Source organism: Danio aesculapii, chromosome 18 (assembly GCF_903798145.1).
Source record: "Danio aesculapii chromosome 18, fDanAes4.1, whole genome shotgun sequence".
NCBI lineage: Eukaryota > Metazoa > Chordata > Actinopteri > Cypriniformes > Danionidae > Danio > Danio aesculapii.
Window position 1 is genome coordinate 21,046,476 of NC_079452.1, and position 72,089 is coordinate 21,118,564.

A 72,089-nucleotide genomic window follows, 5' to 3' on the forward strand; every position below is an offset into this window, starting at 1 on the left:
TTAAATACAAATGGTTTGTAAATAATGCGATACTTAATTTAGTAATGATAAATAAATCATTAACAAAGTATGAAAATACAATTATTAATCAAATTATATAGGTGCTTATAAGTCAGGAATACAGCATTTGTAGCTGCAGTTATAAACTGCTTACTAACGCTTATTAATGTAGAGTTAATGCTTAACAGATAATGAATTAACTATTTGCTAATGCTTAATAAATGATTTATAGTGTGTAGTTATTATAAAGTGTTACCAAATAGTTTTGTATAGCTTTATTGTCATGTATGTGTGTGTATCACATATACATAATAAATATATATAACACACACACATATATATTATGAAAAATCTCTTTTATTTTGGATGTTATTAGCCCATAACTAATAATACATCAAATGAAATGCATCAAATGTGTAAGATAGGACTTTTTAGGTTAAACCATTTTCTCCAAATGATATGCGAACGAATAAATTATAACCCGTCTTGTGTCATGCGTGTGCAGCCACAGCGCTGAAGATGAACATGAACCTCAGAGAGCTGTATCTGGCTGAGAATAAGCTGAACGGCCTGCAGGATTCGGCTCAGTTGGGGAATCTGCTCAAGTTCAACTACAACATCCAGATTCTGGACCTGAGGAACAATCACATACTGGACTCTGGTATGAGCTCTTCCTCCTCATGGCGTCTTTGTTTGTGCTCATATTAGCGCTCTTCAGATTGATGTGTGTTCCTCTTTTCCTCAGGGTTGGCGTATGTGTGTGAGGGTCTGAAGGAGCAGAGGAAGGGTTTGGTCACGCTGGTGCTCTGGAACAACCAGCTCACACACAATGGCATGGGATACCTGGCTGCAGCACTGGTAAACACACACACATTGTATTGTCATGTTTTATGGGAATTGGCGTAATGATTTTTATCCTGGACAGACTGTATATTATGTCCTCTTTCCCAAACCCAATCCTCAAAGAATAACAAGTTTCATATTTGCAAACTACTTAATTCTGTGTGATTTATGAGCTGATACATAAATGACTGCTATACTTGTGGGGACACTAGTGATCTATTATCCTGACAGAAAATTATATCTTCATTATATTAACCATTAATCCTGTTTTTTATTTTTTTACAAACAGATATGTATTTTTTAAGATGGATGGATGAGAGGATAGAAGGACTGACGGATAGATGGATGAATAGATAGACAGACAGACAGACAGACAGACAGACAGACAGATAGACAGATAGATAGATAGATAGATAGATAGATAGATAGATAGATAGATAGATAGATAGATAGATAGATAGATAGATAGATAGATAGATAGATAGATAGATAGATAGATAGATAGATAGATAGAAAGAAAGAAAGACTGATGGATGGACTGATGGATGGACGGACGGATGGATGGATGGATGGATGGATAGATGGTATGATAGAAAGACTGATGGATGATGGATGGATGAAAGGATGTGTAGTTGGATGGAAGGATGTGTAGATAGATGGATGGCTGAATTCGTTGGATGACAGACAGATAGATGGATAGATGGATGGATAGATGGATGGTATGATAGAAAGACTGATGGATGTATAGATGTATAGATAGATGGATAGATGGTATGATAGAAAGACTGATGGATGGATGTATAGATGGATAAATGGATGGATGGATGGATGAAAGGATGTGTAGTTGGCTGGAAGGATGTGTAGCTAGATGGATGCCTGGATTCGTTGGATGACAGACAGATAAACGGATGTGTAGATGGATGGAAGGATGTGTAGATGGATGGATGGCTGGATTCGTTGGATGATAGATGGATGGATAGATGGATGGTATGATAGAAAGACTGATGGATAGATGGATTGATGGATGGATGAAAGGATGTGTAGTTGGATGGAAGGATGTGTAGATAGTTGGATGCCTGGATTCGTTGGATGACAGACAGATAAATGGATGGATAGATGGATGGTATGATGGAAAGACTGATGGATGGATGTATAGATAGATAAATGGATGGAAGGATATGTGGATGGATGGATGGCAGGATGTGTAGATGGATGGAAGGATGTGTAGATAGATGGATGAATTCCTAGGATGGACATTGACAGAGAGATGGATGGATGGATGATATGATAGAAAGACTAATGGATGGATGGATGGGTGGATGCAAGGATTAGATGGATGGATGGATGGATGGATGGATGGATGGATGGATGGATAGATAGATAAAGTAGCTAGCTAGTAAAAATAAGATGCTGAGTTCATCCTCGTTCAGTCAGATGGTCATTCAGGATGCTGTGTTTGTGTATGCCAAATGCTGACCGCGCAGTGATCGTGTTTATGTGTGTCCTGCCGGCTTTTTCTTAATTAAGGACTTAAGACACACACGCGCACACACACACACACGCACACACACACACACACACACACGAAAAGTTTTCTCTTCACTTCTGACTTTTAAATTGTTGATTTATATCTTGTAATGTAATTTTTTTTTTCCTGCACTTGTGGTTTTTATCACTCGATTCTGACTTATTACGTTTACATCTCACAATTAATTTTTTTATTTGATTGAAAGTTTTATGTTTTCCTCATAATTCAGTTTTTGTCTTGCAAAGCTCAGTGTTTTATATCTTGCACTACTGTCTTTTCCTCAGAGTTGTCTTTTTATTGTAGTTTAAAAGAAGACAAGTCATGGCATTTAATAAATATGTGGTGATGATGATGATGATGATGATGATGTTCATATGTTTTACTGATGATCTCTTCCTCTCTCTGTTTCTGCAGCCGTTCACCCAGAGCTTGGAAACACTGAATCTTGGACACAACGCAGTGGGGAATGAAGGCGTGCACAAACTGAAAGACGGACTGATCTCCAACCGCTCCATCCTCAGGCTGGGCCTGGCTTCCACCAAGCTCTCCTGTGAAGGTCAGATCTGGAGAACAAACCTGCACTTACAAAATAACATCATTATTATTTATTTCAAGTGTGTGCGGACACACACACAGTCATGTGAAATAGTTTGTACACCCTATGAAATCTATTTCTTTCTATATTAGGACATTTAAAAAATTATCTGACCTTTAGCCATACCTGCCAACATTGGGATGTAAAAATACAGGATGACCCCCCTCCATCCACCTCCCCCAGCCTATTCACTGTATTTAAACATTGATTAAAGTTACTATATTATTTAGTGAAGAGCAGCGAATCTCTCATTTTAATCCACTGGGTAACACTTTATATTAACTGCACACTATGGACCATTTATTAAGCATTAATAAAGCGTAAACATTAAGTGAGCAGGTTACATTGTAACCGCGTGTCCCAACAATTTGGCTGTTAGCACCAGACGAAACACGACAGAAATGTAAATACAGCCATTCAGAAGCACAGAATAGTGCACTCACTGCACTCTAACGAAATGGTGTATAATCTAATTAACACATTAAACCTCTTTAAGGTGACGCAGTGGCGCACTAGGTACTGCTGTCGCCTCACAGCAAGAAGGTCGCTGGTTCGAGCCGGGTCAGTTGGCATTTCTGTGTGGAGTTTTCATATTCTCCCCCATGTTGGTGTGTGTTTCCTCCGGGTGCTCCGATTTCCCCCACAAGTCCAAAGACATACAGTACAGGTGAATTGGGTAAGCTAAATTGTCCGTAGTGCATGTATGTGAATGAGTGTGTATGGAGTGTGAGTGTGTTTCCCAGTGATGGGTTGCAGCTGGAAGGGCATCCGCTGCATAAAAACATGCTGGATAGGTTCATTCCGCTGTGGTGACCCCAGATTAATAAAGAGACTAAGCTGAAAAGAAAATGAATGAATGAATGAATAAACCTCTTTAACATTATTAAATGTACGTGCTGAATCACTGATGGCGTCGTCAATCTGGCAAGCTGCAATACCTGGTTCAACCACTGGGTGTCAAACTTGCATACTGCACCTTTAATTATTACTATAAAGAGCATCTGCAGGATCTGAATCTGTGAATAATAGGACTGGATATCGATTCAGATGTCCGGATTTCATTCAAACCTGATACACAAGCTCTTGATTAATTGGAAACACTGTAAATTAAACATTTATTAATTTTCCTCTTTATTCATCATGAGCGGAATGAACCACCAACTTATCCAGCATATATTTTACACAGTGGATGCCCTTCCAGCTGCAACCCAGTACTGGGAAACATCCACACACACTCATACATTACGGCCAATTAAGTTTATTCAATTCCCTCACCCAGAGGAAGCCCACACCAACACGGGGAGAACATGCAAACTCCACACTGAAATGCCTACTGACCCAGCCGGGACTTGAACCAGTGACCTTCTTGCTGTTAAGAGACAGTGCTGTCCACTGAGCCACAGTGTCGCCCCTACATTAAACACATTTAAAAAATAATAATAATAATACATTTTGGTGTGTGTGTAACAGGAGCGGTGGCCATCGCAGAGTTCATCGCTGAGAGCCCCAGGCTGCTCCGGCTGGACATGCGGGAAAACGAGATCAAGACCGGCGGCCTCATGGCTCTCTCTCTCGCATTTAAAGTCAACACGTCTTTACTAAGACTCGACCTGGACCGAGAGCCCAAGAAGGAGACGGTGAGAGCTGGGAAAATCCCATATACAGCAGGACTGAGCTGTATTATTAATTAGAGGCAACTTTAACATATTACATGAACCATTGGTTTTAAAGGGGACCAATTATGCAAAAATCACTCTTATAAGGGGTTTAAACAGGTGTGTGGGATCAGTGTGTGAATATAACCAGCCTCTAATGGTAAAAATTAATCATTTATAATCAGACTTGATGTAAACAGTATGCAGAAACACATTGATTGACATTCTCCCTTTGTACATGTCATCAGAGGAGGAAATAAGCTCCGCCCACTAAGGGCCATCTCTCCCTAATTAGCATAGGACATTAGTCTTGTTTTTGAATCTGCCACTATGCTGACACACAGGCATGTGTAGCTCCGCCCTCTTTCGAAAAGAGCAGTCTCCTTTGCATTTAAAGCCACAGTCACCAAAACAAAAGATCATTAGACGCTATTAGGCGTGATGTATGGTGACCAAAATTCAATGTCCAGCCAGCATCTAAGGACGTTTTTTTATGATGTTAAATGACGTTGATATTTGGTTGATTTTAGGTTCTTTTAGAAAGTGACCAAAATCCAACGTCGAGTCAACATCTTGAACCAACGTCATATTGACATCAAATACTGACATTTATTAGTCAGGTATGGCAAACAAAATCCAACATCTAATAGTGGTAAGGTCCACTCTACGTCAAGGTGTAACATCATTAGATGTTGATATTTGGTTGATTTTAGGTTGGATGTTGAACATTGATGTCAGCCTGTCGTTGAGCTGTGATGTCAACCCGATTTTCATTTCTAAGTGCAACGTCCCCACGACTTTGGGGTACAGCATCAATCTGACGTTATGTTGGCGTCTTGTGCCTGCTGGGTGTTTACGGCCATTTCGGTCTTCATACAGTAACATCCGTCATCTTTTCATCAGTGACGTGCATCTAAACAGTCTCTGGGTCAATGCGTGTAAAGATTTTGAACCCTTTTAATGCTTCCAAACAGTTTGCTGCAATTATAAATCACCTCATGTCTTGAGGTAGTTCAGTATGATGCGATTTACCGTCTATGTGTGATTTGATTGGACGGGAATCACAGGACTGATTTCTCTAATCCCCATAGACAAGAATAAAGTAGCGACTGCAGGTTGAAGGAAAGTAGTGGAGTAAAAGTACCAATACAGCACTAAAACTGTACTCAAGGGAAAGTATAAGTACTCGTTTATAAAACTACTTACAATTCCTGAGAAAAACTACTCAATTACAGTAGTTTGAGCGTTTGTGATTAGTTACTTTACACCACTGGTGGTGTGTATAGATATACAGTTGAAGGCAGAACTATTGGCCTCCTGTGAAATTCTTTTTCTTTAAATAAATAAAAGCAGTTTAGATTTTTTACAGGTAATTATATACACTAGTGTTCAGCAGGTGTGTGAGTGTGACATTGACACTATTTATTGCATCACCGCACTGCATCTGTGTTTCTAGGTGAAGAGTTTCATTGAGACACAGCGCGCCCTGCTGGCCGACATTCAGAACGGCTGCAAGAGGAACTTCATATTGGCCAGAGAGAAGGAGGAAACTGAACAGAAGATGAGACTCTCGGCTTCAATGGCAGAAATCGCCACTGAGGACCAAACCCACGAAGAAGAAGAAACATCCGCCGAGAAGAAAACCGAAGAAGAAACCACAGACGCTCCGAAAGATGCGACCCAGGAGAGTAATGAAGTGTCCGAAAACCAAGAGCCCAAAGAACAGAAACCAACACCGCAGGACGATTCAGATTCAGACACTGAAGATGAAGAAACACCAGAAGAAACGCCAACAAACACTTCATTAACGTCCACATCTCCAATACCCATTCCAGCAGCAGCAGACATCAGTAAAACCATCCCCTCCGCTCCTCCTATAGCATCTCCAGCCGTCATTTCAGGAATTACAGTAACAGAAGCCAACATTGTCACACCGTCATCTCCTGGACGATGTTTTTCAGTGTCCAGTCCAGGAAGAGGACACAAAATCTTCATGGTAACCCGTGTGGAAAGCCCTCCTGAGCAGCAGCAGACGAGTATTCCATTGCCCAAAAGCCTCCAGACGTCAGCAATAACTGATATAAAAGCACCTTCGCAGACGCCCTCGCAGAATTCAACACAACCCACAGAGAAATCCCAATCACATGCAGAAAAGACACCAGCGTCAGCAGATGGACAGCAGAGCGATTCAGTATCCACAAGCACACAGAGTCTGGATGCTAATGTTGATCAGACTTCGTTGACAGAGACAGAGAGTGTCAGCGAGAATGAGCAGAAGAAAGCAGAAACACTAAACAATGAAGCTGATAATAAAGAGGATGATGATGATGATGTAAACACCGGAGCGCCGCTACCCAATGGTCTGAAGCCAGAGTTTGCCTTGTTTGAGTTTGAGGGAGCCAAACCAGCCAGCTGTATTATGGAGCACGGTGAGTTCACGCTGCATTTTTATATCTGTAAAACTACAGTGGGGGAAATAAGTATTAAATGCATCATAATTTTTCTCAGAAAACATATTTCTAAAGGAACTGTTGACTTGAAGTTTTCACCAGATGTTGGTAACAACCAAAGCAGGCCTTATATGCAAATGCTAATTAGTTTACAAATGAAGTTATTGAGTATTGAAGAAAAAGTATTGAACACATGAAGAAAGGGAGGTTATATAAAGTCAATGAAAGCCCAGACAGCAGCTGAAATCTCTCAGTAGTTCTTCAGCAACCCTCTGCCCTTCCTCAGTGTAAATGAATATCAGCTGCTTCAGTCCAACGTCTACATTAGCTGGAGGATGATGATGAAACTAGGGTGGACATTTCAGCAAGACAATGATCCAAAACACAGCCAAGGAGACTCTCAGATGCTTTCAGCGAAAGAAAATCAAGCTGTAGAATGGCCCAGCCAGTCACCTGACTCGAATCCAATAGAGAATACAGAATAAAGCTCAGATTTGATAGACGAGACCCACAGAAGCATCAAGATTTTGACACTCTTTTGAAGTCTGAGATAAACTCACACCTGAGCAATGCATGAGATTTCATTCTCCACTTGAGAGGCGTATTTAAGCTGCCATCACTAAACAAGCCTTTTATCTAATGCATTAAAGGGCACCTATGATGAAAATCCTCTTATTTAAGCTGTTTTGTGTGCAGGTATAGTGTGTCCACAGTCATATTGGGGTGAAATAAACACAGCAAGTCTCTTTGTTTTAAATTTCCTGATGTTAAAATAGGATGCAAATCCCAGTGATTGAGGCCCACCACAATGTGACATAGGAGTTGACCCACGAATTGATTGACAGGCAACGTTAGAGCTGAAGATCTTTGCCCAAACCCGAAGGAACCCGGCAGGTTCGGGTGGGTTAATTAATACAAGAAGGGCGGGAGTGGGACTCCTTTTCAGCCTTGGAGTTTCAAGCCTTAGACCGGCCCACCTCAGTTCACGTCTGACTATATTAAAATAAGGTCATTTCCAATTCAGTTTCTAATGACACCATCACGTCTTTTTCAGGGAAACAGCTGCTTTAGAACTTCAAATGTTTTTCATAAATATGAGAATATTAAAGGGGAGCTAAATCTCCAACACTATTCTTTAAAACATCACAATGTCCTTTCCTATATCTGAATATATATTCTGTGCAAAATTCTTTATAGATATCCAGTCCTTTGTAACGGTGATCGCACAAAAAATACAAATAAAATATGTACACCTACATAAGTAACCCAAACAGTAGGCTATTATATGTCTTAACACTGAAAAAAAGACATATTATTCAGGTGAGGTACAAACACGGTCCTCCCGGTCTCCCGGTCCTCCCGATTAGCCAAGCCAGGCCTGAATACAAGCTTAAGTTGTATCGTTTTAGATGGGGTCGGGCCAGGCTCGAGCTTGCACAGTAAATGAACAGTCGTGTGATGCTTTTCGATTAGCACGAAAAAGTAATCAAATCGTTTGTTACAACATTAAAATCCATCCCTGCAAAGGTTAAACAAATGATGACGGGGAAGTCAAAAAAAGAGCGAATTTTGGCTGCGGTAGAGCGCAAAACAGCAATGCACAGCAAGCTGACAGGGAAAATGACAGTGAAAGGGTCTTCAGTGCTGCTGGATGCACCATCAGTGAGCGCAGGACTCAGGACTGCCAATGAGGGCAAAGGGGGAGTGGCTCTAGCCACCGGGCCACCCCTCTGTGCACGGCCCTGTCAACAGCAACACTCTCGCCCAGCTGATTCAGTCGTTGCATAATGACATAAAAAAGCACATCGCACTCTTTTTTTTTTCTTGTCACCAAAAAGGCTTGTCACCTTCGGTGTTTCTGCCCTTTAGGTTGTAGTCTTTAAAAACAGCAATACTTACCTACCGCTTTCTGTCATTTTCAGTCATTAACGGTTGAGTGCATTGTTATATGCGAGAGTGTGTTCTTATTCTACTGATTGCACTAACTGTACCGTGTGCACTGCCATCTAATGGCGATCACTTGTATTGCATCATCAATTTTATAATTCTTACTTTACTCAGAGTTATAGAGTTATACGTTACTCAGAAGCAGCATTTATAAAGCTCCCTCGCGGGCCGGATAAAAGTGTTCAGCGGGCTGCATATGGCCCGCAGGCTGTAGTTTGCCCACCTCTGCGTTATAGAGTAAAGCAGGCTTTGCTATTTTAGAGTAATCTGTGCACTGAAGTATGGGTATTTTGCTCAAAAGATATTTAGATGGCTTCTAGGTGCTGTTCATGGTATGGTTAATATAGGTAACTCATATTAAAATCAATAAATAACTTCATTTCTTAAAATAAGATATATATACTCAATAAAACATCTATCTTTGTGTGTTTTGTGTGTTTTTCTGTGTGTGTGTGTGTGTCTGTCTTTGTCTCTCTCTTTGTGTCTCTGTGGTTGTGTTTTTGTGTCTCTTTCTCTCTGTATCTGTCCATGTGTGCATCTCTGTGTGTCTTTTGTGTGCCTGTATATTTGCGTGTGTTTTGTCTATCTTTGTGTGTGTGTGGTGTGTTTCTGTATGTGCATGTGTGTTTGTCTATCTATTTGTGTGTGTTTTGTGTGTCTCTCTCTCTCTCTCTCTCTCTCTGTTTTGTGTGTCTGTCTGTGTTTGTTTTTTGTGTCTCTTTCTATCTGTATGTGTTTGTGTGTGTGTGTGTTAGTGAGTGTGACGGCAGAGCTGAGCTGCGGGCAGGATTTGGAGGAGCTTCTTCTTGATGCCAGTCTGGAAACCAGCAGAGACGCACCATAATAACGCTGTGACCAAGGTGAAGCAAGCAGATCCACATCTTCATGAAGAAATAATAACTCATCCATGTTTAATTAGCGCATATTCATCTCTCCTCAGGGTCCACACGTGCAGTGAGAATCAGAAAGGCCGGTTTGTTCATCGCTCGCATTCCTCAGGTCTCTTTTCCATCTGTCTTCTGCTTTCCAACACATTTTTACATCAACAACATGGAGAACTTCAAATATCCAACCCTAAAAAACATCTGAATTAGGACGAATCTCATCTATCATTCACTAAACACATCTATTCAGCCATTTGTGTTCAAAAACATTATTACCAAAGACACAGGTGGAGAAACACACACACACACACACCATCTGCGATAGAAAAACAGACCTTGCTGGACCACATTAACAAACACACACATCACTGGATGTCGTTTCGCAAGTCTATGTGTGCGTTTGTCTTTATTAGTGTCTCCTCAACACACACACACAGATAGACTTACCAAAGTGATGCACCACCGCTTTCCATTGTTCCTGCTCAGGAATTGGTTAAAACGGCCACTTCTGATCTCCACCAATCAGCACTTGTAAAAGCATTCGAAACCCGTGTGAGTGTGTGGCGCAATCGGATGGGATCACCATTTTTATCGAGTCGCCAGAAGAAACAGGCGGATGAATTGTACAGTTTTCCACCCTGTTTGTGGCTCTCTCTCTCTCTCTCTCGAACACACACGCACTCATTCTGTCTTCCACCGGTTATCACTCATCCGAGACACGTTTGCCTTTAAACCTCTTTATTATTCTGGCTGAATCGGTTTCTATTTATTTTTCGGCTGATTTATTTCCTCTGATTTTCTCCCCTCTTCATGTCTTTTCTTTTTTTAAAGCTGTTGTTGTGGGATTTCCCTCCTTTTTGTTTTTCTTTGGTGTATATTTTCAGATTCTATAAAGAGCAAATATTAAATTTAAAGGTTTACTTTTGTGATTGGTTGGGGTTTCGGGGCTTTGTTGATTTATATAAATGGGATGGAGCTCTGGAGAGTATATATAATATAAATGGAGAGTGTGAGCAGTAGGAGCGCCGGATTACGGGACTTCATGAAGAAAAACACTAAAGTTGCGACGCTACCGCCTGCTGGAGACACTAGAGACTACACTTTACCTCGAGAGAAGCTTGACCTGATTAATGTAGTACTTGCCACCATTCCAGGCTCTGTGGTTTTGGTGCTTTCGTTCTTTCTCTTTTTCTCCCGAGCGTCTGGTTGGTGTCGACTCTGGAAACGCAGACGTCGGAGAAGCTTGGCCTCTACGTCCGGATCGTCTCTGACCTTGAGAAAACAACACTTCTGTGACCCCCCACACACACCTGATGTTTGTAATGCTTTATTTTTAGTAATTTTTAAAAATTACCTGTTAAATTAATCAAACTGTACTGGTAAACACAGAGAAAATGTGTATGGCTTTTCCCTCTCAAATAAATGCATGTAATGACAAAGCTATAGCGCTCCTGGTGAATGCTTGTGTTTGCACAATTGCATTAATGGCTGATGTTGAATTTGTTGTACCATTCAGGGTTGAACGCATACACACCCATTGCGTTTTCAGCTTTTTGCGTGAATGTGACGGGTTTAGTTATTTTTGCAACTCAAAAACATCCTGAATTTGGTATTTAGTACCATATTTTAAGTCAAGTCTCGCTTTATTGTCACTCCTCTACGTGTGTGGACATACAGTGGAACTGTAAATGCTGTGTTTCGCAGTGTGCTACATAATTATCAATGTAAACACAACACTGGACTAATTTAAACCTATGAATAACTAACATACTGGAGTGGTAATCTAACTATACATCTAGTATGAATGCTTAACCATGCACTTAACTTAAGACAGACTATAGAAGTACGTTTACATAAGACAGAGCAATAATGTGGTATTTAATGTTGAAGAAAACTAGAGCAACATGATTTGTGGTACATTCACGGGTAAACATTTTCTTGTTGAGTCCTTGTAAGATGGAGTTTAAGTAAAGTGTCTGGTGCATATGGAGAGGGAGTGTTTCTACGGGTGGTTTGTCAGACCCACTCACCTGTGTGAGGGACTCTCAGAAATGCACAATGTTTTTCTAGAGATGTGGAGTGATTGTAAGAGTGTTTGGAGTTTAAGTGTCCGGTGCATATGGAGATGGAGTGTTTCTACAGGTGGTTTGTCAGACCCACTCACCTGTGTGAGGCACACTGAGAAATGCACAATGTTTTTGTAGAGATGTGGAGTGGTAGGAAAAAAAAAGTGTCTGGAGTTTAATAAAGTGTCTGGTTCATATGGAGATGGAGTGTTTCTACAGGTGGTTTGTCAGACCCACTCACCTGTGTGAGGCACACTGAGAAATGCACAGTGTTTTATAAAGATATGGAGTGGTTGGGAAAAAAAGTGTCTGGAGTTTAATAAAGTGTCTGGTGCATATGGAGAGGGAGTGTTTCTACAGGTGGTTTGTCAGGCCCACTCACCTGTGTGAGGGACTCTCAGAAATGCACAATGTTTTTGTAGAGATGTGGAGTGATTGTAAGAAAGTGTCTGGAGTTTAATAAAGTGTCTGGTACATATGGAGAGGGAGTGTTTCTACGGGTGGTTCGTCAGGCCCACTCACCTGTGTGAGGCACACTGAGAAATGCACAATGTTTCATAAAGATATGGAGTGGTTGTAAGAAACTGTCAGGAGTTTAAGTGTCCGGTGCATATGGAGAGGGAGTGTTTCTACAGGTGGTTTGTCAGGCCCACTCACCTGTGTGAGGCACTCTCAGAAATGCACAATGTTTTTGTAGACATGTGGAGTGATTGTAAGAGTGTCTGGAGTTTAATAAGGTGTCTGGTGCATATGGAGATGGAGTGTTTCTACAGGTGGTTTGTCAGGCCCACTCACCTGTGTGAGGGACTCTTAGAAATGCACAATGTTTTTGTAGAGATGTGTAGTGATTGTAAGAAAGTGTCTGGAGTTGAATAAAGTGTCTGGTGCATATGGAGAGGGAGTGTTTCTACGGGTGGTTTGTCAGGCCCACTCAACTGTGTGAGGCACACTGAGAAATGCACAGTATTTCATAAAGATATGTAGTGGTTGGGAAAAAAAGTGTCTGGAGTTTAATAAAGTGTCTGGTGCATATGAAGAGAGGGAGTGTTTCTACAGGTGGTTTGTCAGACCCACTCACCTGTGTGAGGGACTCTTAGAAATGCACAATGTTTTTGTAGAGATATGGAGTGGTTGGGAAAAAAAAGTGTCTGGAGTTTAATAAAGTGTCTGGTGCATATGGAGAGGGAGTGTTTCTACAGGTGGTTTGTCAGGCCCACTCACCTGTGTAAGGCACACTCAGAAATGCACAATGTTTTTGTAGAGATGTGGAGTGATTGTAAGAGTGTTTGAAGTTTAAGTGTCCGGTGCATATGGAGAGGGAGTGTTTTTACAGGTGGTTTGTCAGGCCCACTCACCTGTGTGAGGCACACTCAGAAATGCACAATGTTTTTATAGAGGTGTGGAGTGATTGTAAGAAAGTGTCTGGAGTTTAAGTGTCCGGTGCATTTAGAGAGGGAGTGTTTCTACAGGTGGTTTGTCTGCCCCACTCAGTCAATGGGGCTAAAACAGCCCCCAACATAACCAAAAGGTAGTAAATTTTCCCATAGTGTATTGTTGAGTTTTTGAAAAATTCCAAAGCATTTTCCCAAAGATCTCTGATGCAAGCGGCCGAAATTAGTTTTCTTTGCAGGGAGGCAGGGCACACCCTTATAGATAGGGTGAGGAGCTCTGTCACCTGAGAGGAGCTCGGAGTAGAGCCGCTGCTCCTCCACATCGAGAGAAGCCAGCTGAGGTGGCTCGGGCATCTGTTTCTGATGCCTCCTGGATGCCTACCTAAAGAGGTGTTCCAGACATGTCCTACCAGGAGGAGCCCTCGGGGAAGACCCTGTCTCTAGGCTGGCCTGGGAACACCTCGGGATACCCCCGGAGGAGCTGGAGGAAGTGTCTGGGGAGAGGGAAGTCTGAGGTTTTCTCCTGAGTCTGCTGCCCCCACAACCCGGCCCCTGGAAAAGCTAAAAAAATAAAAATTGTCTCCAAAAATCATTCCATTTGTTGAAACAGAGAAAGTTGTGGCCAATTAAAGACTCAAAATCACCACAGAGTGGATGAAAACATCAAGGGTTAATATAGCTTAATGCGAGTTATTATGAGTCTTGTGGAAGAAGTTGAGTCGCTGTTGTTGTACGCTGAGTTTGCACAGGTCGAAACCCCCTGCTTTCATCTAAAAGAAAGCGTCCCGTCAGGTGGTCTGGTATGTTATACACGCCCCAAGATGTATGCAAACAGTATCAAACAGCCGCAGGAGAGCAATATGTTTGAGATTACCAAGCTTCTGTTGAACCCCGAGCGCAGGACATACACAAATACAGTAGAGGAGCGGAGCCTGAAATAATAAACCACAAACTCACCTGAACGTCTTTCAATGGGAATGAAGGAATAATCATATAATCCTCAGACATTCGGAGACTCTTAGTGTAATTAAAAAGATAGTTAGGATCATTATTTCGTAATCATGTCAACATCAGTAGAGCTTGCTGTACTTTGGGATGTTCTGTGCGTTATAGAAGGGATTTCTGAGGTATTTGACTCTTGGAGCTTATTATTATAAAGCTACTTTGAAGGAATTTTGGGTGTAATCCTCGGTCACTGCCTTATATAATCACAGGGAGACTTCAGAGCTCCATGTCTCAATTATTGAATGATTTTACAGTAGAGGATGGATGATAAAACGATAGATGGATTGGTGGATAGAATGAGGAGGGATGAACTGATGGAACACAATTGATTGACTGATTAATTAAAGAATAGAATGATGGATGGGGTAATTGAACAATAGATGAATTGGTGGATTGAACAATCGATGGATAGACTGAAGGATAGAACAATGGGTGGATGGATTGAAATATAGAAGGATGGATGGGTGGATGGAGGAATTGAAGGATAGACTGGATAGATTGAAGGATAGACTGGTGGATGGATGAATAGAATGGTGGGTGGGTGGGTATATGGATGGATTGAAGGATAGACTGATTGATGGGTGGATTTGAAGATAAAATCATGGATGGATGGATAGATCGATTAAAGAGAATGATGAGATTGGTGGATGGATTGATTGAAGGATACTTCTAGGTGGATGGATTTAAGGATAGAATGGTGGATGGATGAACAGAATGATGGATGGGTGGATGGATGTATTATAGGATAGACTGATGGATGGGTGGATTCAAGGATAGAACGATGGATTGAAGGATAGAATGATGGATGAACGGAATGATGGATGGATGGGTGGATGTATCGGAGAATTGAATAGTGGATGGATGCATGGAAGAACAGAATGATGTTTGGATGGGTGGATGTATTTGAGAATTGAATGGTGGATGGGTGCATAGATTGAAGGATAAATGCATGGCTAGATGGATTGATTGATAGGTGGATGGATGGATGAACAGAATGATGGATGGGTGGATTGATTTAAGGACCGAATAATGGATTGAAGGATAGAATGATGGATGGATGGATGGATGGATGGATAGCTAGCTTGAAGGACCGAATGATGGATGGGTGGATGGATTGAAGGATGGAATGTTGGATGGATGGATGGATGGATAGAATGATGGATGAGTGAATAGAAGGGTGGGTTGATTGAAGGATAGACTGGATGGATAAATGGATTGAAGGATAGACTGATGAATGGTGGACGGATGAATAGAATGACGGATGGATGAATGAATGGATTGAAGAAGAGAATGATGGATAGGTGGATGCACGAACAGAATGATAGATCTGTGGATGGATTGTTGGACAGAATAGATTGAAGGATAGAATAATGGATAGGTGGATGGATGTATGAACAAAATGATGGATGGATTGAAGGATAGAATATAGGATAGGTGAATGGATATATAAACAGAATGATGGATGGATTGAAGGATAGAATAATGGATAGGTGGATGGATGTATGAACAGAATGATGGATGGATTGAAGGATAGAATAATGGATAGGTGGATGGATGTATGAACAGAATGATGGATGGATTGAAGGATAGAATAATGGATAGGTGGATGGATGTATAAACAGAATGATGGATGGATTGAAGGATAGAATAATGGATAGGTGGATGGATGTATAAACAGAATGATGGATGGATTGAAGGATAGAATGACGGATAGGTGGATGGATGTATGAACAGAATGATGGATGGATTGAAGGATAGAATAATGGATAGGTGGATGGATGTATAAACAGAATGATGGATGGATTGAAGGATAGAATGACGGATGAGTCGATGGATTAAAAGAGAATGATGGATAGGTGGATGCATGAACAGAATGATAGATCTGTGGATGGATTGTTGGACAGAATAGATTGAAGGATAGAATAATGGATAGGTGGATGGATGTATGAACAGAATGATTGATGGATTGAAGGATAGAATGATTGATGGGTGAATTGAATTGGTTGTATGATTAATGGATAGAATGATTGAATCATTGATGGATAACAGAATAATGCACGGATGAGAATGAACATCAAATTGACATCTAAAATTGGCGGATTTTTGATGTATTTTTTTACACCAATGTCAGATGTCAATTTGACATCATTTTGACATCAAGGTACTCCAGTTTTGACATGACAGTTTTACATCAAGGTTTCCACTGGGTTTCAGTTTACAGTAAATCCTTCTGTGTAGTCGTGATTGTGATGTTTTTTATTTGTAATTAGGCTTTTCTTTGAAAGCAGATTATACATTGACCCCTGTGAGTCCGAAATCCTCCACATATACCATCCAGCAGTCAGTGTGAATGGGGAACAGGCTCTGCTGGAGAATGGCTTGTGTTCAGGTAAGATCTCCATTGGCTCTCAGTGTTTTGACTGCGGCCTGCTGTTGATTTAGGCCTTTAAAAAGCCTCTCGCTTGTCAAACTCAATGAGCCGTGTTGGTCAGATCTGTCCCTCAGGCACAGAGAGAGTTAAAAACAGCCCTTTAGCCACAGCCTTTTCATCTGATTCCCTTCATAAACTTTTTTTTTCATGGATATCAGAAAAGCCATGAGAAAATGAGGAGAATTGTGGAAAAGAAGCGAAGAAATGCTTCAGTTCTTCCAGCTCTCTGAATTGTGACTGTAAAGTGAAATGGCAGACTGAAGATTGCTCACATGATAGTGCTTACACACACACACACACACACACACACACACACTTCAACATAATTTTATCCTATTTTATCCTCGAACTGTCCTACCAGAGTTTGCTGGCGCATGCTCATTATCAAGCTGCACATTATTTTTGTGATAAATGTTATGTGATCAGAAAGTCAAGACAGCATATGTTTTAATGTTACTTTAGCTTATTTTGGTAAGATAATCAGATTTCTGCTTTATTTTTTAATTTGTACAAATTATAACTTGAAATTTGAGTCATTTTAATCAAAGTTGAAGTGGCTTATAAAATTGATGGTAGCAAGACATTTTTTGCAGGTACAGGTACATGGCTTTTGTTAGTATGTGGGGGTGTTTATTTTATACTGCTAGAAAAAACTGATGAGGTATTTTGCACTGTAAAATGATCCAACTTATTTAGAAATATATGATAGTATATGTGGGGTGGCATGGTGGCTCAGTGGTTAGCACTGTTGCCTTACAGCAAGAAAGTCACTGGTTTGAGTCCTGGCTGGGTCAGTTGGCATTTCAGTGTGGAGTCTGCATGTTCTCCCCGTGTAGCTGTGGGTTTCCTCCGGGTGCTCCGGTTTCCCCCATAGTCCAAACACATGCGCTATAGGGGAAATGATTAACTAAATTGTCCGTAGTGTGTGTGTGTGTGAATGAGTGTATGGGTGTTTCCCAGTACTGGGTTGCAGCTGGAAGGGCATCCACTATGCCGGATAAGCTTGCAGTTCATTTCGCTGTGGCGACCCCTGATAAAATCAAGGGACTAAGTCGGAAAAAAAAAATGAATAAAAGCCATAAATATGATTTAATTTATCATTGCCCACACACTGTACAATTTCTTTTCTGAATTCAGCATTTAAATATCAAATCAATTATATTTAGAAATTATTAAACATTATAAAATGTGTTAGTCTTGACTCTCAACGTTACGCTACAGTTCGATTTACATCCTCTCTGTGCCTATTATTGGATAAATTATGAGGTATTATTTAGTGTAAAGGTTCAAGTGTGTTTTGGAAGGCATATATTCACATGAACAAATAGTCATATAATTCAGTAACACACACAGACACACATATACAGTTGAAGTCAGAATTATCAGCCCTCCTGTTTATTCCCCCCCCCCCCCCAATTTCTGTTTAACGGGGAGAAGATTTCTTCAACACATTTCTAATCATAATAGTTTAATAACTCATCTCTAATAACTGATTTATTTTCTCTTTGTCATGATGACAGTAAATAATATTAGACTAGATATTCCTCAAGATACTTCTATACAGCTTAAAGTGACATTTACAGGCTTAACTAGGTTAATTAGGCAGGTTATTGTATAACAGTGGTTTGTTCTGGAGACAGTCCAAAATAAATATAGCTTAAAGGGGCTAATAATTTTGTCCTTAAAATGGATTTTAAAAATTAAAAACTGCTTTTATTCTAGCCGAAATAAAACAAATCAGATTTTCTCCAGAAGAAAAAATATTATCAGACATACTGCGAAAATTTCCTTGCTCTGTTAAACATTATTTGGGAAAAATAAACAAAATTATATATATATATATATATATATATATATATATATATATATATATATATATATATATATATATATATATATATATATATATATATATATATATTTATTGATTTATTTTTCTCTCTTTCAAATTAAGCTGGAGACTGTTTCTGGATCGTTCATCATATATTTAAGTATATAAGTGTGTGAGAAATGACATTTTGACTTTAACATATTGTATGAAATCTGTTGTTTTGCTCAATTCTGGGTCAAATTTGTTTTAAGATTGTACATAGGCTACATATTTCATTCATTCATTTTCCTTCAGCTAAATCCCTTTATTTATCAGGGCTCACCATGGCCAAATGAACCGCCAACTAATCCGGCATATGTTTTACACAGTGGATGCCCTTCCAGCTGCAACCCAGTACTGGGAAACACCCATACACACTCATTCACACACAGTCATACATTATGGGCAATTTAGCTTACCTAATTCCCTATAGCGCATGTGTTTGAACTGCGGAGGAAGCCGGAGCACCCGGAGGAAATTCACGGCAACACGGAGAGAACACGCAAACTCCACACAGAAATCACAACTGGCCCAGCCAGGACTCGAACCAACGACTATTTTGTTGTGAGGCCATAGTGCTAACCACTGAGCTGCCACCATATACAGTATACTTATTTGCATCTAATCATAATGTGGATAAACTGTTTTAAAAAGTAAACTGCTAAATGAATAATGTAAATGGTGTTGTCTGTTTGGTGAGACAGTTGTGTTTGTAACACAAGAGCATGAAGAATGATTGGGACAGTTTTTGCCATTGAGATGACTGGATTAAGTTTCCAGTAAAACTGGTTCTCTTTATGACTATATAAAGCTGATGATTCTGGTGGAAGGAAGAGATACAATATTAGAGAAATTTAGGAGAATAAAAAGGGAAGAGAGGACCCAATTAAAGAGCAAGCCTTTATTTTGCACAGCTCCAGCCTTATGATTTAAACCTCTCTGTTTTTGCTGTGATCAACATCAAACCTTAAAACAAACCCTTCTTAAACATCATCTTTAGCACAGATAGAATAAACGCAGTCAGGAATGGTTGAAATACTATGAAGAGTCATGCTGTTTTATCATCTATTTGTCAAACCCTCAGCCAGAGTTCCCTTGTTTTATTTTATTGTTCATTTTTCAAAGGATAGTTTGGGTGGGTGTGGGATTTCTGGCCTGAAATTGTGCCCCAGTCTGCCCCTGCACACACACACACACACACACACACTCGCACACTCTCCGCTGAGACAGAAACTCACTCTGTTACTCTGGGAACTATATAACCGTGTCTCATGCTGCTGTGAAGACTTTAAATCCTTCAGGAGGACATCCACAAACAGGTAAACACTGATTTATACACATAAGTTTGATAGAAGTGTTGTATATTTTGAATAATGTATGATTTTTATAGTGAAAACAGCATTCATTGTAAACAGGTGTACTTATCTCGCTGTACACAAAAACTATGTTGGCTGTTTGTTTAAACTACTTATTTAAAATGAGTTGAAACAACCCAATTCTTGACGTTTTTGGGGGGACAACGTAATTATTTTATGTTCAATCCACTTAAGATTGTAATAAAAACCTAACAAGTGACCTTAATTCCTTCAAGTTGTCTCAACACAAATTGATTGTGTGGAACGCAGCATTTTTACAGTGCATAAGAGGTTACTGTATTGGTCAGTAAACTGTATTTTTAATTCTGTAAACTATACTAATGACAAAATTAAAATACTAATGATATTTAAACCATTTGTTTAGCATAAAACAAATAGGTATTTTTTTCAGAAATCTTAATATTCAGTTTCAGTTTTTATTTCAGTCATCTACAAAACTTATATGAATGTTTAACTTCAGAATACGTGAGAGATTTATTTAATTTTTGGTGAAATTTCCCTGATTTGCTATTTGATCAAGTGAACAGTTTTTCTGACCAATTGTCATTTTCAGAAATAATGCTTGAAATGGTTGTATTTTATTTAAGGTTTGAAAGAAATGTTAAACTCAAACCTAAAAATTCCAGGATATCCTGATTTTTTTCTGAAATGGTCTCGTTTTTGCCCTCTCAGATTCAAAATAATGATGAAATATGATTTTCCAGATTGGTGTTGGGCTTCTAAATTACTAAAATAGTTTTCTATATGAAGTAAAAGAGGCATTAAAACATAATTAATGTAACAATGACAAAATCCCCAACTAATATCATTTATTTTTAACGTAGCCTAAGTGAACCCATGATCTGTTGTTAAGCACTGTTAAAATAAGTATAAATACCTATAGACGTGTTTAAGCCGGCGTAAAGGCGCATTACTGTCTCTCTATCACAGCTGGAAGCACGGGAGAATTAATCTGCGGCTGTATAGTGTGTTTTTCCTCCAGTTATATTGTATTATTATCGCTGAATTTCAGTATGGAGTTTGTCCAGAAACAACATTCCGCTGATTTTTACGGTCTAAAATGCACTGAAGTCCTGATAGAGATCATGGCAACCGAGACACTGCTTTCACACTTGGTATTCAAGTCGACGCTGTGGTTTTTTTTGTGTGTGTTTCTGACAGAAAACTCCTACACATTTTACACGATGAAAACAAACAGCTTGTACACACAAATGGTGTGATTCGAATCTAGCGTATGACCGGGATATTGATTCATTCGGACAGTTCTCTGAGTCTGAATTCAGTCAGGTTTTTCTATCAAAAACAACTCGGAGGGAGGACAGAAAACAATCCTGACATGCTGAACCACAAACCCAATCGATGATCACAACTAGCGATCTGCGTATGAGTCAGTATTGCAGTCGATCATGTTTGATATAGTTCGTGATTCAGTTTGATTCGTTCGGACAGTTCACTGAGTCTGAATTCAATAATTTCGGGTTTTAAAAACTCAGAACGATGACAGAAAACAATCGTGACATTATTGCTGAATCACAACACAGTCTATAATCAAATCTAGCGACCAGAGTATGACTTAGCATTGAATTCGATCATATTTGTTATAGTTCGCGACTCAGTTTGATTCATCCGGACAATTCACTTCAGTCTCAAGTCATAATGTGGCTTGTTTTCTGTCATCGTTTTCAAAAACTCAGAACGATGACAGAAAACTGACCAGACATTATTGCTGAATAAAAAACACAGTCTGATCACAACTAGCGATCTGAATAGGAATAAGTAGCCTATTGTATTGAATCTGATCATGTTCGATATATTTTGCGATTCAGTTTGATTCATTCGGACAGTTCACTGAGTCTATTTTCAGTAATGTCTGGTTTGTTTTCTGTCGTCGTTTTCAGAAGCTCAGAACTTTGACAGAAAACAATCCTGACATAAATGCTGAATCACAAACCCAGTCTATGATCACTAGCGATCTGAGCGTGAATCACTATTGAATTCGATCGTGTTTGATTCATTCGAACAGTTCACTCAAGTAGTGAATCGTTTACGGTAGGCAAGAGCGCAGCGGGCCAGATTGACCGTCAGGCCACCGGGAAATGTCCCGGTGCTCCCTATGGCCAGTCCGCCCCTGGTTCTGTCTTTAAGTAAATATATTATATAAGACTTATTTTGTTTACCAAATAAAGTGGATGTAATTGGATTGGATAAAAGTAAAAGGGTATTATTTTTTATTTCACATATTAAGTTTTTAGTAATGATACTCCCAAAATCATTCCACATAAATCCGCAGATTTTCAGTTTCTGTCTGGCCCTAGTTATGACTATTTTTTAAATCATTAATAATCTTTTGTCATGCTGATACTTAAAACGTTCTTAAAGGAACAGTTCATCCAAAAAGAATGAAAAAGCTGTCATCATTTATTTACATTGCAACCTTGCACTTGGATAATAAAACAAATCACACTTAACACAAAATAATATATTGGGAAAGTTATTAGACACTGGTAGCCATCGATATTCATATCAGGTTTCAATTGCCACTGGTTTCCAACGTCCACAAATGAATTAAAACCAGTTTGAAACAAGTGGAGAATGAGGCAATGATGACAAGATTTTATTTTGGGTATCTTTTTTTAAGCAACTTCAAGTGCATTTAAATGTAATCTGTAATACTATTTTTTGCCTAAATAATATTAATTTACGTGTCTGATCATTGAACGCTCAGTTCATAAAGGCATTGATCACCCAAAAATGTTAGTTTTATCATTATTTACTCACTCTTCACTTGTTTCAAACCCTTATGAGTTTCTTTCTTCTGTTGAACATAAAAGAAGATATTTTGAAGAATGCTATAAAAACCGTGTAACCATTGGCTTTCATAGTATTGGTTTTTCCTACTATGGAAGTCAGTGGTTACCGGTTTTCAGCTTTCTTCATAATATCTACTTTTGTGTTTACCAGAAAGAAAAACATGAGCTCAAGCAGGTGGAGGATAAGTAAATGATATTTTATTTTTGGTATATATATATATATATATATGTTTTCGACTGCATTTAATTAAAACTATAATGCTACTTTTGGCCAATTTAACAATGACATTAATTTATGCAAATATTTAGTTCTCATTGAAAGGGAAAGATCACTCAAAAAATTTATTCTGTCATCATCTACTCACTCTTCACTTGTCTCACCTTCGAGTTTCTTTCTTTTGTTGAACATAAAAGTAGATATTTTGAAGAATGCTAAAAAAACAGCTTTTAATCATTGACTTTTATAGTATTTGTTTTTCCTACTATGGAAGTCAATGGTTATAGGTTTTCAGCATTCTTCAAAACATCTTCCTTTGTGTTCAACAGAAAGAAAAAATACGCATAAAAAGGTGGAGGAAAAGTAAATGATGACATTTTATTTTTTAATATTTTTAAACAACTTTAACTGCATTTAATTAAAACGATAATGGCATTTTGGCCAACTAAACAATGACAATGTATACATACATTCAGTTCTCATTTACAGGGACAGTTCACCCAAAAATGTTAGTTTTGTCATCATTTATTCACTCTTGTTTCAAACTTTTATGAGCTTCTTTCTTCTGTTGAACATAAAGGAAGATATTTTGAAGAATGCTAAAAAGCAACTTTTAACCATTGACTAGTATTTGTTTTTCCTATATGAAAGTCAATGGTTACAGGTTTTCAGCATTCTTCACAATATCTTCTTGTGTTCAACAAAAAGAAAAAAAAAAGCTCAAACAGGTAAATGATGACATTTTATTTATTTATTTATTTATTTATTTATTTATTTATTTAAACTATAATGCTATTTTTTGGCCAATTTAACAATGAAATTAATTTATACATATATTCAGTTCTCATTTAAAGGGATAGTTCACCCAAAAATGTACATTTGTAATCATTTAATCACTCTTGACTTGTTTCAAACCTTAATTAGTTTCTTTATTTCTGTTCAACACAAATGAAGATATTTTGAAGAATGCTAAAAAAACATTGACTTTCATAGTATTTGTTTTTTCTACTACGGCAGCCAATGGTTACAGGTTTTCAGCATTCTTCAAAATATCTCCTCTTGTTCAACAGAAGAAAATAAAGAAACTTATAAAGGAAACTTCTTCAAAATAAATTAAGTTTTAGATCCACTTGAGGGTAAGTAAATAGTAAATGTTCATTTTAGGTGGACTGTCCCTTTAAGATTTGTTTTCTTTTAAGTACTGTATGATAACATGTACTTATTTTTCAGAAGTCTTCTCATAGATTTGTTGTACAGACACAATGGTGAGGATTTCCACACACACGGTCCTGCTGGTCTTCATCTTTGCCTTTCTGGTGTGTGAGATAGTGGTGGGCCAAATCTGCAGATCGCTCCTGATTGCGGTGGACAGTTTCCACACGCTCTACATCTTCATAAACATGGCTTTATCAGCATTAAAGCATCAAACTATCACTCCATGCATGCTTGAAGCCTCCAGAGAAGCTCCCAATCCTCCGTATGATGTCCGGATGCGTCTCCAGCCTTTCTGCATCCTGATTTCGGCTCTGTTAATGGCGTCTCAGTGCGTCTCCATCAGTCTGGAGATTCTCACTCATCTCGTGCAGCCAGAAGCCATTCAGCATCCACACTTGTGTATCGTGGTTGGAGGAGTTAGTGTGTTGTTTAATGCACTAGTTTTGGTTTGGAGAAGAACAACGATGGATGATGGGACGCAAAACAAACCGCATTCTGCATCAGAACCCAAAGGTGGGTTTAATATTGTAGTCATTCATATTGAAACTTCATATTATACAGTGGAGGTATTGAGTATTGAACACGTCAGCATTTTTCTCAATTTTCTTCTAAAGGTGCCGTTGACTTGAAATTTTCACTTGAAATCCATATATGCAAAGAAGACAAAACTAAATGGTTTACAAATTAAGTTCTGTGTAATCAAATCAAAATGACGCAGGGAGAAAGTGTTGAACACACGAAGAAAGGAAGGTGTAGAAAGACATGGAAAGCCCAGACAGCAGCTGCCGTCACCTATAAAAAGCCTTTTATATACAGTATTAAATATGTTTCAGTAGTTCAGCACTTTCTCCTTTTGTCGTTTTGTTGTTAATACACATATCTCATCTTCAGATTTTATTTAGTTTCATTTTTATGTTTGTATTGTTTGGGTTTTTATTAAAATCTGGTTCAATTTCACGTCAACAGCTCCTTTAGAAATATTATTCCCAGAAATAAACATGTTCAATAACTTATGTTGTGTTGTAGAAAGTGCTCTTCCGGACGGGGCACTCATGTTCTGCAACCCTCAAGCTTCCAGTGTTCTGGATCCAAATCAAACCTCTCCAGACGGCTCTTCTTCATGCCAAAACACCGGCACTGAATCTGCATCCAAACACACTCAAAAGTCCCTTTCCAGCATCAGAGAAGCTCCTCAGGAAATCACTGAACCCGTAGAGAAACTTCCAGAAGCACAGAAACACACTGGTGAGACAACTAGTTTTTTAATCTAAGTTTACTTTAAAAAGTACAGTTTAAACCACAATGATTTCATGTACACTCACTGGCCACTTTATTAGGTACACCTTACTAGTACAGGGTTGGACCCGCTTCTGCCTTCAGAACTGCCTTAATCCTTCATGGCGTAGATTCAACAAGATACTGGAAATATTCCTCAGAGATTTTGCTCCATATTGACTTGATAGCATCACGCAGTTGCTGCAGATTTGTCGGCTGCACATCCATGATGCCAATCTCCCGTTATACCACATCCCAAAGGTGCTCTATTGGATTGAGCTCTGGTGACTGTGGAGGCCATTTGAGTACAGTGAACTCATCGTCATGCTCAAGAAACCAGTCTGAGATGATTCACGCTTTATGACATGGTGCGTTATCCTGCTGGAAGTAGCCATCAGAAGATGGAGACACTGTGGTCATGAAGGGATGGACATGGTCAGCAACAATACTCAGGTAGGCTGTGGCGTCGACACAATGCTCAACTGGTACTAATGGATCCAAAGTGTGCAAGAAAATATCCCCCACACCATTACACAACCACCAGCAGCCTGAACTGCTGATACAAAGCAGGATGGATCCATGCTTTCATGATGCCAAATTCTGAGCCGACCATCCGAATGTGGCAGCAGAAATGGAGACTCCTCAGATCTTCTCTCCAATCTTCTATTGTTTAGTTTTGGTGAGCCTGTGTGAATTGTAGCCTCAGTTTCCTGTTCTTATGACAGGAGTGGCGCCCGGTGGGGTTTTCTGCTGCTGTAGCCCATCCGCCTCAATGTTGGACGTGTTGTGTGTTCAGAGATGCTCTTCTGCAGACCTCGGTTGTAACGAGTGCTTATTTGAGTTACTGTTGCCATTCTATCAGCTGGAACCAGTCTGGCCATTCTCCTCTGACCTCTGGCATCAACAAGGCATTTGCGCCCACAGAACTGCTGCTCACTGGATATTTCCTCTTTGTTGGACCATTCTCTGTAAACCCTAGATATGGTTGTGCATGAAAATCCCAGTAGATCAGCAGTTTCTGAAATACTCTGATCAGCCCGTCTGGCACCAACAACCATGCCATGTTCAAAGTCACTTAAATCCCCTTTCTTCTCCATTCTGATGCTCGGTTTGAACTGCAGCAGATCGTCTTGATCATGTCTACATGCCTAAATGCATTGAGCTGCTGCCATGTGATTGGCTGATTAGACATTTGTGTTAATGAGCAGTTGGACCGGTGTACCTAATAAAGTGGCCGGTGAGTGTATTTTAACATTTTGATGTATTGCATTTCAAAAATGTAATTTATTGAGTTGAATATAGGGGAGAAGAGGAGGGTGAACTATCCCTTAATAACAGAATTTTAATTTCTGGCTGAACAATCCCTTAAATATGCATAACAGAAGTTAAATTTCTGCGTGAACTAACCCCCTTCATTGTGCTTATTTGTAACCTGCCAGCATCTCAGTGTGTTCCTCAAGTCTCCATCTTCAGAGAGCATCATCTGGGTCTGCTCAGTGTAATCCAAGATCTCCTGTGTTCAGTCCTGGTTCTGTCTAACGGTCTGGTTCTGCTGCTGTCCCGAGCTCACTGTCACCGGCCTCACTCAGACTGTCACCTGCTGGTTTACCTGGATGCAGTTTTCTCCACGGTTTGTGTGGTGTTTCTACTTTCCGCTGCCCTGCCGAGGCTACACCGATACGGGCTGCTGGTCCTCCAGGCGGCGCCGCTGCATCTTTCTGTCCGCCAGGTGCGACTCTGTCTCGGTCAAGTTCCCGGAGTTTTATCGGTCCACGAGCTTCACATTTGGCAGCTCTCGGATTCCCTCATTATCGCATCTCTGCATGTTCACTGTCCCGCCGGGATGAGCGCAGCAGAATGCGAGGAGCTTTTAGCAAACATTAAAGCAGTATTTTACACTTTCGGCGTCAATCATTGCACGGTTCAACCTGAGTTTCTCACGCCGGAAAAGAGCGATGCTGCGCCCGCGGAGGCTTCAGGACGGTCCGCCTGCAGCCTGCGCTGTGGCCAGGAGTGTGTGGAGAAACTCTGTTGTGCCCCACAGGTGGAGGAGTCCACAAAAACAATAAATCCCATCCATGAGGACAAACCCAGCGCTAGAGATGTGATTATTGAGAATACATCTGTGATTCAAGACTGATGACAATAAAAGATTTATTATGAGCAACGAGTCTGTTTATCACTACAGACAATAGTATCTCGAACGATCTGGATGCAGCCTTTATGATGCAAGCTGAGACTGCATCTCTCAGCGATGCAATGTCAGACACAGTGCGCTCAATGGAGCTAGTGACGTCACTGTGAGGGCTAGGGGTGGGGTTAGATGAGCCCATTAATAAGCATTGCGTGCAGCTCAGATTGCAATTGCACCAGGTCTGCATCCACAACAGATGCTAAATACAGAGGAGAGTTGCAACAAAACGTATTCTTTCATTCAGGAATGAGCTACACTTTTTATTGTTTATTTAGGCATTATGGGATCTTGATCTTTCTTCCAACAACCTTACACAAAGTAGAAAAAGTGACTTTTCTGAACATGTCTAATAGTTTGCAGTGCTATATTGTCTGCGTTGGTGTTGAATATTATTATATAAAAACTGCCAGTACATGTTCTGCTATTTTACATGCTTAATTATGTTTCTTATACATCATATCATTATTATCAAATGATTAAAATGTCTATAAAAGTCACTTTGTTAAATTGTAAAGTTGAATTTTCAACATCAAAAGTCGACAGAGCAGAGATTAGCATCCCATAATGCAGTTCACAACCGGAAATAACTGATAAAAATATGCTTTATTAACAGATATTTTTAACAGTGTTGTACTGTATCATACTTCATATGCATATTGACCACTAGCAGGGGCATAGCGGACATTTTAAAAGTGCGGGGGACGGCTATATGAGATCATATGTTCATATAATTATAAATCACCTGTTTCTAAATGGTCTTTCTTTAAAAGTGAGGGGGACGGATCCCCCCCCGTCCCCCCGTCCCCGGTTGCTACGCCCCTGACCACTAGGGTACATAAACAACATGATAAGCTTTGCTGAAAATCATCATCTTAGAAATTATCTGTTACTGAACATTTGCCGTATTTTTTTTTTTTTTTTTTCATTTATTTCCGGTGGTGAATTGCATTATGGGATGCTAATCTCTGCTCTGTTGACTTTTGATGTTGAAAATTCAACTTTACAATTTAACAAAGTGACTTTTATAGACATTTTAGTCATTTGATAATATTGATATGATGTATAAGAAACAGAAATAAGCATGTAAAATAACAGAACATGCACTGGCAATTTTTGTATAAGCTTCAAGATTACTCAAGGTGCTTGGAATTGTTTGTTTATATGTACTTCACGAGTTCACACTTGCAATAGTTTCAGAATAAAGCGTATTTGGCGTGCTGTCCGGGGAGAGGACTCTGAGCTCGGGGAAGACACCCAAACTCGAGTTATTCCTCTTATAAGGAAACAGAGAGGAATTGGGATTTGAGCGAAGTATCTAGGCCGGCCCCAGAACGCTCCCCCTGGGATTGTAATGCTTAAGAGGTGAGGTGACGGGGTGGTGGAGGGTTGCTAAAGTCGTAAGATGCTGCAGGTAAGACAGCTTTGGTATATCTAGGGGTTTGGTCAAGAACTGATTGGATAATAGAGTAATTGTCAATGACGTATTTGATACTGAAACTTCTGCGCGTGCTCCTCCCCAAATTTGTTTATAAAACATCACATATTTAAATCTTTATTTTATCGTTTTATGATGATTAAATAACCTTTATGTTTATTAGGTGAAATGTTTTGGTGAATGTTCATTTATATTACTTTGCATTAGCAACTGTTGGAATATAAATCAATTCCATGCGTGTTCACTAAAAATGGTCAGGAGAGGTTTTTCTTCAATGTCAAAAATCGTAACAATTTATTGGACACAAATGAATAATTCGATTCCCAGAATTCTGTTATCCTCAATGCAATGCAGAAGTTACATGAAGGAGGTGCGCAACAACTGACTTCAACTTATATAGGCAGCTGATGTTAACAGGTGGAGTTTAGTGAAATTCCTCATTTGTCAATCATTGTCCAGCCCCCCCATTGGCTGCACCCCAGACATAAGTCCTCTTTTTCTATACGAATTCTCTGCACCAGAATAAAAGCATAAGACTTTCTGTGCTGAGTTGTAACAGCTTTCTTCAGACAGGACGTTTCTGTAGAGCTGAATTTCATTTTGGACCTGCATTTATCTACTTCTGCAAAAATGCTAACTAGTATGCACAGCATCCCACACACAACAGTAGAAGTTCAGTTAATATATGACCCACAAATAATTGTTTGATGAAAAGAAAAAGACAAAAATAATAAAAAATAAATGTCTTTTTCCCAACACAACCTCACACAATAATAACTGCAGAGATATGAAATATTATCTTTATACATATTGCTTGAAAATATCGAATCACAAGTGATATCTGGCAAAAGGATTCACATTACCATCTAATGTTATATTAATAGGAATCAATATATATATTTTTGTTAAGTTTCAGCCTTAATAAAACTGAGATTTTGTTTTATATCGTACTGTAGGTTAAACTAATGAGCCAAAAAACCCTGATGTATGAATTATGATACTAAAAAACACGTAAAAAATAAATCAGATCATTTTATTTCCATTCATACTTTATCTAAAGTGTCAGAAAGAATGCAGATATATACACTAATTAATTAAAATAGATATCCAGACTGGCAACACGGTGGCTCAGTGGTTAGCACTGTGACCCTTAAGCAAGGTCGCTGGTTCGAGCCTTGGCTGGGTCAGTTGGCGTTTTTGTGTGGAGTTTGCATGTTCTCCCCGTGTTGATGTGGGTCTTTCCTCCGGGTGCTCCGGTTTCCCCCACAGTCCAAACACATGCACTATAGGGGAATTGATTAACTAAATTGGCCGTAGTGTATGAGTGTGTGTGTGAGAATGAGTGTGTATGGGTGTTTCCCAATACCGAGTTGCAGCTGGAAGGGCATCCACTGTGTAAAACATATGCTGGATAAGTTGGCGGTTCATTCCGCAGTGTCGACCCCTGATGAATAAAGGGACTGAGCTGAAGGAAAATGAAATAAAAAATGAGATATCCAGAGCTAAAATTGGTTGTTTAAATCGAGTTACTCTGCATTGATACTAGTTTTACAACATATATTTTCAACATATTATTTTGAACAAGTATTATGTTTTAATATTACAAGTATTGGGGAAAAAAGTTGTTGACGTTGTTGCTTCATTTACACTGTTGTGGAGCATTTCTTCAGATAGCTATGATTTGTGTTCTTAAGATGCTTTTATTTCAACACTAAAAGCTTTAGCTCTGATATGAATATCACCACTTTAAAGGGTTTTTACTCTGTTTATCTAAATGTAGACTTTTATTCTGAAATAGTCGCTACTCCACTTCCGCTTACAGTGAATCCCTGCAACATCCGCTCTTTCGCTGTTTCCTCACAACGGCGAGCACAATTAAATAGCTCTTATCATGTACTTAATATTAATACATAAACAAGTTTACGATAAAATATGAACGTTTTGTCTTAAAACGATATTCATGGCGAGGATTGGAGACATTATTCATCTGAACGTCGGGGGGAAAAGGTTTGTATTAAGCCAACAACATCCTGCTGAGGCAAACCCAGACTTGATTAACTTCATACAGTCAGGAACTCTTAACGTTATAGTGAACTCTGGACACTTCTTTAGACTTAGCGTAGACTTTAGATTAGAGTCTTTTTAATGAGTTTATGTTATTTATCACACTTTCTGTAAGTCAGCAGACAGTGATAAACATCTGCATACCTTCACATTATATCCTGTCTTTATTGAGGTAAAGTTGGCTTTATGTTTGCACATTCGGACTTTCTCCTTAATATCATGTTATTGAAGTATTCCTTGCAAATTCTTGATAGGGAAATCATATTAGTAGCCAATAAATACGTTACAACTTTGTTTACAGTAATCAAACAGTGCTAATGTTGCTATAATGTCATACTTGCATATTGGATTTCAGACCCAATATTCATATTAGCCTGGTAAACAGTGTAAAGATCGTGTCATAGGTTGTGACTGAATGAATGTGCGAATATAAAATGAACTTTACCTCAACCTGATCATTGGATAAACATTTTCTCTTTTTTATTGTGTTTTTATTAGTTTTTATAAACATAGCATACACATAACATTTACTTAGAATGGTTACATTCACTAATAAAGAAAAATAGATGAAAAATAATAATAAATAAATAATAATAATAAATAAATAATAGTGACAGCTTTAAAAAAAGATGATATTCATCTTATTCGTTACAAAAGAAAAACGAAAAATAGATAAATAAATAATAAACTCCGATTAAAAGACAATAACTACAACAAAGCCCCTGACAACAATTCAAAGATCAAGTAAATATGTTTCGATTAATGCCCAGGAATGTTGGAAATCTGCAGTCATTTTCATGCAGTCATATATATATATATATATATATATATATATATATATATATATATATATATATATATATCTGATTCAGCCTCTGTGTCCATTCTGTCTAAGTAGGCCGGCGGGTCTTCATCCAGTTCACTGTGATTATCTTACATTCCAAAAATACGTGACCATAATCCTCCCCTTCTCCACAATCTCTCCATTGCGATATGTGCCCTGTGATATTTAAGAACTATCAAATTTGGCGACCACTAATGGAACTAAAGAACCTCATCTCCTCATGTATTGTGTGCAGGTTCAGTACCTCCAGACAGACTCTGACATGGGTTCCTGACTCCTTTTTCTCAAGGTTTGTGTTTTTCGGATCATAAAAGCTAAACTAGACTTAATCACTTGCAAACTTTAGTTTTTTTGATCGTATTTAAAACATAAATTATGTTTCAAATATTGACTTTAAATATCCATCCATCCATCCATCCATCCATCCATCCATCCATCCATCCATCTATCCATCCATCTATCCATCCATCTATCCGTCTATCTATCTGTCTATCTATATCCATCCATCTATCCATCCATCCATCCATCCATCCATCTATCTATCCATCTATCTATCTATCTATGAAGTAACGTTTCGTCTTCATATAAGAATCAATGTGTTCATATAAAAATTAAATCATTTTTTTTGAAAATGTTTATTAAAGAAAATCTATGAAAATTGTATGAAATTATTTTTATTGCATTTTAGATGCTTAAAAATGTGTTGCTGACAAATGGGTAAACCCTGGTGGTTTAAGGATGTAAAATGATAATTAATTAGTATTTTGAGCTTATTGCACAGTAAGTTTCTTTATAATATATATATATATATATATATATATATATATATATATATATATATATATATATATATATATATATATATGTATATACATACATATACACACACTCGCTATCTGTCAAAGGTTTGTGGTCAGTAGGATTGTTAAATATTTTCGAATAAGCTTCTCCTGCTCACCAAGGCTGCATTTATTTAATCAAAATACATGAAAAATGTAAATTGTGAAATGTTATTGCACTATAAAATAACTGCTCAAAAGTAGTTTATTATTTAATTTACTCATTTATTCTAGTGATTTTAAAGATGAATTTTCAGCTTCATTACTCCAGTCTTCAGAGTCACATTATCCTTCAGAAATCACTCTAATATTAATTATTATTATTGTTATTATTATTATTATTATTGTTGTTGTTGTTGTTATCGTTGTTGTTGTTGTTATTATTATTAATAATGGTAATAGTAATAAAAGCAATAATGACTGGAGTAATGATTTCATTTAAAACCACATATAATAAGAAAGCACTTATTTAAAATAGTAAGAAATATTTAAAATTTTTTACATTTAATAAATGTCGTCTTGATAAACTGAAACTTTTTCTTTAAAAAAAAAACATGAAGGAAAAAAAACTGACCCCAAATTTGACCGGGAGTGTACATCTCATCTCATCTCATCAAATAATTCTTGCTGTAAATACGCCTGGCCAGAGTTTTGACTGTATATGGACTTTTGAAATGCTGAATGCTGTATGTCATAAACCTTCTGTATATACACATTGGTCTTATTAAGATCAATCAATGTGACTGATTTGTCTAGCTGTATAGCTATATAACAGTATTTTTTTCATTCGTCTAGTTTATTAAGTGGAAGGATATCAACGCTAAAAGATGAGACTGGAGCGGTAAGTTTTACTCACTTACATAAGCTAATGATAATGAATATTTCCTTATATAAATGCTACTCCATGAGACATCTCTAAATGTTTTAATGTATTTGTCTTTCTAGATATTCATAGACCGAGATCCGTCTCTGTTTGCTCCAATTTTAAACTTTTTGCGCACTAAAGAGCTTCATCCCAGGTAAATATTTTGTATACATCATGTGTAGCCTGTTAACTGTGATGATTTAACGCTGAACGTATTTGTTTATTTTTCTGACCATAGATCCATAGATGTCCACTTGTTAATACATGAGGCAGAGTTCTATGGGATCACACCACTGGGTAAGATAAGGCTGGGATTGGGTTATTCTGATGGCTTTAAAACACAATTGATATATTTACTCTGCAGTGCATTATTTATTCGTGATTAGGGCTGTCCCATTCGTCTGGCCATTAATGGTTTAAGAAGAAAAATCACTAGTGAATTTTAAAGTGAAAGGCCTGCATTTGAAGCGGTGTCAGTGTTTATGTATTTCCCTTGTGCTTTTTAAAGGAATTGCTGCAACGTTAAATAACCACAATTAGAAGGTTATTTAATAATTAAAATGTACATGTAGTCATTTAGCAGACGCTTAGTGACTTACTTTGATCAAAGGTAACTCCAAATACATCCAATAATACTAATAAATAATAATAATAATAATAAAAAAGCTATATTTTTTATTATAATAAAAACTAAATTAATAAAGGCCAATATTATTCACGACAGGGCTACCTCTGGTATTGTCTTTCTGTTTCCAGTGAGGAAGCTGTTATATGTACTGTGAATAATTATATGTATACATAAATGCACCATAAATGCATCATAAAAATCTCTAAAATAGAAGATATACAAGACAATTTGCATAATAAATAATAAAATATAATATAAAATAATATTATATTGTATAATGTATATTGTAAAAATAGACACACATGTATTTATTTATTTATTTAATTATATTTGTGATGATTATTCTAATCATGTTATTTATTTTACTTTATTATTATTTTTATTATTATAATATTTATTATGTAAATGCAAACTTTTATTTTTGTATGCGATTAATCATTAATTAATTAATAATTCGACTACACTAAAATAAAAATCATGTCAAAGCAGCTTTACAAAAGGTGCACGTTATTATATTAGAATCAAACTTGTGATATATTGTATGAAGTCTATGTATATAACACATTTTCAATGAAGTGATCTGATCATTACAATAATTCAGAACCGTTAGTGTAGTGTGTGTTGCTTAAGACTCTGTGTGGTAAAAACAATGATTGAATATTACAGTGCGGAAGCTGCAGTTGTGTGATGAGTTGGATCGCTCCTCCTGTGGGAACGTGTTGTTTAATGGATATCTGCCTCCACCAGGTACAGAAAACACACATCCTTACACGGTTTAGTAGCAACACAGTAGAGCTGGGTAGAAATGCATTAATCTCGATTAATTCTTTTCCATATTGAACCATAACAATATATATTTCCATATCAGTTGTTAATTCTTCCAGATTTAAAAAAGTATCCCAACAACGACTGAAGCCACAAATTAGAGGGTCCATTAAATAGCATAACCTATTTTCAGTGGCCAATGGATCACACCGAAAATTCGGTGCATCTCTAATATCAACACACTTCTAGATTCCCATCGTTGCACATTTCTGCTGTATGATTGGCTCTTAGATCGATATAGAGTAAAAAAGTCCAGGGGTCTGTTCTTCGTCTGTTCTTCCGATGACTCAGTTAGCTGGATTTGGATTTTGATGATTTGACATGATCCAGGATTGTTTCGTTCTTCAAAGCTCATCTGAGAGTTGTTGTCATAGCAACAGTTCTGGTAGCTCAAACCTGGTCGGGAGCAGGCTCATTTCATATGAACAGAATTAGATCGGGTCAGTTCAGGCAAAGATAATACTGAAAGTATGTACTAAATGCTGATATTTTCTTACAGTTGTTATATACACTTGGGAAAATAGTTTATATATATAAACAAATGCAATCTGCGCTCAGAAATAAAAGTACAAAGACTGCCACCTGGTGGTTCAAAGAGAAAATTTATTGATATGAACTTTTTAGATGCACAATATTCGACCTTTTAAAAAAAAGGATAGGCATAATAATTTATTCAGTCATGCACGTGTTTTGACCGCTAATATGCCGGTGATTAACACCTTTACCGATATCAAAATGCTTTTTGATGCAAAATTAATTTATATAGTTATTCCTTACGCAGATTAAAAAAACTTGAGTAGGCCTATGTTACTATAATAAAGAAAATCTTTGCTAAATGTAGAACTAAATACATTGACAATGAAATAGATGATGAATACTCTCGACACATGAAAGTGTAAAGCCTGCAGCTCACAACAAAGGTGGAAAGTTATTGCGTATCATATTTAACAAACCGTTTACTACGAATTTGATGTAATTTTGCTCACATGGATAATTGAATATTAATCAGATGATGCCTGTGCCGTCAGCCAATCGTTACATTGCTGATCATGATTTCGAGGATCGATTGGTCTGTCCTTCACAACACGCACAGCGATGTCAGATCAGTCCAGACATTTAAATCTGATTCGTTTGAAACTTGTTTGAAGAACCAAATTAGCCAGAGATCAGTTATCAAGATGACAAGATCCAGGATCTGCCAAATCATCTCAGATCATTTAAGCGAGGTACGAAGAACAGACCCCAGAGCTTATCATTGTTATTGAGATAAATTTGATTGAGATTCGATATAATATTGTTTATCGGCACAGCCCTGCATCACAGCATCTGTCAAACGATTGTATTGTTATAGTGTGTGTGTGTGTGTGTGTGTGTGTGTGTGTGTGTGTGTGTGTGTGTGTGTGTGTGTGTGTGTGTTAGTGTACCCAGTGAAGCGCAGAAACAGGCACAGTGTTGCGGGTCCTCAGTTTATGGGCGGTCGCTCGGGGCCAGTGGAAAGAGCTCCAGTGAGGAGGAGCAACACGATGCCTCCTAACCTGGGCAATGCTGGCATTCTGGGCAGAGCTGCTGTGGAGGAGAGAGTGCCAGGTCTGATTCTATTCTATTCTGTTACATTACATTACATTACTGACTTTTACTCAGTTCTATCCCATTGTACTCAATGTTACCTAATTTAATTCTGTACTAATCTTTACTCAAGCTTATTCTATTTTGTTTTATTCTGTTATTTATATTCAGTTAAGTCCCACTTTACTCTGTTCTGGTCAAACATGCTGTTCTGTTTTGCTCATTTATACTTTATTTTACTCTGCCTGTTTATACTCTGATTGCTCTATTCAGTTTTATTCGATGTATTTACACTCAGTGTAGTTTATTTTACTGTATTCTAATCTGTTTTCATCTGTAGTGTAGTCATTTATGCTTTGGTTTATTCAGTTTTATTTCATTCTATTACCGGCGTACTTCGCATGTTTCTTTATGGTTGTTTTTTTCCATTTCTTTTCTGGTTTATTTTATTTATTTTGTTTTTAATCAGTTTAATATCATGTTATGTTTTTTTATTATGTATTATTTATTGGTGTTGATGCTTTTTGTTTTGTTTTAGGTTTCTAATCGGTTCTAATAATTTTAATATGATGTGTTCTGTTTATTTTTGTATTTTGTTTTATTTTGCTCAGTTTAAATGTTCTGCTCTTTCAGTTCAGTTCATTTTACTCTGTTGTGCTCTACTAATTTCTGCTCTGATTTGTTCTATTCTATGTCATTTAGCTGTACTCCATTATACTACTCAGATCTGGTCGATCACTCATATTTTATGTGCTAATCATGTTGTCATTTGTTTCTTTGTACTTTACTCAGTCCAGTTCTCTTTAGGGATCCCACACTCCTTAAAAGTGCTTGATAGTACTTGAATGTCAGACATATGGATTCAAGGCCTGGAAAGATCTTAAAAACGAACAAAAGTCCTTAAAAAGTGCTTGAATTATGTTTAATATGAATTTGATGGTGTTATTTCAGCAATTGTACTGTACTGCTCTCAAAAACACAACGAAAACATTATAAATTCTTCATTTAAAAATTGTACATTTAAATTTTGTACGAGAACTTGGACAAATAATGCACATTTGATTCAGAAACCGCATTCAGATATTTACAGTATTGACAGTAATTGTGAAACAAACATCACTACTTTTTATACACACATTTATGTAACAACATACTTTACATGCCAATTTAAGCCACATACATTTAATTTATGCCACATAAAAGCTGCGCACATAACGTATATAGTAATATACCTGTACATACACTTGTCAATTTGTATATTTGCATTCACTATTTACTTACATATTTTTTGTTCTGTCTCTGTTATTCTGTTGCACTGTAAAAGCTTATGTCACCATAACAAATTCCTCCTATGTGTAAGCACACAGTGCTCAGCATATATAAGTACACCCCTCACAAATCTCTTTTAAATTCATATTTTTAATAGGAAGCTGTACAATATTATATTTGTGCATATACATTAGATTAGATTGAAGCCAAATCTGGAGGTTATCTAACAAAATAACTTACGATAACGCTCCAAAAAACTAGCACACCCAAATTTATATGTTATAGAAAAATATTAAATACAAATTTACAAAAGAAAAAGAATCCAGAGAAGCAAAAAAATTGAAAAGTTTCGTTGAAATTTTGTTGGTTGTAATTTTTTTTTGTTGCAATATTTAGCTTGAATTTAATTATATTATCTTTCAATTTCTAAATATGTTCTGTGACTAAAATATTATTTTAATAAATATATCTGTTTAATAAATCTGTTTTGTATAAATGCATCCAAAAACATTACCTTCACTAAGAAATGGATCAAAATATTCACTTTCAAAATGGGGTGAACTCAATTTTGCTGAGCACTGTACATGTCAACAAAGGTCTTTCTGCTCTGATCCCATCTTCTATTGGATTCTGTAAATTTTGGTTAAGGTCTTTGAACATGACTGTTTAAAACTGTCCATTTTGAAAATTACTCTTAAGTTTTAATGTAAATATTAAGTGTAATATGTTAAGTACAGTAAGGACTTTCATGGCACTACATATGCTTGGGTATGAATTACAAAGGTGCTTGATTTCAAATTAATGGTGCTTTAAAAAGTCCATGACAGTGTGGGAGCCCTTTTGGATGCCACTTTAGTTTATTCCTATTTTCTACAGTAAATATAATTATTTATTTATTTATTTATTTTTTATAATTATTTTTTAGGGGTTTTCACCTTTATTGGGATAGGACAGTGGAGATTTTACAGACAGGAAAGTGTGGGGAGCAGAGATAGGGGAAGGAGCGGCAAAGGGCCTTGAGCCGGGAATCGAACTCAGGTCGCCGTGAACACCTTGGTGCTATGTGTCGACGCACTAACCACTAGGCTATTGGCGCCGACAAATATAATTTTTTTTTTTTGATAATATCTTGACTGATGTGTGTTGTTCAGGTCCAGTCTCTGATCCAGGCCTGGTCAGAATCATATGTGGTCATCATAACTGGATTGCGGTGGCCTATGCTCAGTTTGTGGTCTGTTACAGGTACGGTTCTGCATCATTTCACACATCATCAATATTAGTGATTTTAGATGTGCACTTCTTAACTGATCATCATATTTTAGGGTTAAAGAGTCTACGGGATGGCAGCAGGTCTTTACAAGCCCACGGCTGGACTGGGTGATCGACAGAGTGGCTCTTAATGCCAAAGTCATGGGCGGCTCATTAGGAGACAATGATAAGATGGTCGCAGTGGCGTCGGGCACAGAAATCATACTCTGGGCAATCTGTCCTGATGGAAACGGCAATGAAATCGGTATGCACTAGAGATGTTTTATGCACCTACTTATAACTGAGAAAACCTTGTGCAATGCTGAGTGTGCTTCAAGCAGGTGAGTGGGCTTGACAAACCACCTGTAGTGGACACACTCTTTCTGGTATGTGTAATTTCTAATTATTGATTATGAAAACTGATTATATATGATCAACTTTTATCTTTGCCATGATGACAGCACATAATATTAGACTAGATATTTATCAGGACACTAGTATTCAGCTTAAAGTGACATTTAAAGGCTTAACTAGGGTAATTAGGGTAAAGTTAGGGTAATTAGGCAAGTCATTGTATAACAGTGGTTTGTTCTGGAGACAATCAAAACAAATATTGCTTAAGGGGATAATAATAATGACCTTAAAATGGTTTTAAATAATTAAAAACTGCTTTTATTCTAGCCGAAATAAAACTAATAAGACTTCCTCCAGAAGAAAAAATATTATAGGAAATACTGTGAAAATTTCCTTGCTCTGTTAAACATAATTTGGGAAATATTTAAAAAAGATCAGTGCCAAAACTGGGATTAATCTAGCAAAATAATTTAAGAAAATATTATAAATGGATTTTAATTGACTGTTTTAACTTCATCATGACTGTATCTGCTTTGGTACTGAAGTCAGTACTTGCTTTCCTAGTATGAACTCAATTCATAATAATTCTATTCTTACACAGATGTTAATGCGTGATGTATTGAGTGTTTATTGTGGTCTGCAGGTGTGTTCAGTCTGAATGTACCAGTGGAGGCGCTGTTCTTCGTAGGAAATCAGCTCATTGCCACGAGCCACACAGGCAAAGTGGGCGTCTGGAACGCCGTCACCAAACACTGGCAGGTAAAGCAGGCAAAACTGTTCATGCTTATGAGTAGAGTTTATTAATTTCTTATAACTGAGGAAATTCTCATTTTCTGATATCGCCACCTCTGTTTCTACAGAATCAGGATGTGGTTCCCATCAACAGTTACGACACTGCTGGATCTTTCCTTATTTTGGGATGCAATAATGGATCTATTTACTACATCGGTAAAGTGACCAGCAGACCTTAGTAACTGAATGTCTGTCAAGTTTTGAGTTGAAAATAAAAACATTTAATTTCATTAATTGCGTTAATGGCATTGCCACAAGCTTAATAAATATAGCTATTCATTATAAATCAATTACTTATGTAAAATGATATACTGATAGACCGTTTTAAGAAGAGATGTGCTTTAAAATATTCCCCTTTTTCAAATGCAATTAATAAAATGACTGTGTCTTTCAGATGTCCAGAAGTTTCCATTGCGGATGAAGGATAATGATTTGCTGGTGACCGAACTGTATCGAGATCCCAGTGAAGATGCTATTACTGCTCTAAGTGTCTACCTGACGCCCAAAACAAGTAACACTCCAGACTCTTATCTTATAACATACATTACTTATGAGCTAGACCAGTGTTTCCCAACCCTGTTCCTGGAGGCACACCAACAGTTCATGTTTTGGATGTCTCCCTCATCTGACCCATTAACTTCAGGTTTTGGAGTCTCTTCTAATGCAGAGTTTCCCAACCCTGTTCCTGAAGGCACGCCAACAGTCCACATTTTCATCCTCTCCCTAATCAAACACACCTAAAACAACTCATCAGAACATTAGAAGAGACTCCAAAACCTGAAGTTAATGGGTCAGATGAGGGAGACATCCAAAACATGAACTGTTGGTGTGCCTCCAGGAACAGGGTTGGGAAACACTGAGCTAGACAATATACCTTGTGTAGTTCATAATTTGATGACTTAATTTTCTATGAACAGTTTCGCTTAGAGGAAAACCCTTATATGGAGCTGATGTGGGCGTGTATTATGCAAATGACTAATCTCACGCACGAAGAACTTGTAAATGAGACCCAATGTCTTAAGGGATCTGATGATATTGAAAATATATATGTATTTTTTTATTCCATACAAACTTAAAGAAATAAGAACTGTTCAGAAGAAAAATGTAACTGGAAATACTATGAAACATTTCCTTGCTCTGTTAAACAGCCTTCAGAAATATGTAAAAAAAAATGTACATTTCTCAAAAGGGCTGATAATTGAGCCCTCAACTGTGTGTGTGTGCTCTGTGTGTTTAGGTGATAGTGGGAACTGGATTGAGATTGCGTATGGCACCAGCTCAGGCACAGTGCGTGTGATCGTTCAGCATCCAGAGACGGTGGGATCCGGCCCACAGCTCTTCCAGACCTTCTCTGTTCACCGCAGCCCCGTTACCAAGATCATGCTCTCAGAGAAACACCTCATCTCTGGTGAAACAGCTCATCTCATCATACACACTATTGCTCTTTCATGTGAAGGATATATAGCGAGAAAAATATTACGTATAAATAATACCAAATATTTGCTATAATCCTGTTGAATTGTGTATAAATTATTAATCATTTGGTTACCCAGATTTAGGAATCACAATTGTACTCTTCCTGGTCGAAAAATAACACTAAGTTGGCGCCAGTGGTGTAGTGGTTAGTGCGTCGACACATGCACTCCGGTGCTCACGGCAACCCGAGTTCGATTCCGTAGTCCTATGCCCTCTCTTGGCTCCCCACACTTTCCTGTCAATACTCCTATCCATTTAAAGGTGAAAAAATAAATAAACAAATCTACTTTTTCAGTAAATCATTTAAATTATTTGTTCCCCTGTTTGATTTAGCATTTGAGTGAATTTTGTGAGAAAATGAAAGGTGCAGGATGTAAGTTTGACACCCAGTGGTTGAACTCGGTATTGCACTCCTGGATCAAAACAAACGCAAGCGCAGGTTGCCAGATTGAGGACAGGAGCGAGTGATTTCAACCGTGTTCTATATAAAAGCAACGGCACCCGATAGAAGGAATATTTCTATTAAAAGGAGTTTTAGTCCTAACCAACACCTCGAATTAAAATTTTAGAAACGGCTTCTGTTTCTCACAGCTGAACAACAGAAAACTGAATAATAACCTCAGGTACACCTCATGTGCTTTATTCAGTGTAAATGCTAATAATGTGAATTTGAATGCCATTTTACATTACATTAATTGCCATACTACTGAAAGCAGCAGCAGATAGTTCAGCTCAGATCTGGAAAATAAAATAAACCCTTAGAAATTGAACTTTAGAAGTAAACACATATTTAGTGATTCAGCATGTACATTTAATAATGTTAAAGAGGGTTAATATGTACTAATTAGATGATAAACCTTACCATTTCGTGAGTAAGTGCCTATTCTGTGCTTCTGAATGGCTGTTTTTGTCGTGTTTCGTCTGGTGCAAACAGCCAAAATGCTCATTACTGAGTATCTCATTACGAAGCGTGTTGTTAGGACATGTGGTTACAATATAATCTGCTCACCTAATGTTTACACTCGTAATATTTATCTCATTGCTAATTAAAAACCTCCTCATGTGGAACTGAATCTGCCACTGTCCACTGGAGGTCACTTTTCAGTCATGGACGCATGCTTTCAGAGCCTTCCTGACTAAATGAATGAATGAATGAAATATGCAGTTTTCCATCAAGGCGTGCTGAAATATAATTGGCTAAACTGGCATTTGGCCAGTTAAAAGAACCAAAACAAAGACAGACGTTCCAGCATGTAATGCACATTTTCAAAGCAGAATGTCTGCCTTCAGCATTGTTTTTCAGCTAAACAAGAATGTTCACTGAGCATGTTTCTGAATATCTGCACACATATAATAGTGTTTTTATGCTTTAGAAGAGTCAAAAACATACACACAGCAGCTTTAATATTTAAGCAGTAATTGATATAGTTTTTTTCCAACATTGAAAACAATGGAATTTGTTTTAAAAAAATGTTTTATTTTTTAATTAATGCAATATTTAGAATAAAGACCATTACAGTTCTGCTATAGTTGCATGAGATTTAATTCAACAGTTTTTACATTGCAAAAATCCACAAATCTTTAAAACGGCTATTATGACCATAAAGGGGAAATAAGTTAAATTGTGAATCAATAATAGGAATTATAAGTAAAGATTAAAGCGATAATTTACAAGAACTAAAAAAAACCTCATAATTTTCTTAGCTTGTCACAAACCTGTTTGAGTTTCTTTCTTTCTTTGAGCACAAAATATGAGAAATGTTGAAAAGAAGTTACCAATGACTTCAGTAGAGTTTGCTTTTCCTCTTCTGGAAGTTAACCAGTTTCCAGCTTTCTTAAAAATATCTCCATGTATGTTCAGCCAAAGAAAGAAACTATTTGAGGCTGAGTAAATAGTGAGTAAATCTTAATTTTAGGGTGAACTATCTCCCAAATTTTAGGGTGAACTGACCCCAAATCTTCTTGTGTGCAGTGTGTGCAGACAACAATCACGTGCGCACGTGGACAGTAACGCGCTTCAGAGGTATGATCTCCACTCAGCCTGGCTCCACTCCGCTGACCTCCTTTAAGATCCTCTCCCTGGATGATATCGATGGACACGCGGGCTGTGCTGCTGGAACTGAGATCGGTGAGATGATCAGTCTCTGAAATAACTGTATGAAGCTGTCATCATCACTCTGCTAAGACTGATTTACACAAATGTGACGTCATGGCTGTGCTGCCGGATGTGTAGTCTTTTAGGTTTCTTTTGAAGCTTTGAAAGCAATGCATTAATTTTGTGCACAGGCTTTTGCATTAAGCACGCAACTGGCTTGGAAGTATAAAATAGAGCCTGCATTACCTATTTACACATTAGACCTATTTTCACGCTTCCGGGTGTCTCAGTAGCAGAAGGCGACATAGTTAGGAAAACTTAAAGCGCAGTGAATGGGAGAATACAACAAATATTTTTTTATGATTTTATTTGCTCAAATAATAAAGTAAAATCTCCACGATGATGTTAGAAAGACTTTCAGTTAAAGGAAAAAATAGTGTGAGACTGATGACGGCAGCGAGAGGAGAGAATAACGTCAAATTTCCTGTCCTGTCCCATAGACGCTGCATTAGAAACCCCTCGCACAAGAGGTAATTGGATTTTTCGTAATATGAAGCAAAGATGATATACTACACACAGAAATACATATAAATGTTTATACATTTTTTTTTTTAAAAATAAGCGCGTCGACATATTGTGCAGTAGCACGTCAGGGCGTCACGAGTTCGAATCCAGGCTCGAGGACATTTCCCTACCCTACCCCCCTCTCTCTCTCCAACTTCGCTTCCTGTCCTAAATACTGTCCTATCTAATAAAGGCGAAATGGCCAAAAATAAATCTTAAAAAAAATAAAAATATTAAAAACGTTAAAGGATTCAAGATGCTGATGACCATTAAACGCAATATAACAGGCTTATGAAAGGGTCCATCCAGTGTCGTCCAAATTTATCCACAACTTATTTGTTTTATGTATAGTTAAATTCATTCATTTAGCAACTCCACTCTCTGACTTTTTTGGTTTTGTCCAAAGTTACTCCGAGTCGCCCCCTATTTTTGCGCTACAGTAGTTCCCACAGGTCAAGAGTTTCTGGAATATCATGGAATTTTAAAAGGTCTGTTCCAGACATTGAAAGCCAGGGAATTATATATATATATATATATATATATATATATATATATATATATATATATATATATATATATATATATATATATATATATATATATATATATATATATATATATATATATATATATTTGTTGTGCTTTGAACTTTAGTTTCCATTTATTTATTTATTTATTTTTATTTATTTAATTTATTTATTTACCTATTTATTTATATTTATTTATTTATCTATCTATCTATTTATTTATTTTTATTTATTTATTTATTTATTTACCTATTTATTTATTTATTTAATTTATTTATTTATTTATTTTTATTTATTTATCTATTTATTTATTTATTTTTATTTATTTATTTATTTACCTATTTATTTATATTTATTTATTTATTTACCTATTTATTTTTATTTATTTATCTATTTATTTATTTATTTTTATTTATTTATTTATTTACCTATTTATTTATATTTATTTATTTATTTACCTATTTATTTTTATTTATTTATTTATTTATTTACCTATTTATTTATTTTTATTTATTTATTTATCTATTTATTTATTTTTATTTATTTATTTATCTATTTATTTATTTATTTTTATTTATTTATTTATTTACCTATTTATTTATATTTATTTATTTATTTACCTATTTATTTATTTTTATTTATTTATTTATCTATTTATTTATTTATTTACCTATTTATTTATTTATTTATTTTTATTTTATTTATTCAGAAAGTTCAACTAAGAAAAACAACATATAGTAAACCTACATAGAAATTACGGTCATGGTACCTTTCTTATACATACTCATTTATCCTAATTTTAAATGTCCCCAGAGATTATCCCAATTATATGCACTTCTCCCTCATTATTCAATCTCCCCAGCATACACTCATATGATGCAATTTCAATCATCCCATTAATCTACTCTTTCATCTCTGGTATTCTGGGACACTTCCAATTACATAACATCATCCTAGCAGCTGTAATGCATCCAATCTTGAGAAGAGTAAAGGAGTTTTTACCTATATTAGGTGTTACTAGTTTGTCACCCAGAAGGCACAGCTGTGGCTCCACAGGTAACCAGCCACTCCTCTGTTACTCTTAAATTTGTACACCAGAATAGGTAAACTAAGCAACGTTTCCAGATCATGTGTAAACAAGTATCCCATTTCCTAGTTTGCATTTATCACAATGTAGTTTTTTCCTATTCCATATTTTTATACCAAGCTGTCAAGTATTATGGTTAGGGATTTTTTTTTAGCTCCATTTAACTCCTTACATGCTCATTATCTGGAAATCCCATTCGTCAAATGCAGTCAACAGACTGTACCTGTTAACTGAGGCAAACATATCAGGATAATATACATTTTAAGAGCTGTAGATGCAAAATAACCACCACCTAAAAGTCTGAGTGTTAAAAGTAGACGGCAGAAAAACTAAATATTAATTTTGTCAAACTCAAATCAGGGTATGAAATATGGGAGAGAGGGAAGACTTCAAAACCACCTCAACATTAAGTACCTGAGGTTTTGGAGAATTCATTCATTCATTCATTTTCCTTCGACCTATTTATCAGGGGTTGCCAACCACCAACTATTCCAGCATATGTTTTACACAGCGGATGCTCTTCCAGCTGCAACCCAGTACTGGAAAACACCCATACACACTCGTTCACTTTGGTCAATTCATCCAATTGACCTATAGCGCATGTGTTTGGACTGTGGGGGAAACCGGTGCACCTGGAAGAAACCCACGCCAACACGGGGAGAACATGCAAACTGCCAATGCCAACCGGGACTCGAACCAGCGACCTTCTTGCTGTGAGGCGACAGTGGTCACCACTGAGCCACCGTGTTGCCAGATTTTGAAAAAAATAAATAAATTATGCGTGAAAGTCTGGGAACTTTATATTTATATTTGCCTTAAAGTGTGAACCCTGTTGTTGTTATTATATTGGTCTTAAATAGATGAGTGGTGTGTGTGTATGTACAGGTCCGTATGGTGAGCGTGACGAGCAGCAGGTGTTTATCCAGCGTGTGGTTCCTGACACTGATAAACTCTACGTCAGACTCTCCTCCAATGGGAAGAGGTCAGTTTTTATGTTTAATTCATGTTTTCATAGATGGCTTGCACTATATCGTAGCAGTAAGTGATTGTAGGTGAAATAGAGATGCTCCAATTTAACAGCCAGGAAACCAGAACTGATACTGTTTTGTTGTTTTAATTCTGTCAATCTCTGCTTTGCACTTGCATGCAATTTAAGTCTGCACACGGGCTTCATTAAAATACTTGTGCATTAGTTGATTGTGAATTATATTTTGAAGTTATATATTTAAAGAGCCCCTATTATTCATGAAATAGGGTCATATTTTGGTTGTAAGGGTCTCCAATACAGTCTAATATGCATGCAAGGTCAAACAACACTGTCATGGTCTTATAATCTGCATTTATTTTTACCTAATTATCCCAGCGACTCCCATATGAATCGTTCAGGGATTCATTTGTTCCCAAACCCCTCCTCAGCACGAAGCTAATCTGCGCTGATTGGACCGATGACAGCCTGCTGCGATTGGTCGACACCGACAGCCTTCAGCACGAGCCCAGCAGCTAATTAACAATATAAAAGTAGTCACAGTGCACACACGCTTCATAGTGTAAGACGTGGATTTTGGCTGACAGTGGGTGACTGTAAATACAGACGATGGACTAGAAAATACTGACGACTAACTATTTTATTGAGCAAAAACTCCAACAACTGGCGAGGAGATCTCCTAGCCCGTCACACTCTACCTGCTCTTCACACACACACACACACACACACACACACACACACACACACACACACACACACACACACACTATCCTCCTCCTCAGAGGACACAACACCAAAACATTCAAAAACAGAACACCTCACCTCGAACCTGAGCTGAACTATTTTGAAACTTGACCGTTGCATGTGTGTAGGAACAGCTGACGATCCGTAAACAAAGCGGCACGCGTTGCGTTTTCAACGTGGCTTTACACGCGATATGAGAATATAAAGAGTTAACCTGATACAGTACACGTGGTTAAAAAACAACTAAATACATAATGTGCAAGCTAGAGTAAACAAGGCAACAATTTTAATCGCACTTACTTACACTGGTGAAATGGGGGAAGAAACAGATGCAGATGCACTGATCCATGTTCTGACATAGTCCATCAGTAGACTCTTCTGATCCTTCCTTTAACAAACAGCCGATGAAGTCTTCTTTGTAAGCGTGTAGTTTCCAGAAGCACTGCACAAAGCTGGGCTATAATGCTGAGGTATTTTTGCAAAACTAAACCTCAACCACTGACTCTTCACAGTTTTATCTTTGGGTAGAGACTGTCAATAATATCCATCTGAGCACAGCGTGACTTCATTCGACCGGTGTGGGGAGAAATCGGGTCCCCCCTGTGTGTGTGTGTGTGTGTGTGTGTGCGTGCGTGCGTGCGTGTGTGTGTGTGGCTTTTTTTTGTGTTAGTGGGCGGGGCCGCATGTTTCAAATCTCCCGGGTTTGTGCATGCAAATACTGGGTGGGGCTTTTGTTTCGTAGCCACGTCATCATGAAACACCTAATGACTCGTTATCAAGACGACTCGTTTGAAGCACTATGAGTCGTCGACTCAGATGAATCTATAGTTTCAAATCAATAGTTGAATTGATTTGATGAATCAATAGTTTCAAACACAGTACACTTACAGATTTAAGCCTTAGCTGGATATTTGACTTCACTTAGAGCTGTGTTACACACTACATGGAAGGGCATTTTCAAAAACCCATAATATGGGTTGCTGGGTTGCAGTGTTAACCCCTTTACATCAGCTGGTGAGTCTGACAGCATCTGGGACTGCGCTCAGTTTGGTCTGTGTCTCCTGCAGGGTGTGTGAGGTGCGTTCAGTGGACGGCACCTCCATCACAGCGTTCGTGGTTCATGAGTGTGAGGGCTCGAGCCGCATTGGCTCTCGGCCACGCCGGTACCTCTTCAGCGGACACAGCAACGGCAGCATCCAGATGTGGGACCTCACAACCGCAATGGAGATCGCCGGGAAAGTGGATATCAAAGGTCAGCCTCAGATTAGATTAGATTCAACTGTATTGTCATTACACATGCACAAGGTATAAGTTATAAAGTGCAATTATGGAAAAACTACGGGTAATATTTACAGATGGATGCACTGTGAACGTTATATACAGGTTGTGTTAAATATGGACAGAGATTTACAATAGATTAATATATGTACAGGTTGCTATTAATAATCAATAATTCAGTGCATCACACCAGGGATCCCACACTTCTTGAAAGCACTAGACCAGGGGTCACCAATCTCAGTCCTGGAGGGCCGGTGTCCCTCCAGGATTTAGCTCCAACTTGCCTCAACACACCTGCCTGGATGTTTCTAGTATACCTAGGAAGACCTTGATTAGCTCATTCAGGTGTGTTTGATTAGGGTTGGAGCCAAAATCTGCAGGACACCGGCCCTCCAGGAACAAGTTTGGTGATCACTGCACTAGACTTTCAGACATATAGATTCAAGGCCTGGAAATTGCTTAATAACAGACACAGGTCCTTGAAAATGCTTGTATTAATTGAAATTAAATTTGTTTATGGTATTATTTCAACAATGGCACTCGATTCTCAAAAGCTGAATTAAAAAAAACAAGAAAATGTTAAAGAAGGGAAACGAACAGGGAGAAAAAGCTCAGTCATGAAGAAATTTCGTTTTAATTGATGGGTACAATTAGCACAAACCACTCCCTGAAATAAATTACAGTCTTCTTTCACAAACCAGAAAACATTGTGAGATTTGGGAGGAAATTAAGGCTGCGAGCTCCTCAATGTAAGCTCACCTCGCTGATGTCTCTTTTCTACCTTTATACATGGGGATAGGCTGCTGTAAATATTTACGTGGAAAATAGCATTACAGTTAAACCAAGTTCAGTGGCGTGTATATATACAGCTGAAGTCAACTATATTAGCCTGTGATTATTCATTATTTTATTTATTTATATATTTTTTCAAATGATGTTTAACAGAGCAAGGAATATTTCACAGTATTTTCTATAGTTCTTCTGGAGAAAGGCTTATTTGTTTTATTTCAGCTAGAATAAAAGCAGTTTTTAATTGTTTTAACCTCCTAGGGCTTGAGTGTCCACATAAGTGTGTGACGGTTGTCATTTAGGTTTTTCCTTATTATGGTATGAGCGATTGTGTGATTGGATGACAGCTGTCAGCTGATTCAATGCTATTTAGAGCGCCTTGGTTGGCTCTCTCTCTCTCTCTCTCTCTCTCTCTCTCTCTCTCTCTTTCTCATTCAATCCTGGTCACGCAGTCAGCATGCAGGTGATTCCGGGTCACGGGGTAATGCTGACTGTGTGTTTGTAAGAGAGCGCGCTGCGTAGGGGTTTACTTGTCCGTTTTTGTAAAATAATATGAGTTTTCATGCTAGTTGGTCTTATTCCGAGGGAGTGGCAGAGTTCCTTGAAGTTAGGCGCGGCATTAAAAGTGCGATTGTATGCTTGTGTGTTGATGCGGACGTTAGAGCAGCGACATTTAAAGGGAGAGTTCATTATTTTTTGGCGGAGGTTTTGTTTATGAAGCTCATTTTAGCTCTTAAATATCTATTTAAAATACTTTGAGTGTTTCATATTTTGTTGCAAACATACAGTGTCATCCTGCGACTGTTTTGCAGAAAATGAATTGTCCTAAACGCTATTTTTAATTGTCAGAAATGAGGGAAAAAATGTTTTTACTCTCTGAAAGTCAAAGCAAGACTAAATAAGCAAGACTGAATTTATTTTAATGCATATTTAACATAGAATTTGATGTTAAATATGCATTAAAATAAATTCAGGAAAAAGTGTTTTATGTCAATTCGGTCCACGAGTCCACATATATGGACATCATTTTCCTCTAAAAGTACATCATATCAATAGATGATACTTACATTTTTATTCTAATTAGATTCTAATAAGCCCAAATAGCAAAGAGAAATAAAAAATGCATGTAAAGAAACACCTTGGGCCTTAAGAAGGTAAACCCATTTTAAGGTCAATGTTATTAGCCCCCTTTAGCAATATTAGTTTTGATTGTCTCCAGAATAAACCACTGTTATACAATGACTTGCCTAATTACTCTAACTTTACCCTAATTAACCTAGTTAAGCCTTTAAATGCCACTTTAAGCTGTATAGAAGTGTCTTGAAGAATATCTAGTCTAATATTATTTACTGTCATCATGACAAAGATAAAGGAAATCAGTTATTAGAAATGAGTTATTAACACTATTATGATTAGAAATGTGTTGAAGAAATCTGCTCTCCTTTAATTGGGGAAAAATATTCAGGAGGGCTGATAATTCTGACTTCAGCTGTGTTTATATATAGATATATATATGAAAAATACAGACATTTGAGAAGGAAAAAACGATGTGATGGTGGAAGGTATTTATTGAGTCATAATCAAGTCTTGTTTTTTCCACAGTGAAGGATTGTGTTATATATGCAGTAAACATTGCAGTTGTTTAACCCAAAACAGCTGCTTTTCTCCTGTGTTATTGCTGATGTGTGTGTGTTTGTGTGTGTTGCAGCTCTCGGTGGACCCACTGAAGAGGAGCTGCTGGAGCTGCTGGACCAGTGTGATCTGACTCTGACCCGAACACCCGACATGAGCCCTGCCGCCTCGCTCACACACTCCTCACGCAACTCCACCTGCAGGTACACACACACACACACACTTCACATCTCACACACACACTTCACATCTTAAGGCTGATTTATACTTCTGTGTCAAGCGAATGCGAATGGTCCGGCGCAGCCTTTGCAGCTGTGGTTGACGCTGACAAAATGTAACTACACATCGTAACGATGCGTAGCGGTAACTCTGTGATTGGCCAGCTTGGTATCGGTGATGAGCGTGGGCGGTGCTGAGAGCCGTGAGCCTGATGGAGTGAGTGTTTACAAGTGTGGAGTCCCGTGAAGGAGCTCTAGATGGAGACTGTTGTTTTGTGTTTACCTTATGATTAAAGTTGTTGCTCGTCCGCCGGCTCCCACCTCTGAATGGGTGAGTTTGAGCTACTTCTACATTAAGGTAGCATTCAGAAAAAACAAAACACCTGTGAAGAAACTCGACACAGAGGAACGTAACCTACAGCCAGCTAGTGTTTCAGGAGGGTGATTGCAGAGCAACACAAACAGCGTGCAGAAGTGCTACGAAATGAACGACTACGCAAGGCAGGCGCCGTTTATCACACACACACACACACACACACACACACACACACTTCAGTCTCTCTCACAGATGCATGCACATACTGCATAACCAATAAATTTGTCAAATTTTATGAATAAAAGCAAATATTTGTCCAAAATCCTTAAACGAATAATTATTCTGACCTGTTTATTAAAATATATAAAATAATCAGGGATTGTACAAAGATTTTGACAAGCTAATGTTTTACTCGAGGATATTTTTAATGACTTCATTCATTTTCTTTCCGGCTCAGTTCCTTTATTAATCAGGGGTCACCTCTGTCAGGGCCGGATTAACCAATGGGCATTATGGGCCCCTGCGAGGGGGGGAAAAAATGCCGATTTCAGAGTGTCTATTTAGGCTAAGTGCTAATAGAGCACCTTGTTGGAATAAGCTAGTTGAGTGATTCCCGCCAATCACTGTTTGATTGACAGAGACAGCATAACTAAAGGGAGCAGTAATCAGCAGTGTGAGTGGTGTAGATCGTAAAGCACATGGCAACATGTTTTGACACGATCGATCGTGAACCCGGTTCAAATCCAGCGTCTGATAACCTCATTCTTCGTTTCTCCCCTCACTACACATCAGATTTTGCCTACTCTTCATCACGAGGAAGACAAGTAGGAATCATTAATAATAAGTGTGTGTATTATGGAGGACTCAGATTCATAGACCTGGATTGGAGAGGTGTTAAACCCAAATCACATGCATTATAAGATTAAATAAACATTTTAGCACTGCTTCAGTGAACTTGAACAAGTATATTAAAATCCATTCATTTGCACTTGTATTAGTATTTGTTTTTTCAAAGTATGCTCTAAAATAAGTTAAATCTTTGTAGACTAGAAATATATGTGCTGTATATCATATATTTAAAAATGCGTGCAATACATTATAGGTTAATATTATTACAAAATATGATATTAATCTTATTTTTTAATTCAACTATAGGGGTGCGGCCGGGTAGGGGGGCTACCAGACATTGTGCCCAGGGGCCTCTGAGTTCTTAATCCGGGCCTGATGTTAAACAATGTGGTTTGAAATGTTCACGTTCTTATTTCTTACATTGTTTATTTAAGGTTAAACTATTATATTTAGTTTCTAATCTTTTATTTTGATATGTTATTGTTGTTTTATATTTGTCTTCCTATTTCCCCATAATGCCTATTGGTTAATCCGGCCCTGTTTAACATGTAAACACACACACACACACAGGGTCACTGTGGTAGACGGTAGGGAAGCACACAGTAATCTCTCTCTCTCTCACAATTAATTTTGATTCATATATAAGCGTTTGTGTTTGTAATGTGTCTCCGTCTCTCTCTCCTCAGTCTTCAGTCTCAGATGAGTGAAAGCGGTCGAGCTGCGTCTGGTTTTCGGGCTGCGGTTCCTCTTTCTGGAAGTCTTCCTCGGCAGCCTCCTCTGGTTCCTCTCAATAATAAACCCCGAGATCTGCCATCTCATCTGGGTCTCAGTCAGTCCTCCATCTCCTCCAGCAGCGGGAGCAGTCCTCATCCCGGCCGAGAGAAGGAGCGGGACGGTAGGCCTGTGCAATTACTCCAAATTCAGTTTTTAAGTAGCCATGATTGAAGTTATGAACAAACTGATGGTGATTACAATTTTCCCCATAATGGAGCAGCTCTACGTGACGGGCTGCTGTCCATCCGCAGAGGCAGTTTTGTGGAGCGCTGTCAGGAAAGAGCCAAGTGTTCGGACGCCACCACAGGTTTGGACCCGAGCAGACGCAGTTTAGCGGTGTGCAATGAACTGGAAGCTCGACTCGGCCTCAGGTGGGGCTGTGCAATATCACAATATACAGTTGAAGTCAGAATTATTAGCCCTCCTGAATTATTAGCTCCCCTGTATATTTTAAATTTATTTTATTATTAATTTATATTTTATTTTAATTAATTTATATTTATTTGTTTTATTTCGAAAATATAAATAAATTTAAAAAAAAATATTAAAAAAAATTAATTAATGAAAAATTAATTATAAATATATATTATATATAATATAAGTAAAATATGAATAAATAAAAAATTAAATAAATAAATAAATAAAAAGTAAATAAAATAAATTATAAATATATATTATATATAATATAAGTAAAATATGAATAAATAAAAAATTAAATAAATAAATAAATAAAAAATAAATAAAAATAAATTATAAATATATATTATATATAATATAAATAAAATATGAATAAATAAAAAATTAAATAAATAAATAAAAAGTAAATAAAAATAAATTATAAATAGATATTATATATAATATAAATAAAATATTAATAAATAAAAAATAAAACAAATTAATAATAAACTAAATTAATAAAAGTAAATAAATAATAAATATATATTTTATATGAAATATAAATAAATTTAAATTAAAATAAACTAAATAAATTAAAAATAAATTAATATTTATAAAAAATAATTAATAAAAATAAATAAAAATTAATTATAAATGTATATTTTATATATAATATAAATAATTAAAAAATAAAATTAATTAATAAAGAAAAAAAGAAAATATTCATTAATAAAAAAAATTATTATAAATAAATTAATTAATTAAAAATAAATTAATAAATAAAAAATATACATTTCATAGGAGGGCTCCTAATTTTGACTTTGTCTGTATATCCTAATCAAAGTATGAGATGACTTGCTTAGTGATATAATATTTTAATATATATTTATATCCCCCAGCTCCAGCCTCAGGATGCCATCCTCATTCTCCGCTCTGCCGGCTGCATGTTTGTCCACACCTTCATCATCTTCATCTTCATCATCAGCGTCTATGAGAAGAGCAGCTCCTGCAGCCGTGAGTCCTGCTCCTCCATCACTCAGTCCCGCCAGATCACACACTCCTGTCTCCGCACGCCGACCAATCAGCTCGCCCACCAGCGACAGTCCGGCCAATGACAGCACACCAGCGCCAGAAAGCCCCGCCTCTCCTCCTGCCACCAGCCCAAAGCCTCACATGAATGAAACCAGCTTTTGAAATCCGGCAAGAAAACATTTCACATTCAGAAACTAATGCTGAATTCTTAATAATGCATTCTTTGTAAATGTGTGTGTGCGTGTGTGTGTGTGTGTGTGTGTGTGTGTGTGTGTGTAAAGAAATAACTATTGTCTTCTTTTAAAATGTTGTTCTCGGTATCAGATTAATGAACACAAAAACATGACACATGAATACAAACTTATGCATAAACATGTATATCTCTATTATTTATATTTAAGTGTAATAACATAATGACTAGAACAGAATTTACATCATTTAGCTATGGGGAAAAATAAGAGACCATTAGAGTGTTTTTCAGAATGTATAGTTTTTAGTTGTGTGCATTACATCCATAACTATTATTATTATTATTATTATTATTATCATCATCATCATCATTTTGCTTTTTACTGTAACATTCCTTCCTAATTATAAATCAAACATTGCCATTAATTTTTATGACATTATTTTTGTCATTGTTGTTTTGATAATAGTAATATAATAAAAATAATTTACAACACCAAAAATAATAAACAACAACTATTATTATTATTATTATTATTATTATTATTATTATTATTATTATTATTATTATTATCATCATCATTTTGGTTTTTACTACAACATTCCCTCTTAATTGTAAGTAAGACACTGACATAAATTTTTGACATTATTATTACTATTATTATGATTGCTGTCGTTGTTGTAATAATAGTATAATTTGCAACAATAACAATAATAATGATGATGATGATAATAATTTACAACAACAACAATAATAAACAACAACTATTACTATTATCATCATCATCATTTTTACTGTAACATTTCTTCCTAATTATAAATAAAACATTGCCAATTTTTGACATTATTATTGTTGTTATAATAAGAATAATATTAATAACAATATAATAATTTACTATAATAATAATTAACAACAGCAATAATATTAATAATAATAATATATTATTATTATTATGATTATTATTATTGTTATTATACTAATAATAATAATAATAAACAACAATAATAATTGTTATTATCATCATCATCATTTTGCATCATCAACATTCCTTCCTAATTATAAATAAAACATTGCCATTAATTTTTTACATTATTTTTGTCATTGTTGTTTTGATAATAGTAATATAATAAAAATTATTTACAACACCAAAAATAATAAACAACAACTATTATTATTATTATCATCATCATTTTGGTTTTTACTACAACATTCCCCCTTAATTGTAAGTAAAACACTGATATTAATTTTTGACATTATTATTATTATTATTATTATTATTATTATTATTGCTGCCGTTGTTGTAATAATAATATAATTTGCAACAATAATAATGATGATGATGATAATAATAATAATAATAATTTACAACAACAACAATAATAAACAATAACTATTACTATCATCATCATCATCATCATCATTTTTACTGTAACATTTCTTACTAATTATAAATAAAACATTGCTATTAATTTTTGACATTATTATTATTATTGTAATAATAACAATTAATAATAACAATAATAACAACGATAATAATAATTATTATCATCATCATTTTGCTTTTTACTTTAACAGTCTCATAACATTTCTTTCTAATTATAAATAAAACATTGCCATTGATTTTTTAAAATTATTATCATTATTGTAATAATAATGATTATTAATAATAATAATAATAATAATAAGATAATTATTATTATCATTATTATAATCATCATCATTTTGCTTTTTACTTTAACAGTCTCATAACATTTCCTCCAAATTATAAATAAAGCATTGACATAACTTGACATCATCATAAATATTCAAATGTAAACAAACATGAGCATTTGTACCTAACACCATCACCTAAATATTGCTGAGAAACCTGTGAGAATCCTGAGAGAACCTTTTCTGATGCTCTTTTATTTGATTATGTGTGTGTGTGTGTAAAAATGTGTACCTAATATGCTTTATATTTGTCTTCTGTTGGAGCAGTGTTTTAAGTATCCCGCCGTGCCTTATGATATCGAATGCAGAATAATGAGAATGTCAAACATTGCCTGATAAATAATCCCATTCCCTCAGACTCTGAACGGAAAAACACAAGATGTCGAAGAGCAAAGGGTTTTATGCAAATGCTGTTGACACTTGTTGGATATTAAAGTGAAGGCAGGTTTGTTTTATCATGTTTGTGGTGTAACTCTCAACTTAATATGCAGCTAACAATCCATGAAGAGTCAAAACACTGTGGCCAGAAAAACATTCTTTAAGCATCAGCATCATGTGAGGGGGTGGGGCTGTGTGTTTAGCTGTCCAATGGGAGATTGAGGGGGTGTGTCTTCCTTATTTCCTCCCTGTTTTATCTTGACAAACTATCTGTAATATTATGCAAATGTCAGCTCTAATCTTCAGGTGTGATTTCCACATGTGGGTAACAGTTAAACTCCTCCCCTTCCTCTTGTTTGTTGGTGATTTAGTGCGTCATGCTGGTTGGTTTTGCACTGCGTCATGACGGTACCCCTGAAATGGGCGTGTTAGTTTATTTTGAATGGAAACTTTAGTAATATTTTCAAATATATATATATATTGTGCTGGGGGCGATGCAGTGGGTAGTGCTGTCGTCTCACAGCAAGAAGGTCGCTGGTTCGAGCTGGGTCAGTTTCTGTGTGGAGTTTGCATGTTCTCCCTGTGGGTTTCCTCCGGGTGCTCCGGTTTCCCCCACAGTCCAAAGATGTGGTGAATTGGGAAGGCTAAATTGTCCGTAGCGTGTGAGTGAGTGTGTATGGGTGTTTCCCAGAGATGGGTTGCAGCTGGAAGGGCATCCGCTGCGTAAAACATGTGCTGGATAAGTTGGCGGTTCATTCAGGTGTGGCGACCCTTGATTAATAAAGGGACTAAGCCGAAAAGAAAATATTGTGCTGATCGCCTTTATTTAATTACCCTAATTAAACAGAGATAAACCCGGATCCTCCCTTCGCTATTCCTCAGCTAGAGTTTAGTTAAAGGGTCGTCTTTATAATGGTTTTCCCTAAAGAATAAGTTAGATTCATACTTCACCACACAGGGGAACTTAATATGTTCTGGAAAATGACGTCAATGTCCACTCCAGTGAAGAGAAGTAATACAACACACTGTTATTAATCAAATCAAATCCTGTGAAACAGACTAAAGAGCCACCAACCTCAGTATAGAGAGGTCAGAAAGCGCTAAGCTGATCAGCATACCTCAGCTTTTATACCTCCAGAATCAGGTCACATAGATGCACCTCATACATCAGTGAGGGCTTGACATACTGGATTATGCTCAGGCATGCACATACCCATACACCATTTGGGTTTTGCATGCTATATCAAAGCACAGTTTATCAATCACTAAGGACCAACTGTATAATGATCACTCTAAAAATTCTAATAGTCAGCAAAACTTATAGGTCATGTCTTATGTGAACAAATGTAGAGTTGTCCATAGGTACATTAAGAACGTGAATCAACATATAAGCAATTACATACTCATTATTTAGACAGATTTAAGCTGTTAATACGCATTGCATCTACACAAGGTGCCTGCCGAGGCTCCTGTCTCCCTGTCCCCCAAGCCTCCTGCCTCCCTGTCCCCCGAGCCTCCTGCCTCCATGGTCAGAGAGTCTCCTTCCTCCATGTTCAGCTCATGTTCTAGCTGTGTGCGTGTAGAGGAGAGGGGGTCAGAGAAAGGTAACATCTCTCTCTCCGTTCATTAGTCGTGCGCGCCCTCTTCTGGTCACGTCGTGCTCTTCGCTCACACTTGACTGTTTCAGATAAGGTTGAGCTCTGAAGTATTGGAATATCAGAGTATAGGAGAGGTTTGCGTTTGTATCTTCTTCGTCTCACGTTAATAATGGCATCATTTACCTCAATATACACTACCTGACAGAAGTATTGTCGCCTATCCAAGTTTTAGGAACAGCAAATAATATCTTGACTTCTAGTTGATCATTTGGTATCAGAAGTGGCTTATATTAAAGGCCTCTAGATGAGGCTTATTTGAGCACAATAAAATATGATCATGTCTTGATTATTAATGATTTCATTAGGACAGTAAAGGGGGGAGATTTCATGGCCCTTTAAATAAATAAAAGCACTGTTGAAAGTTCCAAAAAAATAATTTATTTCCATATAAATAACAGCAGATAAATGGCATTTGTATTAAATTAGACGATAAACAAAAGGCATACATCGCTCTGTAGCTCGACCATGTGCTGCGACTATTTGTGCTGGCGTCAGTTTATGAACCAAAATCCCAAATCTAGATTGACAAAACCTACTGAATACAAAAAATGAGAGTTGATATATTCAGTGAAGTGCTGAAAAACACACTGATCATGTCTAAGCTATCGCCGACGCCGTATCCAATGATAATCTCCAGGAATGTCATCAATAGAGTAAAGAGTAAAAGGTTGTGCTTGGGTGAGACCGAGAGTGATATTAAGCTCTCGTCGTCAAGTGCAGTTTAGCTGCCAAACAGGATTACAACAAATCCAACGGTTTCAATGCAAAATATAAACTTTCTGGCAAATTATCTGACGTTCCCCCTCAGAATTCAGTGTTTACATTGCAAAACTTGAAGAAAAACCCCCAAAAAAACAGCAAAATATAAACTTTCTGGCAAACTCTCAGACGTTCCCCCTCAGAATTCAGTGTTTATAATGCAAAACTTAAAAAAAACAGCAAAATATAAACTTTCTGGCAGATTCTCAGACGTTCCCCCTCAGAATTCAGTGTTTACATTGCAAAACTTAAAGAAAAAGCCCAAAAAAAACAGCAAAATATAAACTTTCTGGCAGATTCTCAGACGTTCCCCCTCAGAATTCAGTGTTTATATTGCAAAACTTAAAAAAAAACAGCAAAATATAAACTTTCTGGCAAATTCTGACTTTTTTCCCCCTCAGAATTCAGTGTTTACATTGCAAAACTTAAAGAAAAAGCCCAAAAAAAACAGCAAAATATAAACTTTCTGGCAAATTCCCAGACGTTCCCCCTCAGAATTCAGTGTTTATATTGCAAAACTTTAAAAAAAACAGCAAAATATAAACTTTCTGGCAAATTCCCAGACGTTCCCCCTCAGAATTCAGTGTTTATATTGCAAAACTTAAAAAAAAACAGCAAAATATAAACTTTCTGGCAAATTCTGACTTTTTTCCCCCTCAGAATTCAGTGTTTACATTGCAAAACTTAAAGAAAAAGCCCAAAAAAAACAGCAAAATATAAACTTTCTGGCAGATTCTCAGACGTTCCCCCTCAGAATTCAGTGTTTATATTGCAAAACTTAAAAAAAAACAGCAAAATATAAACTTTCTGGCAAATTCTGACTTTTTTCCCCCTCAGAATTCAGTGTTTACATTGCAAAACTTAAAGAAAAAGCCCAAAAAAAACAGCAAAATATAAACTTTCTGGCAGATTCTCAGACGTTCCCCCTCAGAATTCAGTGTTTACATTGCAAAACTTAAAGAAAAAGCCCAAAAAAAACAGCAAAATATAAACTTTCTGGCAAATTCCCAGACGTTCCCCCTCAGAATTCAGTGTTTACATTGCAAAACTTAAAAAAAAACAGCAAAATATAAACTTTCTGGCAGATTCTCAGACGTTCCCCCTCAGAATTCAGTGTTTACATTGCTAAACTTAAAGAAAAAGCCCAAAAAAAACAGCAAAATATAAACTTTCTGGCAGATTCTCAGACGTTCCCCCTCAGAATTCAGTGTTTACATTGCAAAACTTAAAGAAAAAGCCCAAAAAAAAACAGCAAAATATAAACTTTCTGGCAGATTCTCAGACGTTCCCCTTCATAATTCAGTGTTTACATTGCAAAACTTAAAAAAAAACAGCAAAATATAAACTTTCTGGCAAATTCTCAGATTTTCCCCCTCAGAATTCAGTGTTTATAATGCAAAACTTAAAAAAACAAACAAAAGAAAACAGCAAAATATAAACTTTCTGGCAGATTCCCAGACGTTCCCCCTCAGAATTCAGTGTTTACAATGCAAAACGAAGACAGTTGTGATTGTGACTTTTTTCTCAGGGTTTACACGCAGAATATGAACTCAAAATGGCAAGAAATGAAGTAAAAATAATAATAATAATTCAGCAAGATTTCAACTTTCAGAGTCTGTATCTCTCAAATCTTTCAGCTGCAGCTCTGTATTGCATCTTAATTCCTTGCATTTGTGACTGTTATTTCCCTTATTAGCACTGCAGCCTAATTTTACACCATCGTGAGTTAGCGATTCTCTTTAAGTTCTTCCTCTGTTTCCCGCCCTAAATAGTGCATATTTAATTATTATTATAATTTGTGAGTTTATAACTCTCACAAGTCTTGGCTTGATTCCTTCCAATCCTGAGTTTATCCCGACCTCTCCGTTCTGATATAAATTCTGAAAGAAAAGGCGGTCACACTTTACAACGAGCTTCCATTAGGTCATGTACTGATAACGAATCAACATTAACTAATGCTTTATTAAAATCCAATCTCATGCTTGTTAATATTAGTTAATGTACATCAACAACTGTATTTCCCTGAAAGCGGATATATTACGCCCCTTTACGATTTAAATTAAGTCTGTGAGTGTGTGTGAAGTTTCAGCTCAAAATACCACACAGATAATGTCTTATAGCTCTCTGAAACTGACCCTTTTAGGCTTTGATCCTAATTGTGGAGTTTTGATCATTGATCTGCAGTTATAATCAAATCATGAGTTATTAAAACTATTATGTTCAGAAATGTGTTCTTCTTCCCTTTAAACAGAAATTGGGGGACAAACATCCACAAGGGGGCTAATAATTCTGCCTTCAACTGTAAGTGCTGTTCTTCTAGCTCTTGGCCTCCAGCATCTCCAGGAAGAGTTTGTGCATGGGCACGTGTCCGTCGGTGTGCAGGCGTCTGAAGCAGCGCACGCTTCTGTTAGCCGTCTGTCGGAGCAGCGGCAGCGTCATCAGCATCCGGCCGGCGCGGTGAGCTTCAGACGGATGTTGACTGCTCTCGAACTCCTGCAGGGCTTCATGCAGAGCGTCCTGAAAACACTGCACCGCTTCTGCTCCCTCCACGTTCTCGGCATCTGAAAGCAAGGTCAGATCAGCCTTAAAGGAGACCGATTATACATCTTTTTATAGTCTATAAATTAAGTCTCTGATGGTCCTAGAGTGTGTAGTGACGTTTCAGCTCGAAATACCACACAGATAATGTTGTATAGCTCTCTGAAACTGACCCTTTTAGGCTTTGATCCTAATTGTGGAGTTTTGGTGACTGTCGCTTTAAATGCAAATGAGATCATGCTCTTTTCAAAAGTGGGCGGAGCTACAAATGCCTGTGTGTCAGCATAGTGGCAGATTCAAAAACAAGATTAACGTTCTATACTAATGAGGGATAATCACTAGTGGGCGGGGCTTATTCCACCCCTCTGATGACACGTACAAAGGGAGAATGTCAATCAAAGTGTTTCTGCAGACTGTTTACATCAAGTCTGATTATAGAAATATAGAATTAATTAATCTTTATCATTATAAGCTGGCTATATCGCCACACAACTGTGTTGAAACTGCTTACAAAAGTGATTTTTGCATAATAGGTGCCCTTTAAAGGGAGTTTATTCAGTTTTTATTCACTCTCAAGTCTACATTATCAGACCGGTGGGACGAGATTAGTTTTACTCATCGAATTGGCCACACCATGGTGATTTTCACACATGATTTTAATACTTATGAACATCCTCCCACGTTCTCTATTTGTAAAAGTAACCTTGTTAATCTATAAAGCATGGTCTATTGGATTGTGTTGGCTTTCTATTTATTTTTAACTAAAAACTTGAATATTGTATTTGGATAAACTGTTAAAAATCACCTCAAAAGACCGAACTGAATAAGATCTGACAGAATAAACTGAATATTTTATACAATTCATTTATTGAAGTGTTTTTTAACACTGTTAATCCTAATACTGTTTAGGCTGATATATACTCGGCGCATTCGCTAGTTCGATTGAGTGTGCGCGGCGAATGTGATGTCATCACGGTATTTGAGCATGTTCGCTTTGGCTAAATATTTTTAGACTCGAGTGAACAGTTTACCTTTCATCTGAGTTGAATATGAATCACTTTGAAGAGATTTTGGTGCGCCTGTACAGATATCTTTATGATACGTCTATGCGTGATCATAGGGACAGGGGTGTGGGGACGGGGGGGATGTGTCCCCCTCACTTTTAGAGACAGACCATTTAGAAACAGGTGATTAATAATTATATGAACGTATGATCTCATACAGCCGTCCCCCCCCCCCACTTTTAAAATGTCCGCTGCGGCCCTGTATAGGGATGACCAATAATTCTTAGCTAGAAGTTGCAACAGCCGTGGCAAAGGAGGAAAGTTTACGTTTAAAAGTTTAGAATTAATTAGATTAAGTTATAAAAGATCAAGTTATATATTGAAGATAATAAAAGAGATGCCATGGCAAAAGTGGAGACCCGTGTGGTTTTATAGAATATGTTTTCCACCATTCATAGGTTAAGTCAGAATTATTAGCCCCCCTTTGAATTTTATTTTCTTTTTTAAATATTTCCCAAATGATGTTTAACAGAGCAAGGATATTTTCACAGTATGTCTGATAATATTTTCTCTTCTGGAGAAAGTCTTATTTGCTTTATTTCGGCTAGAATAAAAGCAGTTTTGAATTTTTTTTAGAAACTATTTTAAGGTCAAAATTATTAGCCCTTTCCCAGAGATGGGTTGCGGCTGGAAGGGCATCCGATGCATTAAAACGTGCTGGATAAGTTGGCGGTTCATTCCGCCGTGGCGACCCCGAATTAATAAAGGGACTAAGCCAAAAAGAAAATGAATGAATGAATTATTAGCACCTTTAAGCTATATATTTTTCGATAGTCTACAGAACAAACCATCGTTATACAATAACTTGCCTAATTACACTAACCTGCCTAGTTACCCTAATTAACCTGGTGAAGCCTTTAAATGTCACTTTAAGCTGTATAGAAGTGTCTTGAAGAATATCTAGTCTAATATTATTTACTGTCATCATGACAAAGATAAAATAAATCAGTTATTAGAAATGAGTTATTAAAACTATTATGATTAGAAACGTGTTGAAGAAATCTGCTCTACACTAAACAGAAATTGGGGAAAATTAAACAGGGGGGCTAATAATTCTGACTTCAACTGTATGCATTACAGTTTTGAATATAAAACAATTTAATAGCTACAAAACTAAAATGAAGTAACAAATAATTTCTTTGATAACAGGCAAGGAATATTTGAACCTATCGGTGTACAATATACTGATGCCCTGTTTTTCTAGGCTTTATTGGTGATAATGGTCAGGCATGTTGGACCATTATTGCCTTTTTAGCATAAGTAGAGGACACAAAATAGCCAGACAGTCATGAGTGAATTGTGGAGCGGGCTAAATCTAAAAAAACTCATCAGTATTTTTTAGTAAGTCTACTTTTCCTTTGCTTTTATTCCTGCCATAAAGTATATTTGTAGAGCATCTCATGTTCTGTTGTCTTTCATATTTCAATAAACTTTAATAGGTAAAACTCTCTGAGATATGAACTAAAGCAAGTGATGCATCAAAGTTTGATTTAAAAAATCTCGACTGGTTATAATAATCTTCATAATCATTAAAATAATTTATAAGAACAATTAGTTAAAATCTTGAAGGATATTAATGATATGACGTTTATATTACTGTGTTTATCCATCTGATTTTACCATGGGTTTCTTCTGACCGACCCCTGTCGTTTTACATAATATCACAACGGTGAACGCATCAAGTATAAAAGCCTCGTCTGTTTCGTGAGGTGCGCGTGCACACTCAGTAGAGGTCTGCAACGCGGTGCCAGGCGAAAGTATAAAGAGTTTTTAGCAAAATCAATTGTAAAACTTTAATATAATCTAAAAAATGTTCTCACCATAGAAGCTGACATGGCGTTAAACACAAACAAACTCTCTCAAGTGGTTATAAACCTGTCTGAGTTTCTGTCTTCTGTTAAACACCAAAGAAGATATTTTGAAGAATGCTAAAAAAAAAACCTGTAACCATTGACTTCCATAGGGAAAGCAAATACAATGGAAGACAATGGTTACCAGCTTTCTTCAAAACATTTGTGTTCAGACATTTGGATCAAGTGAAGCGTGAGTAAATTGTCATTTTTGGGTGAACTACCCCTGTAAATGCTCTGTTATGTTCACTTTAACCCATTGTTGCTGTCTAATGGACTAGAGAAGCGTAAAAAAACAATGGCTTCTCTGTGTTGTCTGACTCTGAAGCGCCCTGCGGTCAGATGCATGCTGGGAGACGGAGCTAATGGTTTGGCGGATGGATTTATTGATCTGTGCTCTGCGCTGCTCTATCCTTATTGATTGCTTTTGTTTTGTTCTTGGCCAGTGAGACAGAGACTGAATATGAGGACTACAATGAAGTCAAGTTCACTTCTGTTACGCCAAACAGACATCGTTTACTGCAGTCTCTGATAAAACTGCGTACTAGCATCAACACAACTACAGTTGAAGGCAGAATTATCAGCCCTCCTGTTTATTTCCCCCAATTTCTGTTTAACGGAGAGCAGCTTTCCTCAACACATTTCTAATCATAATAGTTTTAATAACTCATCTCTAATAACTGATTTATTTTATCTTTGTCATGATGACAGTACAGAATAATTGACTAGATATTTTTCAAGACACTAGTATTCAGCTTAAAGTGACATTTAAAGGCTTAACTAGGTTAATTAGGGTAAAGTTAGGGTAATTAGGCAGGTCATTGTATAACAGTGGTTTGTTCTGGAGACTATCCAAAACTAATATTGCTTAAGGGGGCTAATAATATTGACCTTAAAATGACTTTAAACAAATTAAAAACTGCTTTTATTCTAGCCAAAATAAAGCAAATCAGAGTTTCTCCGGAAGAAAAAAAATCTATTGCTCTATTATATTTTTTAGTTGAATGGAATGAACTTTTCTAGTCATCTCATCTTACATCAATTAAAACTGACTAAAATATTAAGTTAAAAAGTATAAAAAATAGTTGAAACCTGATTAACTTATTAAAATAAGTTTTTATTAAATATTTGTGTATATATATTCATGATATAGTAAAATATTTGTGTGTGTGTGTATATATATATATATATATATATATATATATATATATATAGTAAATATTTTCTGTTTGGACTTTTTGTCATTAAAATGAATTAAACATAATTAACACATCAGACTCTTCATATATGCACTACAGCCAAGAGTACTGACACGCTGAATTTGTTAATAGAAATGTTTTATTATATAATTATATTATAAGTATTTAATTCTATGTTTATATATTATATAAGAATTTCTATTTGTTCTTTTTTTAATGAATATAGACATCTAGGAATGAAATGATACATTTACATTCAAACAAGTTATTGCAAAAAATAAATAAATAAATATATAAATATATAAATATAAATATATATATATTTATATTTAACTAAATTACAACAATGTTATATTGTCATGGTTCTCTTGATTTATTTTTTCTGTTTATTACATTTTCCCCCAACATATTATTTGGATGTACTAATATTTGGATCTTTTGATTTGATCTTAAATTCTTTTGTAAGATTACTTCCAGTTTTATTACTTTTATGACCTAAAAAACAGGGCATAATTATTATAAAGCATAAGTATTCACCCTCCTGTGCAATATTTATTCTTTTTTTCCCAATTGATGTTGAACAGATTCAGGAATTTTTCACAGTATTTCCTATAATATTTTTTCTTCTGGAGAAAGTTTTATTTGTTTTATTTTGGCTAGAATAAAAGCAGTTTTAAAATGTTTTAAAGCCATTTTAAGGTCAATATTATTAGCTCCTTCAGCAATATTAGTTTTGCATTGTCTCCAGAACAAACCACTGTTATACAATGACTTGCCTAATTACCCTAACTTTACCCTAATTAACCTAGTTAAGCCTTTAAATGTGACTTTAAGCTGTATAGAAGTGTCTTGAAGAATATCTAGTCTAATATTATTTACTGTCATCATGACAAAGATAAAATAAATCAGTTATTAGAAATGAGTTATTAAAACTATTATGATTAGAAATGTGTTGAAAAAATCTTCTCTCTGTTAAACAGAATTAGGGAGAAAAATATACAGGATGTGAATAATTCTGACTTCAGCTGTGTATATATATATGTTAAATGTGCTTTATGAATAAATAAATGAGCGTGAGTGTACCTGAGTTTGCGAGAGCCATGGCTTTGAGGATGATGAACTCCTCCTGCTTGAGGCTCATCTGCTGGTATCTGCAGGTCAGGTGTCTGAGAGCCGTGTAGAGATCGTGAAGTCCAGCCGCTCGACTCTGACTCTCGTTCAGACGCAGATTCTCCGCAAACTGAAGCTCTTCTGCCGAAGCCTGAGATCTCCAGGCCACGTTCAGCAGCAGAGTCTCCATCCAGCCGCTCTGAAGGAGAGCCATCTGATCCAGCAGAGACAGAGCACAGAAACCTGACAGGACCATCAGTTCAGTTAAATAAATCAAACTACATAGCGAAAAGAAAAACCGCGTAGGCATTAAACAAGTCAATAAAATAATAATGATACAATTCATTACACACACATCAAGACAAAATATTAGCATGATAAATATGTGCATTTTAATGGAGCCAGGGGACTTTCCTTGCGGAGGGTGTCGCGGAGTGGTGAGGATGTCTAGGTATCTGTACCAGTACTGTGCACTGGGTTTCGGGCAGCCACTGCGATCGAATATAATGCCAAAGTCGGCGAGCCAGGGGTGTTATAGATTGTACCAAAAACTTGAAATTACGGGAGTTTTCCAGGAGAAATAACAACTGGAGATTGGTCTGAAATACGGGAGACTCCCGGGAATAACAGGAGTGTTTGGAAGTATGGTTTGGACTGTGTGGGAAACCGGAGCACCCGGAGGAAACCCACACGAACTCGGGGAGAACATGCAAACTCCACACAGAAATGCCAACTGGCCCAGCCGAGGCTCGAACCAGCAACCTTCTTGCTGTGAGGCCACAGTGCTAACCACTGAGCCACCATGTCACCCTGATTGAAGATTACCAAAACAAACAACAACAAAAAAGTCAATAGATTAACCTGCATGGATTAATTGTTGACCTAAAGAGTAACAATGTCCGACAACAAATATACATTGTCAATTTAGATTTCACACAGATCTTAAATAAGATTTGCAGCTGAATCTGTGGTCCCCTGTGAGCTGTATTATGGAAGTCAATGGTTTTTGAGATTAAAACAAACACATAAACAAATCCAAAATCAATCCCCTTGGCTCCGGATCATACACTGAAGCTCTTAAGAAGCAAAACGGTTATTTACAATATTATTCGCTTTATTTCCCAGTGTGTATAATGTATAAATGAATACATAATTTAGATTGATTTATACTGAAATAATTGAACCCTCAGTGAAGTACTTGCTGGAAAAACACTGGAGATTTACTGCGAGTCAAGATATTTATGACCTAAACTATTATATCGTAATCAGTGTTAATGAAGTTACCATTATATATTTAATCCTGAACTGAAAACACAATTAAATCTATTAGAATAATATCATGTAATCATATTAAAAGGTTTTTATATTAGTTTCACATTAAAATATTACACACACACACACATACAGCTGCAATAAAACTATATATTAAGACAATTAAATGATGAATTATATGAATATGTGAACTATAAACTACTTAAAATGAATTATAATACCTCTAAAAGTGCCAGATAGTCAGGACAGAATCTGCTAGTGATTTTCTGCAGATTGATTTTGAGTTTAATATATAAAAACATAAAAAAAATAAATAACTTCAGCATTTATTTATGGCGTACAATGCAAATCTGATTAGAAGCACTTGTTTTGTAAATAAAGCAAATCTCTAATATAATTTATCTACTAAAAAGGACAGAAAATATGACTATTGTAGATAAATAAATCATATGAACATTAGCATGTTATTCAATAATAATACTGACATTAATATTACAACTGAATAAATATATATATGTACATAAGTAAATACATCGACTCAATGATTGGCAAAAATCGGAGGAAATTTGCAGATGTGCGTTTGCGCAAATTCCATGTGGGCCTAGTGATAGTTAATAAAAGCATAGGCCTGTACCATAAAGCTATATTAGCAGGCTAGCCAGTTAATTTTCAGTTTAGTTTACACTAATCTTGCGTTGCGCAGTGGCGCAGTAGGTAGTGCTGTCGCCTCACAGCAAGAAGGTCGCTGGTTTGAGTCTCGGCTGGGTCAGTCGGCGTTTCTGTGTGGAGTTTGCATGTTCTCCCTGCGTTCTCGTGGGTTTCCTCCGGGTGCTCCGGTTTCCCCCACAGTTCAAACACATGCAATAGATGAATTGTTCGTAGTGTATGAGTGTGAATGAGTGTGTGTGGATGTTTTCCAGAGATGTATGAATTTTTAATATGATAAAAGCAGTGAGACGGGCTCTGTGTTGAAAAAAAAAGGAAAAGAGCGTTGAAAACCCTGACCAATCATAACAGAAGACCAAACAGCTTGATTGGCTGTAAGTAACGGCGCTCTCACTCGCGAGGCTTGGCTTCAGTTCAGTCTGTTACAATCTACAATGTAAAAGCGCTAGAGAAATGAAGGTGAATTGAAATTGAATTGTTACAGCGAGTCACGCGATTCATAAAATCTATAAATATTTGCGTCCAAGTGCAATGCAGGAATATTTTGTCCCTTTAAAAATACACAAATGCCCCAGTAAAAATCAGCTGTGCACCAGTAAAAGCTTTGAGATAGGATTAAAGTACATTATACCTGTGTGTCAGTGTATAAAGTGCTAATCCCACAATGAAGACGTTATTCTCTCCTGCTTGACGCAGACACGCTGCTCTGATCCCCGTGTGAATCCCGGTTGTTAACATGCACGTTGAAAAAATACGCAGCGCTCATGGATTGTGAAACCTGCGTAACTGTCGGCACAGTGAGTTTGCAAGTCGACAAAACTAAAGTTTAAACGATATAATGATGATCTAATTTTGATTAAACATGCTATAAATCAGACAGGAGAGATGACGGGGCAGGGAGGGCAGACGAGTCGGGTCTAAAAGACAACACATAATTCTATAAAACATATATTTTGTATCTTATAGGATTGTCAAAATAAATTAATAATCCTGTAAAAGACGTCTTAAATGATCGTAGCATATCACTCCAGTTGTGTCTTTGTGTTGCAATGCTTTTATTTTAAATGTATATATAATTTGTTTGAGGAGGTCTCAATGCAGAAGACAGTGATGTTAACTGGATTTAAAAAATAACTCTTTATTAAAACAATATCTGTGCTTATATTGACTTAATATAATATGCAAGAACATTATTACAACGTTTTTGCTATTCCATCATTTAATTACTTTTTTATACACTCTTTATACACACTCTTATCTCCTACCCCGACCCCCAAAAATTGCCCCCCTGGGATTTCTGTCAGTCCACCCTTCTGTGGTTGGCAAGATCCGGGCATGCTTCATGGTACCTAAAACACAGAACTGGGCCAAACTAAACTTAGCCTGCTAATCTGGCTTCATGGTACAGACCCAAGCTCTGTCATCTGTACTGTACCTGGTATGTGTTTTGCCCATCCGATCATCACCAGCAGCTCTCGGTTCAGAAGGTCACATAAGGTCATGAGGGTCTTAAGGTCACTGTCTGGGGTCGAGGGGTCAGGAGCCGCTCGCAGAGGAGTCACTTCACACAGCAGCAGTTCACAGATCAGCCTGTTCCCTGAAGAGCACAAACACTGAATCACACTCAGTCCAGGAGGTTATCTCAGAATAAAGCCTGACAGGTTTAGTGGCAGCCTGATATCAGCGCAGCACTGTTGTATAAGACTGAAGGGTTTATTCTGTAAAAACAACCATCCTGGATGTACGTTATCAGGCTTATTACATGGATACATGCCTCAAGACATAGAAATTACACACTAAGCATTGCTCTGAGTCGTAATAGTTTATTAAGTCTTTAATTAAATGCAAATCTGACAGAATCGAAACCGGCTAATTAGAGCATACGCTAACCTGCTCATTATTCAGACACTAGATGGTGCCAAACGGTTACAAACGCAAAGCTGACAGAAACAAAAACCGATTGAATGGAGTATAGACTAACCTACACGTTATTCATTCATAAGAATAATCGCTAAACAGTCAAAAACGCATAGCTAACGAATAAACGAAACCGGTTGAATGGAGTATACACTGACCTACACGTTATTCATTCACAAGAATAGCGCTTAAAAGTCAAAAACGCATAGCTAACAAATAAACGAAACCGGTTGAATGGAGTATACACTAACCTACACATTATTCATTCACAAGAATAGCGCTTAAAAGTCAAAAACGCATAGCTAACAAATAAACGAAACCGGTTGAATGGAGTATACACTGACCTACACGTTATTCATTCATAAGAATAGCGCTAAACAGTCAAAAACGCATAGCTAACAAATAAACGAAACCGGTTGAATGGAGTATACACTAACCTACACATTGTTCATTCACAAAAAAGCGCTAAACAGTCAAAAATGCATAGCTGACGAAAAAACAAAACCGGTTGAATGGAGTATACACTGACCTACACATT

At 36.9% G+C, this 72,089-nt stretch overlaps 4 protein-coding genes across 5 annotated transcripts in view; 3 read left to right on the top strand and 1 right to left on the bottom strand.

The window, feature by feature from the left end:
• The window catches only part of ppp1r37 (protein phosphatase 1, regulatory subunit 37), a 67,941-nt gene extending 56,600 nt beyond the window's left edge, over positions 1-11,341 (top strand). Inside the window, exons 7-13 of one of the 2 annotated variants that reach the window (XM_056477876.1) lie at positions 506-661; positions 746-858; positions 2,786-2,927; positions 4,437-4,603; positions 6,078-7,050; positions 9,774-9,878; positions 9,959-11,341. In XM_056477876.1, coding sequence (XP_056333851.1) covers positions 506-661; positions 746-858; positions 2,786-2,927; positions 4,437-4,603; positions 6,078-7,050; positions 9,774-9,862 — 1,640 coding nt within the window. In that variant the 3' untranslated portion in view covers positions 9,863-9,878; positions 9,959-11,341. The remainder of the gene's footprint in view (positions 1-505; positions 662-745; positions 859-2,785; positions 2,928-4,436; positions 4,604-6,077; positions 7,051-9,773; positions 9,879-9,958) is intronic. The other variant, XM_056477877.1, reaches the window with a different exon arrangement.
• A 12,942-nt stretch (positions 11,342-24,283) lies between these two features.
• Positions 24,284-27,960, top strand: LOC130245882 (calcium/manganese antiporter SLC30A10). Its single transcript, XM_056478670.1, has 3 exons — positions 24,284-24,796; positions 25,310-25,528; positions 26,998-27,960. Exons 1-3 carry the CDS (start codon positions 24,331-24,333, stop codon positions 27,696-27,698), a joined length of 1,386 nt encoding a protein of 461 aa, XP_056334645.1. The 5' UTR covers positions 24,284-24,330; the 3' UTR covers positions 27,699-27,960.
• A 3,054-nt stretch (positions 27,961-31,014) lies between these two features.
• shkbp1 (SH3KBP1 binding protein 1) lies at positions 31,015-55,510 on the top strand. Its single transcript, XM_056478759.1, has 20 exons — positions 31,015-31,194; positions 32,331-32,384; positions 33,730-33,775; positions 33,880-33,953; positions 34,038-34,096; positions 35,094-35,174; positions 36,672-36,839; positions 39,239-39,329; positions 39,410-39,600; positions 40,333-40,448; positions 40,550-40,637; positions 40,876-40,992; positions 41,719-41,889; positions 43,930-44,085; positions 47,116-47,212; positions 49,027-49,211; positions 51,735-51,861; positions 53,728-53,936; positions 54,036-54,186; positions 55,111-55,510. The coding sequence occupies exons 1-20, from the start codon at positions 31,148-31,150 to the stop codon at positions 55,403-55,405; spliced, it is 2,523 nt and encodes an 840-aa protein (XP_056334734.1). The 5' UTR covers positions 31,015-31,147; the 3' UTR covers positions 55,406-55,510.
• Positions 55,511-61,581: 6,071 nt separating this feature from the next.
• esrrd (estrogen-related receptor delta) overlaps positions 61,582-72,089 on the bottom strand; it is a 23,371-nt gene continuing 12,863 nt past the window's right edge. The window contains 3 exon segments of the mRNA XM_056477996.1: positions 61,582-62,496; positions 67,670-67,939; positions 71,070-71,231. Of these exon segments, the coding sequence (XP_056333971.1) occupies positions 62,252-62,496; positions 67,670-67,939; positions 71,070-71,231 (677 nt within the window). The 3' untranslated portion in view covers positions 61,582-62,251.

Bases quoted from the DNA above. Each gene is read 5' to 3' on its own strand.
- LOC130245882 (XM_056478670.1), top strand. From the start codon at position 24,331: ATGGTGAGGATTTCCACACACACGGTCCTGCTGGTCTTCATCTTTGCC. The intron at 24,797-25,309 runs GTGGGTTTAATA...GTTGTGTTGTAG, and splicing joins TTCTGCATCAGAACCCAAAG to AAAGTGCTCTTCCGGACGGG. The intron at 25,529-26,997 runs GTGAGACAACTA...GTAACCTGCCAG, and splicing joins AGAAGCACAGAAACACACTG to CATCTCAGTGTGTTCCTCAA.
- shkbp1 (XM_056478759.1), top strand. From the start codon at position 31,148: ATGGCGAGGATTGGAGACATTATTCATCTGAACGTCGGGGGGAAAAG. The intron at 32,385-33,729 runs GTTTGTGTTTTT...TCATTCGTCTAG, and splicing joins CCTGACTCCTTTTTCTCAAG to TTTATTAAGTGGAAGGATAT. The intron at 40,993-41,718 runs GTAACACTCCAG...CTGTGTGTTTAG, and splicing joins CTACCTGACGCCCAAAACAA to GTGATAGTGGGAACTGGATT.